Source organism: Tinamus guttatus, unplaced genomic scaffold, assembly GCF_059628265.1.
Source record: "Tinamus guttatus ecotype Peru unplaced genomic scaffold, ASM5962826v1 Tinamus_guttatus_pri_ptg000171l, whole genome shotgun sequence".
Taxonomy (NCBI): Eukaryota; Metazoa; Chordata; class Aves; order Tinamiformes; family Tinamidae; genus Tinamus; species Tinamus guttatus.
Genome location: NW_028288705.1, coordinates 3,932,712 through 4,004,800, shown reverse-complemented (window position 1 = coordinate 4,004,800; position 72,089 = coordinate 3,932,712).

Here is a 72,089-nt window from a genome sequence, read left to right as displayed (position 1 = left end):
GTTCTCAGTCTAAGCCTCCTATTCTCATTTTTTTTTTTTAGAGATAGCCTTATGTTTAGTTTTTATGTAAAACTCATATAGAGAAAATAGTCAGAAATTGAATGATGACTGCATATTTTATAGTCCTCATGACTATAAAAACTATAGGAAGTATGAGATTTCACAAAACATATTAACAGAAAACTGTAACAAAGAAAAGCAGCCTGAAGTCATGAATATGTCAATAAAAATATTCAATAGAAATCTTAATTTCCTCTTAAAGAAATGCATGGAAGAAAAACAAGTGCTTCCCTGGAGGTGTTCCAGTGGCTAGTCACAAGAAACAAGAAAGTACCTCCCTTAAGGAGAAGTTCAGAGCTTCAGAAGTTCTTAGTTTTATCTCCATGACTTTTGCAGGCCCTGTGGGAAGCCACCTCAGACAAACAGGGCCAAAGGGAGGGAGAGAGAGAGAGATTCCAGCTTCATCTGAGACACCTTGAAGAGGACATGCATTGGGATGCTGACCAATGAAAAATTGTAGTGTAAATCCTTATGTTAACAGATTGTTTTCTGTTTCAAACATTGTTCCTCTATGTCAAATCTATGATTTTAAATGAATTACTTATTCTTTTACCCTTACATCTCATGTAGTCAAAGCGGGCAGTCCTTGCAGCTTCAATACTGGGAGAGCTCTAGCACATTGCTCTGGATTGTGGTGGGTAGACATGTGCTGGTTTGCAATGCTATAGGCAAGGGTATATATATCTAAGGGGATGTATTGCAGTCACTGGGGAAAAGCAAGGAAGATCTCTGCTTTCCCTTAGTGCTGAGGGAATTGATGACTGTAAAACCACAGGATAAAACCACTTATTTCCTTAAGTCTACCTGGCACTTTTGCAACATTTCATGTATCCTCCCTCCTGCTCTAAAAGTATTCTCTAAGCTGAACTATTCCTCCTTTGCATTTATAGGTACCCAGTCAGTCTTTCTCAAGTTCTTTATACCTTTTCTTGATTTCGTGCTCTGAGTGTGAGTAAAGTGAAGACAGGCATGTCTTTCTGATGCTGTAAATCCAGCATTCTGGAATATTCTATGTTTTTTAAGTTGGAAACAGTTAATTTATGTCCATAGTGCAAATGTATTTAAATAGTTTATATGAAAGAGAATATTTTGGTTTTTTACAAAAGTAGGGGAAGGGTCAAACCAAACAACATATGTTTGACCGCTAACAGGAAGAACTCTAATAATATGGGAAAGAAGAAGAAAGAAAACAAAACAAAACAAAAATTTATCAGTTTACAAGTAGGCTACAGATACTGCCAATATAATGCAAAATAAAAATTTTTTACAGCTCTGTGGGAGGGCCAGAAGTACCTATATATTATGAGGAGACAACTGAAAAGTTCTTTGAAACCTTTTTTGATTTAGACAAAACCTGCCATGCATTTATCTGCACTAACCTCTGGAGCAGAAATTAAATACAGTATTGCAAGGTAAGTTGGGTCAGATTTTTCTGCCATTACTAGCAGTCTATCTAAGTCAGAGTTTAAACAGCCTTTGGGCATTTAAAGCGTGACATTTGCTGGCTAAAATCAATTCTCATCAAGATTTCCTCAACTTAGATTCTAAAATCTGTACTTTGAGGCTCAGTGGCATTACTGAGAATTTAAATGGGGTAATGGGAAAAAGGGACCAAAGAAGATGCCTAGCAGTCCAGCAGGGACATAACTTATTTTCTCCATCCACCAGATATTGAATCCACCACTGAATTATGAGAAAAATAATGAAACCAAAGGAGACCTGAGAGGAAGCTTATGATAAGCAAGCTGTATGACTTCTGTCCACTGAGAATCAATTTAGGTGAATCTTCAGGCTGAATGTTTGTGTTACTTTATTTATTGAATATTGATTTCCAATTGTCTTAATGGAAAGTAAATCAAATTAGATCTACTGAACTTACTAGGAGAGGGGAGAGTACATCTGGGTCTTTCTAGACAGTAGCAGAAAAGGATGGTGGAAAAAGATCTGGTGGAAGAGGCAAAGTGTCACAGCTGACCGCTTCCCACCAGATGCAGAGCCAAACTCTTGCCTCCTGATTAACATTTTTTGTCACCTGTTCAAGCCCTTCCTTTACCAACTGATGGAGGCTTTGCAAAGGTAAAGAGATATAAAGAACAACACGAGTGGAGGAAGTGTTGAAATCTGCAATCTCCAATGTGGCTGAGATTCAAAGGTTTCATGGCCAACATCAGTTTCTGTTGAAAAAAGAAAAAGAAAAAAAAAAGAAAATGTCTAGAACCCACTTGCAGTCTCATGTATCACAATCATTGGAAGAAAAGGTCACCAGTAAAATTCTTCATTCAGGCACAGAGAATATTAAAATGTAGGATGCAATGTGAGATATCATATGTAATAATTAGGATATAACTGTGTTCATATATTTTCCTATAGATGAAATGACTTTGTGCTTCCACTTTAAGAAATTAGAGTGGACGTTGTTCCTATGGTTACTGGGAGGTAGCATTTATGGAGATAGCTTATTTCTATTAAAGGATCATAAAAACATTGCAATTGGAATTGTCTGCTGGTCTGAAAGTCACTTTGCACTACAGTTTTTATCAGTTATCTTGATGCTAAAGATTTTAAATCTCATCAGGTACAATGTGACTAATTAAACATTTTCACTGACTAATAGTTTAATTAATTTTGTCAGTTTTTAGCATTTTTCCTCCAAAGGTCTAAGATTTAAGATGTGTCAAGGAGATTTTAGAGCAGCAAAGGACAGACTGATCTTAAATGGGGTCAGAATAGAATAGCTAAAAATAAAATCCGCTACATTTTGCTGTCTCTAGTACTGGCATCAGATCCAGATTTGAAGTACATTTGGAAATAACATTTACTGACTTATTATAGCCCACATATTACTTATTTATTTTTCTTTCATCTCTTTCTCTCTCTTTTTCTCTTTTCTCTTTTCTCTCTCTCTCTTTTTTTTTTTTTTTCCTAGAGAGAGTTAAAAAAAAAAAAAAGGAATTTGGAAGAATTTATGTTAGGAAATGAATTGCTGTCCCACTGAAAACTTAAAATCAAATAACCTTAAATGAATTTCTAGTGATTTAGGCAAAAACATGATAAAAAATAAAGAAAAAGCTACCTCTCTGAAAATGTTCTGATTCCTATATTCTGTTTCAGGGAACAAACAAAGGAATAGATTAACAAGCTTCAGCACCTTCTAAATTTCCATTTTTTTAACTCTTGTTTACAGTGTCAAAGATAATTCAAAGAAAAATGAAGTGCTCTTGTTTAGCTGACTGAAGTCTGTTGGTCTGTCCTTAAGGCACTTCTGTTTCAAAGAAATTTACATTGATAAAGGAAAGCCTTTTTTATGGATGTAGGGTAGGAGTATCCCAAGAGCTAAGTTGGTGCAAATGCTTTGCAGTTTTAGATAAAAGCATGTTTATGGTCATGAAGTTTAGGTCTCATTACATAACATAAGGCACAAAGAATATTACTTATTAATTTCTGTATCGTATTTGCAACTTCTCCTGGAGCTGCAATTTATATTATAGAAATGTATTCAATTTTGATTTGAAAAAAAAAAGAGATTAAAAAATCTCTTTTTATATTCTTTTTTTTTCTCTCTCTCTGTATGACTGATCCCTTTCCTTAGGCTTTTCCATCCTGCTTTTGTTCTATTCTGTTTTTCACCCCCACTGGATTATTTCTTTTTATTCTGTGCTTGTCTAGCAGGAAAAAAAAAAAGAAAAAAAACAGCAAAGCAAAGCAAAACAAAACAATCCTCAGTGTATTGAAAAGCCAAAATGCGAGGACTAAAGGCAAAAATCTCAGGACTCTGATATTTGAGGGGGTTTCAAGATTAGGCAAAAGTTTCTTTAGCTGTACCTATGCTTGAGCTCTGCTTGGCTGCTATGTTCCAGAATCCCTTATTGAACAAACTTGGAGATGGATGAGAAGCAGAAGGCATCGCTCTTCCCCACGCTCACAAGGCAGCCTCTTTTGTACAAAGGCAGTGACTTCATGTTGCGTCAGCCTTGCCTACACAGTGACATTCTTCATTCTGAGCAGTTATTTTTGGTCCAACTATGGATTTACACTGTCATTCAGAGCAGACAACTGGGTGACATTTACTGTGAATATTGACCGTGGGCATCTGGCAAAATGTTGAACCATTACACACCAAATCTCTTCTGTAACTCATACATCCTCATCAATTTTGAGTGTGGAAGGGCAGCAGCGTTCATCGGTAAAACAAAGCTCACTCCCCTGGCCCTCATGGATGACAAAAAGGAAGCCTACACTGAGTCCACATGACAGAAAACCTATGCAAATGCAGTAATTAAGGCTTAGGGATTGAAAGAAATTCATTTGAATTCTCTTAACAAATTTCCTTTTTTTTTTTTTTTTTTTTTTTTTTGTCTGAGGAGCAGTAATTCTTTGTCTGGTTCACAAAACACCCTGGGGCATTCTGACAGGAAAATACTTTTCTTTAAAGAACAGGCAGGACCATTTCTTCTTTGCAAAATGCTGAAATAACTAATGGGAAAGATTTCACCATCTTATAATTTCCACTGCAATACTCAGAAGGAAATTTTCACTGCCCTGGAGAAGTAAGATCCACAAAATACTGATAGACAGAGCCTGCCATTAGAACTTGTCTCGGTTAATTCTACCCTCTGAGGGACAGTGGGTAGGTCAGTTCTATAATTGATATAAACTGGAATAATTCCAGGAATTTCAGTGAAAAAGTTACAGGTATGTTCTAGGGCAGAAACATAAATAGTAAATTCTGCAGAAGATAGGAGAGGAGGCAAAATCTGTTCCTATGTTAGTGAATTATAATCAGAATTTTTCTGACAGAAATATTTCAAGAAAACACGAAATTGAGTAACCAGCATATAAAATATATGTCTGATGTATAGCACTTACTCTACACTAACAGGAATACAAGAACAAACAGGCAAATCTAACACTTCCCTTGGTTTTCACTAAGCAAGATCTTTTGGAAGAGAAAGAAATAGCAGAATTATCATAACTGAGTGTCTGGTACTCAGAAAAAAAAAAGGAATGGTGGGAGGATTCCCAAACTCTTTACAAACACCTCCCAAAGAATAATGGCAAGAATAAAGTGTTATTCAAAGCCACCGAACTACAGGCACACATCCCACATTAAACTGACTTTAAATAGAAACCCAAAGGGGTCAGCAAAAGTTAAATCACTTAGACGCTAGTTCAGACTGAGTTTAGTGAGGTTTCCAGATAAGAACTGGCAGCTTCTTTGCCAGATCAGCAGGATGCTGTGTCTGAATTCTTCTCTGAATTTGAAGATCCTGTGTACACAGAGAAAGCAAACTGTTCTCTTCACTAGAATCATTCTTCCTAAATGTGATTTGTTATATTTTGGAGCATTCTGAAAAACATGTGAGGATGAAAAAATACCTGACACTTGAAAATGCTCCAAACAAAAGATGGTTATTGCACATCTTCACCTGATATCCGTTAATATTTAATCTGCACATGGACAAAATGTCAGTTGAGCTGTCCAGAAACATCTGGATGTTATGATACCTAACAAATCTAATAGGCACGGCTAATGAGCCCAAAGACGGGGAATGCATTATGTGGTTGCTGTTATAGCCTTCACCCGATGAATATAAATAGGCTTTCGTTGATCTTTTGTCCTACTAAAATGTAATCCAGTTTATTGAACTGGTGAATTACATTAACCATTTTGACATTATTTCCTTATAAATCTAACATGGTGTCCTTGTTCTGTTCTTTGTCTGTATATAACGCTAAGCAAAGGAAAAGAAAGGAAAGGAATCTAAAGGAAAGGACAAAATCTCACAGCAGATACGGGTTTCAAACCACTGACGGATGTTGATTTAAATGGGAAATGTTTTTTAAAGCTTGAAGAGAACACCATGTATCTGGAGACAAGGGTCAGAAGAATGAATTGGAGAGAGCATATTTCATACTCAGAAGGACATGCATTATAGACTTAGAGCACAATTAAATGAAGATTTGTAAGCAGAACTCAGGAGAGCCTTATGTATCTGAAAGATTGCACACTTTTCACAAGTATAGTAGTTTATCTCAGATTTATAAGCCTCACTTCACAAACTGAAATATGGCTACAGCAACACAGTCATGAAACAATGATGTGCTTTAATTAACAGCGGTTAATTTACCATTGTGTTTTAAAATATCTTAAAAAATATTGCAGATGCTAGCACATAGGTAGATGATAGTAAGAAATTACCAAAGTTGTGGCTGCACATGTAACACTGTCTCTGCTGTTGGTATGCAAGTGAAACAGCACAGGTTTTACATAAATCTACATATAGGAGGAGCTACATATAGGAAAAAGAAAGTGTTGTTTTTATAAAAGTAAAGTAGGTTTTATTAACGTGTAGTTCATCTGATTAATGCTTTTGTTTCAAGATCATGCTCTAAAAGTGCAATTTCTCTAGGACCTGAAAAGACCACCCCAGATATAGACACCTATGTTTGGAGACATGCAATATTAGTCCCCTTAGTTTGCCATTCACTTGTAGACACACATATATAAACTTGTATGCATATTTCTTTTTGATTCATTTATTTCTAATTTTTATTCCATGTGGTAGAAAGGGATGAAAACATATCCCTCTTAAAAGAAACCTAAACTGACAAAACATAAACTGTTTCTATTTTGATTATATAGTTTTCTTCTTCAATCATCTCACTAAGGACTCTAGTTTGCAAAATGCAGATTTTTTTAAAAAAATTGTCAACTGAATTTAAAGTTGAAAAGTTAAACATAAAGTCTTTCAGATGATAAAACAGTTCAGAAACATAGCTCATCCTACTGTTTTTACTCTTGTACTGAGACTTCTTTTTCTTTTAAAAGTGTATATTCATTTCCAGAAGATGGGAGTGAAATGACCCAGGTAAGTGCAGGTTACAGAATTCCTGTCTGTTACCTATGAATGAGGAGCCCGAGGAGCCGGGCTGTGCAGGCAGGAAATGCCACCATGACTACTGTGAAAGAAGGTGGAAATAGTTTATCCTGGACTTGAGATGAGCTAAGTCCTTTCACGTCAAGCTTGTTTCCATTTCTATCTGTACATTTTCTTTTCCTGAATGACTGTTCCTTAACCTGTGTGATACTCTGAGTGTCTTATGTAAGATTTCTATGACTTCCTCAGGTTGCCATTTAAAGTCAGACTGTGTTTATATGAGTGTGTTAAAAACATCTAGGCTGTAGTTAAGAAAGAGCCGTGGACAAAGGAAATAAATAGCAAGGAAATGGTTGACAAAAAAGGCATCCATAACCTTGACTAAGCTCTCCCAAGAGACTATTTTCAGCAATGAATAGAAGATGTTGTGGATTTTTTTCTACCAATAAAATACTGATTTTTATAGAAAACGGTTGGCCTTGCATTTCCTTACTCATGAACAAGAGAAGAGAAGAAAAGAGATTAAAGGAGAAAGAGAAGAGGAGAGGAGAGGAGAGGAAAAAGGAAAGAAAAAAGGAAAGAAAAAAGGAAAGGAAAGGAAAGGAAAGGAAAGGAAAGGAAAGGAAAGGAAAGGAAAGGAAAGGAAAGGAAAGGAAAGGAAAGGAAAGGAAAGGAAAGGAAAGGAAAGGAAAGGAAAGGAAAGGAAAGGAAAGGAAAGGAAAGGAAAGGAAAGGAAAGGAAAGGAAAGGAAAGGAAAGGAAAGGAAAGGAAAGGAAAGGAAAGGAAAGGAAAGGAAAAGAAAGGAAAGGAAAGGAAACTAGAAGCCTTTAGAGTTAAGAAGCCTTAGAGTTTTCAATTTTTGGAAAAAAAAACTAAAAGAATCTTCTATTCCAAAGCTTATTTCCCTGTCGAAACACAATTTCGATAAGAAAAATTCATCTGATTCTAGCATCTTTGCAGTTTTCCATGCAAATATCAGTGTGGATGCTGGAATCATTTATTATACTTTTGTTATTCTGTAGGCCAAATACAGCTTTTTGTGTAGACAATACCTCAGAAAGAGCCACCAAAACTCACTGTGTTTGGTCATTTATTTTGTCTTTATTTAATGGTGCAGGATATATGAAGGACCAATTGTGTTATTGTACAGCATTGGAGCAGATATATCATTGCATCAAAAAGGGGTCACAAGCAAAGGACACATGAGGTGAATGAGCAGCAAACTGCCGTGGTAAGGAAAGCAACATGGTACAGAAGAAGAGCGGAAAGCATTGCTTGCCTTTTGGCTAACTGGAAAAGAGGGTTCTGTAATGAGAATCCAAACAAATATCGTCGTAATCTGTGTTTGAACGGTGGGAAAATAACATTTTCTATGAGTCATCTATTCTGAAAGCAATTAGAGTTTGGATATTGTGATGAATATTGATGGTTTTGACAGCCACATGTCTGACTTAAAGGCAAAAAAATATAGGAATGAGAAGGGCTTGTAAATAAAATAAAAGAATGAGAACAACCAATGGCTAGATAAGAAAGAAAATCAAATAAGGAAACCTTAAATAGTCTTCCAAATACTAGAATCTTTAAAGGGCCAACATTTTATTTACAGTTAGTAGAAGGGAAATTAAAAAAAATAAGAAGAGTAGCTTCAGACCTTGGTTAATGTAGATTTAAACTGCTAAAATGTTTCCCAAAATAAAGGAAAATTTGTTATTTGCATTGAATGAGCTTTTGTGAAGGCACAAGTGGGCCAATACATTTGTTCTGGGCCTGTACTTTTTAATATCAAGTACATAATATAGATAAACAGATGAATAATTCTTTTCAATTAACTTTCCCTAAGTCTGTGTGGGATGCACACAACTCTAAAGAATTCTATAGAAAAAGAACGTAGATATTTACTGTGCCCACCTTTGAAATAACACCCTGGAGAGATAAGAGAAATAACATCAAGCCCTGTGTTTAATATAGAACAATTTGGTGGCACTGGAATAGCTTTTAGTTTCTAAAACTCTGGAAATGACAAACACATTTTGTTAGAGATGGCTTTAGAATGAACAAGAGATGACAGCAAAAGAAATCATCTTCTGTCAACAACATCCTTGCTGGATTCAAATCCAGGCAAACAACCCCTGTCTGAAACCCGCATGTGGATAATGGCTACTGTTGCTCAAAATGAAGAACTAGAAAATATTTGTCTGTCCCTTTCCAGGGAGGAAAAAAAATCGCTTACAGCAGAAAATAGTGAAGGGAGATGTGCAGGCCAACATGTCAGAGCCATCCAGCATGGTGTGGGGCCTCCTGGTGTCGGGGACAGAAGGGTGTTTTGCTATGGAAAGGAGCTTTCAGCAGAGCTGCCCTGGTTTGCATCAGTGCTCGGGTGCTCCAGTCCTGACAGGCCCCTGAGTTGGGCACGATGTTTTCATGTGTGCCTGGGCTCAGAGCATCTCCCTTTCTCAGCATTGCAAATCATTGCAAACCAAGGGAGGCTTTTTCGCCTGGCAGGATAATACAACTGGGGAAAATGTTGGTCTCTCTCTATTTCACAGAGTAGCAGAAGCGCAGATCAGTGGGATGTGACAAAAGAATCAGGCCTTTAGCTTGCAAATTGTTCTTTTTTTTTTAATCTTTTTTTTTTTAAGAACCAACCTCCACAAGTATTATTAAGAAGTGAGAATATTAAACCACTGTAGAGCAATGCTTTTTAAAACCTTTCTAAAATAATAGCTCAAATCTGTGCTTATGTCTTTTTTCTTTTCTAAACGATCTGTACAATATTGCAAATAGGACATATTTATTTTTTTCTTCAGCTTTTTGCTAGTTTGAAATCACTCTGGAACATCTCAGAGTTGTGATGTCTCCTTCAGATGTCTAAATTACAGTAATTGTAACACCTTTCCATTACCTGTTACTCTTTGGTCGTTTTTTCTTCCTTTATCTCGCTGTTGTTTACTTGACATAGAATTTGCTCATAACGCTAAAAAACATACCTTAAGCAGGATAATATACATCAGTTGTTCAGCCTTTCCCTGATTGCCAATTACTGTTTTGGATGCAAAAGTCTTGTTAATTTCTGCTGTGGAACATATGGATAATTTCTTTCTATTTCCATTGTGTTTACTGTTGTAATAAGTACTGATACTCCTGCCAGATAGTGTTTTCACTTATCCCTTGAGTTGTCACTTATCCCTTTAAATGTTAGAAATTTCTTTGCATGCCTAATGTAACCTGCTTATTTTATGTAGCACAGTTGATGAGCTCTTTGCTTGTATTTTAAACACACATACTCTAGCTCATTATTTTAAGGGTTAATTACTTCCTAAAACAAGCTCTAGCATTTCTGAGAACAGCTACTTTTTGGCTAGCTTTGTATGATTCCCACTAATACGTATAAGCACTTCCCACTACATGATTTGAAATCAACTAATAATTGCCTGATATGTATATATTCCATAGAAAAGGTAGAAGTGTGTGACAAAACGTTAGAGCAAGTACTAACTAGTCTAATTTGAGATAACCATCACCCACTTAATACCTGCCTGCCTTACTGAAATGTTACCTCCATATGCATTTATTGGAAAGGGTAGATTCTGAAATCTTGCAAGAGACTCAGGGCTCCTGGTATTGATTCTTGCCTCAAAATATTATACTGTTTCCAGTCTTTCAAATCTTGACGGGTAAACCAGAGAAACCAGGAGGTCCTTCTTTCAGAACTTAATGACTCTACTTCAGGATTCAGTGAGTTGATTTAAGCACTTAATTCCCTTGGACACTTTCTAATTACCCAGCTAAAACAGTATCTAGAGAGTTGAATGTAGATGTAGAGTTGAAAACAGAGTATGAATAGGATTTAATTGGTGTGGTGACCTTATGTTAAAGATAAACTTAAATACTATGATCCTTTTTGTTCTGTATTTTAATGAAAACTTTTCTCTTGAATACTGAATTTGTTGTGAGACAGGTAAAGGATGATATGGAAAGCTAAGAAAAATCCTGATGTGGAAAAGTACTGCTGTCTGCAGTGTAAACTGCTCCAGCCAAAGAGGATCACATGAGGTACAGAGGGACTAAGTCCTGCTCATATCCACTTGAAAAGCAAGAATATTTTGGCAGTGTATTTATAACAAGATGCACTGCACACTCTCCTCCAGTTCAACTGTGGTGATAATTAAGACTTGATGTAGTGAAGGTGCTATAAAGGCAGCTTAAATCAGCAGAAATTTCCCATTCTTTTTAACAGACTTTGGTTGAGTCTCAAAATATCTTTGTGTAGCCTGCTAAATAAACATGGATCTGAGTTCATGCTTAGGCCTGGACTCTACCATTCCTATTATTATTTACAAAAATATGCTTAGTTGTCAGGTATCAGTCAGCTCTTATGGAAGAGAATGCATGAAAACTCTTTATTGTTCAAAAGATTCAGCTGAATTAGGTACAGATGAAGCTGAATATATTTGAGGCTAGCTCATAAGCAGATATCCATAGGTGGACCATCCTCTGTGGTTTTGCTATTTAGTCTGACCTACAGCCAAACTAACAGCTGGCAATGTGATGAAAAGTACCTGGCCTCATTTTTCAGCTTTCAGGACAACTCTGTAGGAGCACAGAATATTCCATGTTCTCTAATATACCTAATATATCTCAGGTGTGTAGACCATGTTTCATTATTCATAATCATATTATTTAGCTTGCAAAACGCAGGTGTGTTTTCAGCATTTTCAAAATATGCAAGATGATATAATTATGGTCAGATGATATAATGGACCTACACAATCAGTCTCCAAACCATCTCCAGATGGAGGGCCCAGCTCTCGCAGCTCTTGGAAAGAGCACTCTATAAACATGACATTTGTAAAATGGTTTCCTTTCACAGACATAACTTGCTTATCCAAGCTGAGTTTAATAATTAATAATTCCTGTTTGCCTAACAACTAATATGAATTAAATCAGTCTGGGTAAATTACTTAGAAGTGACTATTGTGTGTCTGTCTTTTCATACTTTTCCTTTTTACATTTTCTACCTACTACTATACTTTTTCTACTTACATTTCAGTTGTCTAACTGCCTCTATCTTACCTCCATTTTGTTTGTTTGCTTAGGTTTTTTTTTGATTCTAGTTATAGTCTTCTCAACATTTATGTTTTGGCCTCACTTTTCAGGGTTTAACTTGTCTGTGCTAAGCTTTCTTTCTTTCTCTCTTTTTTTTTTTTTTTTCTTTTTCCCTTTCCTTTTCCCTTTTCCTTTTTCTCCCATTGCAATTTCTTCAGCTTTGCTTGTATGGCACTAATTTCATGGACCAAAGCCTTCCACTGGGGTAACAGAATATGCGTAACAATTTATATTGAGTTTCCATCACACTGCACCAGATACCACAAGTGAATGAATTTAGGCTTGTAGCACCCCTGTGACCTGGGGAAGTATTGATTTTCCTTTATTACAGATTAGGAAGCACAGATTTCAAGGTACATAGCCTCAGTCAATGATAGAGCCAAAACGAGATACCAACTTTGCTAACATCAAAATTGTGTTGGCTATTTCAAGCACTTTTTTTAATAATTATCTTTTTGTAAACCATCCAATACTACTGTTATTGTCCATTGTATTTATTTGTCTGAAAAATAATACTGAACATGCATCTGCCAGCTTGAGGATAGGAAGATAACCTTAGTCATCCCTCATTGTATGAGAGATGCTTAATCATCTAGGTAGTCCATGTGTGTAAGGGATTGGAGTGTCTCTCATATGAGGAGAAATTGAGAGAGCTGGGCCTGTTCAGATTGGAGAAGGGAAGAATCAGACGGGATGCAGATAAATATCTGAAAGGAGGGTGTAAAGAAGATGGGGCCAGATTCTTCTCAGTGGTGCCCAGAGAAGAGCGTGAGAGGCAACAGCACAAACACAGGAAGTTCCAAATGAATATAAGGAAAAACTCCTGTACTGTGAGAGAGACTGAGCACTGGAAAAGGTTGTTCAAAGAGTTTGCAGAGTCTCCATCTTTGGAGATATTCAAAACCCACCTGGACCTAGTCCTGTGCAATGTGCTTTAGGAGACTCTGCTTGAGAATTGGACTAGATGGTCTCCAGAGGTGCCTGAGGTTGGAACCTCAGTCATTCTGTGACATCCTATTAAGGTGGTCTCTATAATCTAATAAACATATATTTTGAAGATTTCCACATTACTAATAATCATTTGACAGATTTTGTTAGAGTGGACATTTTGTAATATTTACCACTGGGCTCTGTCAACTGGTGGTTTTCTGACACTAAATATCTCAATCTTCTTAAAGGAACATTTATTTTTAAACTTTTCATTTCTAGTCTTTTTTTTTTTTTTTTTTTTTTCCTGAAGAGGGTTGGTAGTTCTGTGCTACAGTTAAAAGCACCATTGAGCTCCCCATATCTCACAGAACCAAAGAATGACAAGTTGTTTCAAATAACAGAAAAAATAGCCCATTTTCAGGAATTTCAGTAAAATATTTGAAAGCTAATTTCATTTTTTCAATCTCAACATGCCGAAGTAATTATATTTTTACACTTATCAGGTCTCTTTGTGGCCACTTCTTGACAAATCCCTACAAACATTGTCTAGGAAGTTTTACTTTTAGTCAAAAGAAAGAAAGCATTTATATTATTTTTAATACTCTCTTTTGTTGTTTTTCTCTTACAGGTTTCCTGTTAAGAGTTAATTACATCCTACATGAAACTCAGCTGCTGAAAAAATGATAATTCAGTAAATTTAAGCATGCCCTTAGACAGACTAGGAGTTTTCTGAAATGCTGCACAGATATTGACTGTATTTAAACAGCTAACATTCAAACAAATCCTTGATATTCAAATGTGGTATGCAGAATGCTGCAAACCCAAATTGGATTCAATCTAATCTCTGCATACACGCCTGAGTTGAACTTTTACATGAAAATGTGTTTTTATAATGAAACAGAGAAATAGAGACAAAAGTGAGAACAACAGTTCGTATTTATCCACTGAGGAATTCATGATCCTTGTATTGCTAAGTTCAGTACTTTTACTACAAACAGTTTCACCATAGGAACCAACATGATGAGAAAAACAGGGAAACCATAAAGCAGAAAATAAGAGGCTGTAGGAAATTAGTCAAATACACCCTGTTTCCCATCCTGACGTTTTCAATAAACAACCTATAGAACAGCAACATTCTGATACAGTAGTAAAAGACAGTCAAAATGAAAACTGTACAATACTTCAGGTATACAAGATCAATAATTGCTTTGAATGACTTTTCCTCAATTTACATAAACCAGCACTAGAAGTATATGGGCCACCCTACCTTGGTTAAACTGTCACTAAAAGAAGATCAGAGTACTGGGCTATTAGGGAGATTTCTTTATCATATCTTAATATTATGTATGCCCCTGCAGCATACAGCACAACTTTCGGCATGGATATACATCGATAGCCCGAAACACAGATGAAATATTAGCAGTCTGGCACGTATTTTTTCAGAAGGCAAAACCACCTAAATGCAATACAAGTGTTTTGAGAATGAGAGTTCCTGCTATGCTGGGGTTAAAGTAGTTTAATGGTGTAAAATAAAATAATTTACCAAAAATGCCCTGAAAATAGTCTTGCGCAACAAAACTTCTCTCAACAATAAACCGCACTAGGATGGGTGTAGTTGCAGAGCCTTCTGGGAAATTAATGAGAAAATGGGTCACTGAGCTAAGTACTTGTTATAGGCAGATATTCATTAACGATGTAGCACTTCATACTATTCTGCGTTTTATTATTGTATAACACTAGTGTGAACAACTACATTCAAAAACATCATTAAGCCTACAAAATCAATCTCTCCAAAGATGGAAAATACCAGAACAAAAGCTGCTTGCACACCCTTAGTATAACCTCATCTTGCCTGCTTCTGCTCAGCCACGTGATCTGGATCATATTTTGGTTACCACAAGAACTTGTGCCTTATTCAATGCATAGGATAGTTACTACTTGGTTCTTAACACAGGGACTTTCTTTTGTCTTGTGTTAGCTTTTTTTTTTTTTTTTTTTAACAGTGCCTGAGTCAATCCCTTTCTGCATTTAGAGTAGTTAATTCCTTCTTGGCTCTTTTATGATGCTCACTGTTGTGAAATCTGCAGCCGCTGATACCATGTTTGCTTTGCAGCATTTTGCACTGACTGCTTGCTGATGTGAGCGATGAGATCTGTCTCAGACTCTCATTGTAGTGTAGACCCAATTATCTGGCTCATGATGCTGTCACACAAACCTTGCTTTAGGGATCAGTGGCAGTTCCTGAGAGGCAGTGCCAAGCACTATGGTATCTTGTCACCAGTGGCATCATCTCCCTTTTTCTGCCTCCCTTTGCATATTAGGCCAGCAAATATCTTTCCTCTCTCAATGAGATGGGAAAAAACAGCCCTGACATTGCAGGGAAACCTGGAGCACATGCCATCACCCCAGAGAATAGCAGTGTTGACTACTGCCTTCCTCTGGCTAAATCTTGCTTCTGCCTCATTCTCCTACTTTCTCAAAAGAGTATATCCTTCCTCCTCAGCTTGAGGCAATTACCTTACTCCACCTGTGCCTCTGCATCTTCTCCACTCAAAATATCAACGTTGACTGCAAGCGGTGCTCCCTTTGGAGCTGGAAAAGCTTTTCAACTTCTGCAACAATTTAGGAGGATCTATCTTCCTTTTCCTTTCAGTCTAACTCCTCACAGCAAGTCTGGGCAATGGTTGGTTCTTAAGCTGATGAAAAAAAAATGACTGTATTTGCCCAAAGCTCATTCTTCATTAAAATAATTATGAGCAAGTTTAAGGATATTTGCTTGTTGAAAATAACAGTCTTCATTGGTTTACTTACTATGCAATAACATGCACTTTGTGTCAACACAAAAACTTGGAATGTGTTGTGCACCTCAGAATTACAGCAAATCCACTCTTAAGAATGAGATATGCAATTCTTCATTGATCTCTATTTGAAATGTTCACCCAGTTTTGTCAAATTTCCAAGTGAAGGTTCAATTGTGATTTTAACGTGACACAGAATTTGTCCCTACATTGTGGAAAACCTTGAATGCCATTATTTGTGCGTAATTATCACAGGTGCTGTGCAAGTGACATAAAGGTGAACAGGACCCTGAAAACTTAGCTGGAGTTTTTTTTTTCTTAATGACTTCTGCAGAGCTGGGCTTTCAATCAGGCAACATAAAGGTCAGCTTGTTTATTCAAATTTGATTAACTGAAATTGAATACAGCACAAACACATCTCGTATGGTATAGAAAAGGGCATTGTCATCTCCATTTTTCACTTTGGAAACTCTATAATCTCTCCATCTCTGGGATGGTGGAGGGATAAATATTTTTCTCTCATCTTGGCTCCAGTAAACAGGTTCACATTGAGAAAACCTAACATTTTTAACTTTTACCAAACTCCAGTGTAACTCCACAGCTTACAAAAATCTGGAAAAAAGGTTTCTGAATCTCTCTGCGTAAAGCATATATATATTTTAGGTGATAGATTAGAATTGACAGTCTCGCAGGGTAAGAGTTTGTCTCCTAGATTCTCTTCAGAAATGTGTATGGGTGAGTGATGTGAAATACATTCCGTGAGAGGAATTGAAGACTTCTCTTCTCCATTTGGGACTAATCTTTCAGTCTGGAAAAATAGTTTTCTGAAATGAAAATGGATAAGTTTTTAGATTTGGGGCTATTTATAAAAAAAGCTTTTTACATTCAGTACATTCATAGCGTTCTGAAGGAGACTAGCAGGGCCGTAAGTTTTGAAGAGATTTCTGAGTCACTTCACAATACATTGTTGTGCCTTTGTATTAAATATCTTAAAACATTGTCTGCTGTATAAAAAATCCACATTTTCTTTTTCTTTGCTTCATTACTCTTAACAGGAAATCTTGTTTTATTGAACTATTGCTGTGTAGTGTGTAATACATTAATGTATTCTGCTGTCTACCCCTTGTATTATACTATAATTCCTATTGCTTTTACACAGTACTGCACTCCTATACAAGGTATACACAACAAAACCAATTTTATCTATTCAAATGAAGAGCTACATTTGCAGTAGTCTTTATCACTATCGAGTAGTAGTAGATAATCTAACACTGCTTTTCCTTATCCTCTATAGGACAAATTGTAGATTGCAATTTGTTAGTTAGACTGCCTGTATGCGTGCAAAACGTTCATCTGACAAAGAGATCGTGTGACTTATTTGGGTATGAAGTATCTTTCTTCAGACTATGTTTTTGACTCACATTTGGCTGAAAATGAAATAGGAACTCTTATCTATTACTCATGCGGGGATAACTTCTAGATACATGTGCTGCTTGCTGAGTAAATGGCATTCAATTTCCTATGAGTGTATGTGGTTTATATAGATTTCTTAAATTTGTAGATTCTTAGCCTGGAAAGTGCCAATTCATCTTCAAGTCAGACCTTCTGCCTGTCAATGGCCATGGAATTTCATCCAGTTAGCCCAGTGTTCAGCTCAGTAACTTAGATTTATGAGAATAGCAAAAATAATAATTTCTACAAAGGCATCCATTTTTGATCCAATCAGACATCAGTGCCAAGAGAAGCCATCCTTTCCCTCAGGTAGTTTAGTCCAGTGGTTCATCATATTCACTGCTAAAAGTACATGCATTTCTAACACAGCTTTGTATTACTCCCTTGTTTCCCAGAACAAATGTAATTATTTCTACTTTCTTCTGGCAAACTGATAAAAAAACTGACAACTTTTGATAACTTATGCAGGTTGTTAAATTCTAATCTTCCTTAAGTCCATAGGAAATACGAACCTAAATTTAGTTCATGTTCATAGTGAATGTATGTATTAGTGAGAAGAAGTGTTCTAGAAAATTATCTTCCTATATTATTGACAAAGATATTTACCATTATTTTCCATGTCTTTATCCAAATAAATATAGTATTAAACTAGTGTGCCCTCTCAAACATATGAATACAAGCTAGATACACCCAAAACAACAACAACAAAAAGATTTCAAAAAGAAAAATCTTTCTGAATTCACAGAATCATAGAATGCTTAAGGTTGGAAGTGACCTCTAGAGATAATCTAGTCCAAACCCCTGCTCCAGCAGGGACACCTAGAGCATGTGACACAGGGTGGCATCAGGCGGGTTTGGAAGATCTCCAGAGAAGGAGATTCCACAACCTCTCTGGGCAGCCTGTTCCAGGCCTTTATCACCCTCACAGTAAAGAAGTTCTTCCTCATATGGAGGTGGAACTTCCCATCTTTCAACTTACACTCGTTACACCTTATCCTGTTACCGGCCACCACAGAGAAGAACCTAGCCCCATCCTCCCTACAATCACCCCTCAGGTACTTGAACATGTTAATCAAATCTCCTCTCAGCCTTCTCTTCTCCAGACTAAACAGGCCCAGCTCGCTTGGTCTTTCCTCATACGACAAACGCTCTAGCCTTAATCACCTTCGTGGCTCTCTGCTGGACCCTCTCTAGAAGCTCCACGTCCCTCCTGTACTGGGGAGCCCAGAACTGCACCCAGTACTCCAGGTGCGGCCTCACCAGAGCTGAGCAGAGGGGCAGGATCCCCTCCCTCCACCTGCTGGCAACGCTCCTCCTCATGCAGGCCAGGATCCCATTGGCTTTCTTGGCCACGAGGGCACATTGCTGACTCACAATTAACCTGTTGTCAACCAGGACTCCCAAATCCCTCTCCACAGAGCTGCTGCAGCAGGTCACCCCGTAATCTGTCCTGGTGCCTGGGGTTATCCCTCCTCAGGTGCAGGACCCTGCACTTGTTCTTGTTGAACCTTATGAGTTACTCTCTGCCCAACTCTCCATCATGTCTAGGCCTCTCTGAATGGCAGCGCAGCCCTTGAGAATGTTGGCCACTCCTCCCCACTTGGTGTCATCTGCAAATTTGCTGAGGCTGCACTCTGTGCCCTCATCCAAGTCATTGATGAACAAGTTGAACAGCATCGGGCCCAGGACTGACCTTTGCAGGACACCACTGGCCACAGGCCTCCAACCAGACTTGGCCCAATTTATCACCACCCTCCGGGATCTGACATCTGACATTCCTCAGTCCTCAGTCCACCTCACTGTCCACTCATCCAGTCCCCACTTCCAGAGCTTTTCTTTGAGTATGTTATGGGAGATTGTGTCAAATGCTTTGCTGAAGTCAAAGTAGACAACATCCAAGGCTCTCCCATCGTCCATCCAGCCAGTCACCTCATCGTAGAAGGCCAACAACAAGTCTAATGCCTAAATGCCTCCAGGGATGGAGGTGAGGCTGACTGGCCTGTAGTTTCCCTTAGAATTCTAAGGTCTAAACTCTCATCTTTTTATTAGTGATTGAAATTTGCAGAATACACTCTGTGTTGTAACCAAGGCATTGACATTAACCTTCAATATAAAACTTTCTTCTTGTTTTTCCCTCTGTAGTAAGCTCAGATCCTGAGGTCTACAAGACCCTAAATTTGCAGTGCCTCATCATCTATGATGGAGCTGAGACCAAAACTTGATATTTTAGACATTTTACTTCTCCTTGAGGAAAAAAAAAAAGAAGGAAGGAAGGAAGGAAGGAAGGAAGGAAGGAAGGAAGGAAGGAAGGAAGGAAGGAAGGAAGGAAGGAAGGAAGGAAGGAAGGAAGGAAGGAAGGAAGGAAGGAAGGAAGGAAGGAAGGAAGGAAGGAAGAGAAAGAAAGAAAGAAAGAAAGAAAGAAAGAAAGAAAGAAAGAAAGAAAGAAAGAAAGAAAGAAAGAAAGAAAGAAAGAAAGAAAGAAAGAAAGAAAGAAAGAAAGAAAAGAAAGAAAGAAAGAAAGAAAAAGGAAAAATAACTCAGATGATACAGAAATAAATCACTGACTGTTGTTTATGCCATGCATCTGGGGAAAATGTGTGCTTCTGAGCTAACCCCTACAGCTATGCAGTCAACAGGGAGTTTTCTTGTTATAGCACGTGTGATTTAACACGTTTTCAGCTACTCCAGATATACAAATGTAAAATCTAGTATGCAGGGCATCATGTGGAGTTTTGACATTCCCAGGGCACCCAGGGTCTCAAAGCTGGTGAATGGCTTATAATGAGAGATAAATATGGCATTTTTAACACTGACAAATATAAACTAGTGCCAATAATATTTCTCATTTTATATAAGGCAAAGCAGTGCCAACGCTGATCCACCAAAGAAATAGAAACTTGGCAAAAATAAGTGACCTTTCTTATGAATTCTTAAAAACCTTTTATTTTCCCTTTCACAAAGAAAATGGGAAAATGAAAATTTCACAATGACTCAACGTGAGGAAGTTTTCCTGTCTTTTGAAATTTCAGTTTGCTATTTTGAGCAAAATGGGGATGAATTTCTTTTGATTGTTTCAGAATTTGAATACCGCATAGGAAAGAGCATAACAATGATGGAATTGCTTCTAAAAAATACAAGAGTGGGCTGCAGCTCCTGTGGCAGGCACCATCCATCTCTGTGAATGCAAAGGCATGCAACGCAATGGCTCTTCAAAAGTGACACTTCATAGAGGACACATATGACAAACAAAGAACTGTCACATAGAGCATCTATCAAAATAAAATGCAGCAATCCTTCCAAAAGGAGGGCTAAGGAGCACATAGCTAGACAGTCTCCTCTCAAAAATAATCACAGTTTCAGTAGTAATTTTTAGGTGATCCCATACAAACAGTGACAGGAAAGGCAGCAGTGAACTAGACAGCAGTTAAAAATATACGGGCAGATATATAGATCTTATGCCATTTAGTGATTAAACAGGAATGGCTTAATGGCCATATTTAAAATGTTTGTAAACTTATCACTATGAAAACTGGTCTCACTATCAGAGGTGTAGATGCAGAGGTAGCAGTTCCTTGGATCTGGCCTTCAAAAAAACAAAGATTACTCCATTCACTGCTGTGATGAGGAAGCTTCTATGGGGAGAAAACTTCTGTGGGGCTGAAATAGCTATTTCTGTGCAAAGCTAGAATTATTTATCTTGTTAACAGCAAAGATAACCGCTAGTGATCTCATTTGAGGTGTAAGAGAGATTTTTTCCATCAATTGAGTTGACTTTCAAAGAAGAATGGAAGATTACAGGATGAGATAAATTTTAAAGTTTTCCACTCATCTAAGTTTTTAGAAAGTTTACCCTTAAGTCCACTGAAATAAAAGCTGTAGTTAGAAGATAATAAAAAATATTGAAACATGAAGTCTAAGTTCTTTTGCAAAACATACAGATCCATGAAAACAAAATCATAATTAGCACTGAGTGTCAGCAGTGTATAAGAAATAGACAGCTTTTTAAATTAAGAGGTGAGATTAATTGACGTAAACTCAGACATCTGTGAAACCCAAAGCTCCTTATACTTTTTAAATGCTTTATAATCATGTATGACTCATCACTGAATTTAGGTCAGTCTTTATTTGTAGTCTTCTTTGAGAGGGAATTCCTTCAGCCCTAAACCCTGAATGTATGAAATATTCAAGTTCTAATGATAGTAATAGTTTAAAATATTATTGCTAATGATGTGGTTATTTCAGCACTTGCAGCTCCCAACCAGCTTCATTTTAAGCCTGAACTACATTATGTTAACTTCTGGGCAAACACATAAGAAAAAAAAGGCTTATCTGCCTAGAAATACATTCAACTAAATTTAGAGAAAGATACAACCCAGTGACTGTTGCAAACAATACAGGATGGATGATAGAAAAAAGCAATAATGAAAACCTGCATTTCTACAGGTCGCCAGCCTGTGCTGCTTGAAACTTCTGCATGATCTGTATGTTTACTTGCTTTTTTTTTTTTTTTTTTAATACAAAGCTATGTTCACTATTTTCAGTGGCCTTCTAAATGCTACATTAGCAGAAATGATTGATTTTCTGTAGGGAATATACAGTAAGAACCAAATACTGATCAGAATCTCATGCCTGATACCTCCGTTTGTTTCATTTTGATTTCTTCTTTTGTACATAATAGTGTTTTAATGATGTGAAGTGTTGTTGATGGTTTTCTGTTTGAAAAATATATGTGAAATGAAAACGAACTCAAAACAGTAATACTTTAAAGGAATGACTCCTGACCAAAAAAAAAAAAAATCTGTTATTTTTCTCTGACATGCTCATGATACAATTGATCATAAACAAGACAACCAAGCAAATTTAGTTCCAAGGTTGTCTATCCTTAACTATTTTAGTTTTCCGGATGACAGATCTCTCTGTCTTTCTTTCTCTGTATAAATGACATGCTGTGAATTCAAATATGAAGAAAAACTACTGTCTAAATGAAGAATCTTACTGATTGTATTTACCAAATATTAAAATCTACTAAAGAGTCATGTGGAAAAAAATGAGGCTATCATATAATCTTACTTCAATATTATCATTAATGTTTACATTATACTAGCACCCATGGGTGACTGGTACTACCCAAGCATATAGGGACATGGGGACTGTCATGGGGAGTGACAGAAAAAAATAGGACAGCAAAGGGTGATACACTGTCAGGATATCAAGAGGATGTTTAGAAGAGATCATCTGATATCTTGTTTTTTTTTTTTTTTTTTTTTTTTTTTTTTTTTTTCTCTTTTGCCTGTTTTTAATCCCTTTCCTATTTAAAAGTAATTTGCTGCTGTAATTAACTATTATCTGTCAGTTCCTGTCCTAATCTCTTTTACCAACCAAACTTTCTTAATTAGAAAATTACACAGATAGCAAAAATCAGTGATTTTATAGCCATGATAAATGAGAAAACAACAACAACAAAAATGTCTGGTCAAAGTATGCTATGGTTCGCTCACCAAGAAGGTCAGGAAAGAAAAACCTGTCGTGAATAACTAGCACAAGGATCTGATACACAGCAGACAACTGGAGAAGGGGGAAATTAAACTCTCCAGATATCTCTTTAGAAAAACGTATTTGAGGTATCATCATGTCAATGGTGCAGTCCCAAATTGAAAGATATAGGAAGTTGTATATTCAGGGCTGAAACTGTTCAGTTATTTTAATTAATGACCTTGGACAGTGGAGCAGAGAACACAGCTTTTTAAACTTGCAGATCACTTCATTCTGGGAAGGACTGCAAACCCATTGAGGGACAGGATTAGAATTCAAAGCAGTTTTGACAAATTAGAGAAGTGGCTTGGGAAAACAGATGTAATTCAATAAAGATAAATGTTCAATCTTATTTCCTAAACCAGATAGGAATAATCATCTGTACGGATACAGACCCATGAATATCTGGCTAGGATCTGGGAGGTGTAGTAGTCAATCAGAGACTGAACATGTCTAAAAGCATGCTTTGGTAAAACAAGAAGTAAAGGAAAATCAATCTATAGATATCACATTGGCATGTACAAGCAAGATAAACCATCTATCTACATTGCTTATAAGGCATTAAGTAGTCCTGTTATTTGATTTGATAATAATGCAGGGGGAGAATTCTGTAACATGAGATCCATTTTAGAGAAAAACAAAAGTATGATCAGAGATCTAAATAACATGGTCTCTGAATCTAATCTTTATCTTAAAGTAAAGCAGACTTTAAAAGCATGGAAGGTTCATTTCAAAGATGATGATGATAAATTGTCTTGTCATGTTCATTTTAGCTAGAATAAGAAGCAATAGGCTTCATTTGCAAAATGATTAGGGATTAGGAAAAGCATTATAATAGGCAGAATAGCTAAATAGGAGAAGACTGCCTCGAGAACACTGTTTTTTTTTCGTTGAAAGATGGCTAGAACAAAATGGATGACCTTCTAGGGAGCAGTAAGAGGAAGAATGCTCTGGTATTTCAGTACGGGAATGGCTTAGATCGTCTCTTGACCTCTTTTTCAACCCTATTTTCTATTAAACTCTCTTCAGTGAATCTAATCATACATCCTGTATCACAGTTGGTTGTAGTACTTATTGATAGAGACTGGTTTATTTCTCAGGTTATAAAATGATGACATGCCAGTGGGTCCAGAAGAGTAGGACGGGAGCACAATTTTGCCTTCTGTCACAGTGGTAACTGAAAAGCTCAGAGTGGAAAACTGATCAGAAAAGTGTGACAAATGTGCTCATGGACTTGATGCCTGAAGGAAAGAAACTGATACTTTTAAAAGTCCTAACTTTCCTTTTAGGAAAAAGCACTGTTGTTTTGCCATGACAAGATAGTGGGCATACATGCTACTATATATGTCTTTAGGTTGATAGATGGAAAGACATGTGAAAGATATGAGTGTTGGAGGGAGGGATGAATGCTTGTGTTTGTTCAGGTGCAGGAGATACTCTCATGGAGATATTTCTTTGCCTCTCCTGTTCAGTGAATGGCGGAAAACCTTCCTCTTTGCATAGACGCTGAACCATTGACTAGACCAGATTCTTCAAACTGACTGGCTAGATAAGATTCAGTATTTCTTTCCTTTCCCCTAAAACATAAAAATTTCAGTATATTTCCCTAAAAAAAAAAAAAAAAAAAAAAGGAAAAGAAACAGTTAAGGTTAATAAGATGGAAAACTTCTCCCATTGTCATTCTGGTCATAAATTCTGGGATTTTTAAGCTTATGGCTTCACTTCCTTCTGCAAAAAGATTTTTGGAAGAAAGCAATTAGTAGTACAGATATGTAATAAATATGTATGCTTTATACATCTGCATTTTTATTCAAAGTTCAAAATAGTAGAAAAACAAGCTGATTTTCTTTTTCTTTTACTAACATTAATTCTGTTCTCACAGTTTGCATTTCTCCAGGCTCTCACTTGTCTACCTTCCTTTATATTTTGGTTCAGTGATTTATCTTGTGTTTAATTAACCCTATTCTAATCCTTCTTTCTACTGCAGCCCCAAATGACCAGAGGCCTACTCCTATTTTAATTTAAGTGCATGGCAGTAGTCATATTGACTTTGGTGATGTAGGATCAAATCTCCTACGGTTCCACAACACCAGAGTTACATTTTGATCCATGTCTTACTACAAATACATGAATATTTTTTTTAGCAAATTTAAAGGTATACCAATTCACAAGAAAATAGCAAGAGGCCAAGTGAAACTAGATGAGTTCTAATATGTCACAGAAGAGTGAAATAATAAACAAGACAAAAAAAAGTATTGTTGTAGCTATAACACTGTGAGGATGCAGGAAAGTGGTGATTACTTATATGAAGGAAACCATATACATATAATCCTACTTCATTGCATTAACAGATCTGAAGATCACGCATTTCTGCTTTTTGTCCATGAACTGACCAGAGGAACCTTAAAGACTGGAGGAAGAGGCAGGTAGTATGTATCTAACTTGCTTATCACAGGTCCAGTTTTTATTAACTTACTCATTCCCAGCTTTTTAGGAATATGAAACATGAGGAATATTCTAATGCAGTTGTAAAACTGCAGTGCTGAAAAGTTGCATTTAACAATGAAAGACATAAGAGAAAAATTAAAAGCAGAAACCAGAGACAACTTTAACAGATGTGATTGGGATAACTTCCTGAGGCCCTGCGATCAAAGGGAGCTATTGGGATTGCTACTTATGTTGTTTTCTGGGAAAATGCTAGGCTTAGGGCTGAAGTATGATCAATCCCAACCAACCCCAGACATGACAGCCTGGAATGTAGATGTCTGTGCTGAAACTAGTCTCTCTGAACTCTTATCAGTATAGGTCCTTACTTCTTTGACAAGCATCTAATCCTCAGAAAGATGCATAGCAGAGGTCAGAGGTGCTTCCAAAAGGTCTTTTCCTCCTTTGAGTATAATCTGATCTTAAGATGCATAAATTAGATGAGCCAATACTGAACTCGTATGCTTGGAAAGCAGCTCCCTCCCTCATCCCTTTCCCCAAATGCTCCAGGCCAAGAAAAGGAGCTGTTCACCTGGCTCTGCCACCATTCTCTTTGGTCCTGTCCTCAAGAACACTTAACACTTCTGCTACTCCTGCTCCAGGCCAGGTTGGTTGGTTATAACTTATCTCATAGACTTAATATAAGACATCTTTTGGAGCCTACCTTCCACTCTTTCACTGTGGAGGATGCATGCAGTTTCAGCACATTAGCTTTTCTGCTCTGTGACCAGAAGTGCCTGTAGCAACTGGCACGCTCCTGGCAGGCAGTCTAAAGGGAAGAAGGGCAGTAAAGAGGCTGCAAAACTGCATGGCACTGGGGACTGCACCTTTGACAGGGTCTGGCATGTGGAAAGGTTCCCACTAATAGGCACATCTGCCCCTAGCAGCATCTCACACTGCAATTGTTTGCCCATGATGGATGCACAGGCACAGTCATGGCTGACCTCACATGAGCATTTACATGTTTTGAGAGAGGGTTCAGCTTGGAGGTTTTTCAGGCCTTCCTGCAACTGCCACTGAATGGAGAAATGGCTCTAAATTGCCTCTTTTTTCTTAAACATTGATACACATTTTTTCTGCTTGCATGAAATATTTAAAGCATGTAGCACTATCATACTGTAGAATAAATTCCCTTTTCAAGAACATGCTTTAAAAAAAAGAAATGTTATATCTAATTCCCTAGATAATTAGGACAGGATAGGGCAGTGACAAGGTATCTCCTGGCTCTAAGAAATCTCCTCCAAAAGGAACCCAGACAAGTTAGTTTCCGACAGTAACTCTTCCAATGTCACAACAGGTCTATGTGCTAGTAAAATCAGTCTTTATTTGATTGCATTCAATATGCAGATAAATCTATTTCGGACATGTGTTTCTTACACAGTAAATCACATTTGTCCCTTTTCCCCTTGGTTATTTCCCTCCATTTGCTGGACTAGAACCACATGGTTGATAATATTAATTTGACCTTCCTTTTGTCTATGTATGTAAAGCTTTTTTTTCTCTCTCGCTTTCTTATAACTCTTCATATATATCTTCAATAAATGTCAGGGACTGATGAACAGTAGAACAGTGTGTTCTCACCCAGCTCTCATATGAGTAAAAGAGAAAAATCTTGGTCTAGAGGACTTTTGGGATATGCAAAAACTCTTGGGATACCCAAGAGACTCTTGCGAAGTATAGTATGCCTTCATAGTGCTAGATTCAAATTAAAAAACAATAAATCTCTTCAAATAGAAGAAAGGTTTTAATGAAAGAATTAATAAATCACTACAAGATCTCTCAGTTAAAATTATTTCTTAATGTGAGATACTTCCCTCAGCAAAGCTAACAAGTGTTTTTACACACTGACACCATTAAATTGATTTAATTTTTTTCTTGGACACCTGAGTGGAATTTACAATTACAAAAAATGAATGCCAACAGGAGAAAAGACACTTACAGTCTGATATTTTTATGTAATCTTGTGTGAAACAAAGACTGACATTGCTGCTAGTGCCCCTTTTCAGAGGCATTTCCAAGCACCAAGTGAGGAAGACTCATTTGAAATGTAAAATGAAGTGGTTCTCTCTCTCAGTGCCATATAGCAAATCATTTTATCTTGCCTGTTTTAGAGAGGCCTTCAAGGTCAGTGAGGCACCCAACTCTTCTTAAGTGCCAACTCTCATTAGAATACAGTATCTTTCATGTTTCAAAGAAGAGTTTTAAAATATCATTTCATGTAAATTGTGAGGCTTTTGTAAATGCCATATCGTATTTTACTTCAGCAAACAGAACAACTTATCTTCTCCTTAGATCAAAACAAGCTGCATTTAGAGTCTATGCTAGGGTGAGCTCTGAAATCGGTTTTCTATCATAAGCTTATTCGGTCACACTTCTAATCGAAGAGTATATATAACAGTTTATATAAGATTAATAAATTATGAATAACTGCTTCAATAAATCTTTAATCAGTTGTTAAAAATCCCAACAGGCTGTTAGGTTACTTATTATTAGTGTTTATAAACTTCAAGTAGTGGGTTTATAGCTGTCTATAGCATGTATTTTTCATGCCTGCAACTATTAATTAGTTATTAACGCTTTATGATGACTGGGCAGTAGCTTTGAGCTTGTTGAACTCCTGGCTAATGGAGTGAGTCGAGCAGAGGAGCTCCATTCCTGCCCACAAACAACTCACGTTTTTTCCTGTTGCCTGAAGCAATTTTAGGATTTTCACCACAAAGTTTTTCGTACAGGTGAGGGGTTTGTGTGTGTTTATTAGGATATAGAAGGGTTCAGAGGAGGGGCAGGCAATAAATTGGCTTACAGCTTTGTTCCCTAGCACTTTACGGAGAGGCTACTGACATTTTTAAATTGTATCTCTCCTGTAACTTCCTTTCCTACTCTCCACCTGTCACTTGATTCAGGGAGGCTAAAAGTAGAATAGACATTTACAGATATGCTGAGTCATTCTTGTACACTGTGCAAACATCGGACTTAAAAGCCAACAGGTTGAAGCAATGGTAACCTCTTCAGGTGCACAACTTCAGTGCATCCACTGAGAGGGCTTCTTGGAGGAAGCCTTTGCACCCAGACCTCCCTATGAACAGTACCAATCAGTGTTCTTGGGCAGTATATTTAAACAGACTGAACAAAACCATCAACCTTAAGATAAAGCAAGTTCTGAAACAAAACCAAAAGCAAACCTCTGCTCCAGTTTGGGCCTTTGGTTCCCTTGCATTTTCTTCAGATGCAGCTGTGCCTCATAAAGCACAATATGACACCACACTTTAATATGCCTCTACTCACTTTTCCTCCCCTACTCGTGAATATCTAAATGCATACATTTAATCGCTCTGTAATGGACAGGCTGATTTGATGCAAATCCATCTAGGCTTGAACATACATTTTTTTGTTTGTTTTTAATTCTGAATACTATCTTCCCTCTTCCCTGTCCTATCAAGTTTCGACTTTGCTATATAACCTCTGTCTCAGAAGTATTTAAGAAGCAGAGAGGTTTTATATTATTATATTTTGTTTTTGGCAGGAGTGGGTTGTTAAGGCCAAGTTCTTTGCTTAGCTACCTGGACCTTGAAATCGTACACCGAGAAAGGCAACTTCTGCTGCCAAACCATCTTTCTGCAACATACCCAGGCCACACACATGCTCCCACAACATATATGTTTAGATGGACTCAAGGGCAAAAATGGCCAGGCTTGAAAGTCCCAAATTCCAGCAGGGTGGTATCCCTAGGAGATCTGCCAGTGTAGCTGATCCATCACTTGTGAATGTCTGTGTTCAAATCCAGCACAGACTCTGAAACTAAGGAGTTTAGGTGCGTGTTGGATCTGAAGCAGAAATCATGTGGATGAAACTATCCCATCCATGTTAGAGAAGTGAAACACAGACCACCTGAAGGTACTCCAATAAGCAAAGTTTGACTCCAGCTCTGTTTTTCATTTCCCACTGTCTTTCATGCATATATTTATAACAAACTTAGCTTATAAATAACACTACCAGCAAAATCATATTGATAAATACATCCAGCAGTGTACAATGAATCCCTAACCTTTTGCAATTAATTTGTTAAACATGTCATAAAATATTGTCACGTTTAAACATCTTTAATTTGAGCACAAAGTATTCAGGGATATAGCAAGTTCCCAAATTGACATAAACTGAGAAACAGATTAGTATATCAATGGAATACATGAATTCTAATATGACTTAAATTTAAATGTAAAATGAGCTGAAAGCTATTAATAAGGCACTCAACCACACCATGATGGAAAAATATGCCAAAGAAATCTTGATCAAGTGACGGTCTACCCCATTTGTAGACCAGCACTTTGTAACTAATTACAGAAGACTAAAGAAAATAAAATTGCTGCTTGATGTAAAAGAGCATACAATAAATGAGATAATGTCAAAGCAAAAGGTCACGATGATTCAAATTCCTTATATCTAGAGGGAGGAGAGACTATTTTCTGTGGGGGCATAGACACTGACACAGCTCCGTTACCCTTAATTCATATCTCACATTCATCTATAACATCACCTAGTCAACATGTGACACAGTCTTGATTTTATACTCTTCGTGTCACTTCTGTCTGCAAATGAATCAGCAGTCATGGCCCAAAATCTACCAGAATTCTGTTTCCTGTGCCAAGACCCTTATCATGATCCAATTACATTTCAGCTTCATTGCTGTAGTTCCCAATCTGTCTAATTCCAGCTATTCAGAAGATGACATCTTATTACCTCATCCCTACATAGAAATAAGAACATGTCTCCTCCAACTTCATTAGTTTTGTGTGCTCTTGGATTCATTTCCATGTTACATCTATTATTGTGAGGTATTAAGGCTGTGTAGTCCAATCTGCTTCAGTAGAACCAGCTGTTAAAAACCCTCACAAATGAGTTGCCTTCCTTATTTCTGTTCTACGGTTGTCTGGAAACTGCTGCTTTTGCTTTGCATTACAGAAGAGTCTTCCCTCCTCTCTACTCTTTCAGGCTTGAACCTTGAAGGATCTGCTCTTCCACTTGTCTTTACACCTTTATTTCCCTTCTTTTCCAGTGGAACAATTTGTTGGTCTGATAGCATTCCACTGTGGGCATGAAGGCATGGATAAGGGTTCAGGAAGAGATATCTCAGCAGGATGCTACTCAAGACAGGTATGGCTGTTAAAAGAGGTGGTGCTAAAGGTGTGGGGAAGAGGAAAAGGCCCAGTTTATAGAAATACATTAAAAATATTTTACCTTCTTCAGTTCAAAATAAAATTCTGGTTTCGGCACCTTTGCTGCTCTCATAAAGCAGTGTCTGTGCATGTTGGTAATTGCAACCTCCCCATATCACAAAATTTTTACAGAGTTTAATGTTTTCCTATTACCTAGAGGTAGGTTATAAATCAAAGAGCAAATCCTCTAGATTCTCTATAGCGCTTTTTCTCATTTTCTTCTTACCTCCTGACTGTTTTTTTTTTTTTTTTTTCAGAAAACTTCTAAATGTGACTCCTTTTTTTTTGTCCTGGCACAGCTATCTTTAAAATGGCTTGGGTACCTCTGAAAATGAGCTTTGGTTTGCTGCTGAGAAGGCAACATGCCTGGGCTATGCACTTCTTAGAGCACAAGGGACTGCCACAGAACAACTCATCTGTCCTGTGAGCAGTTCCTACACAGAGGAAGAGCGCAACAGTTGAACAGTGATGCAGTATGTTATGGTTGAGCTGAGAATGAAAGCCTTCTACTCAATTTTCACATTAATTCTTTCATGTTATTTCTGATGTGAATGAATACAATGAGGGCTAGTGCTGGACAGAGATGTATTCCAGTATTCAATCTCTTCCGAGGAAGTTGGTTCCCTTATTCTATTAAATTTGATTAAATTCAGTATCATTCCACTCCTTAGAACATATGAACATCTGAAGACATACATTTCATTTTTCAAATAAAACTGGGCTACCCCAGGGTGACAATACAATTTATACGACCACAACAGAAGTGTTGGTTTCAAATTGTAGGAGGTTGAGGTGAAACTAGAAACAGAGAAAAGTAGTACTTGAAAAAGAATGACATGTCTGTAAGTAAGTCCTCAGGACAATAGCATTGGACAGCTGAACTGACAACCTGGAAAATAAGTTCAAATTAAGAAATCTTAGGCATTAAGGATATGGGAGACACAGCAACAAAAGAAATATTTTATGATGCTTCATAATTTTGAGCTTCTAGATCATGCAGCAGTGTCCTGTAACTGTGAGAAACCTAATCTATTTGCTGGAGTAAGCAGTCTATTTGCTGGAATAAGGCATCATGTAAACATGTAGGCATGTGCATGTAAACAGCTGTGTAAGTTTGAGTCTAATTTTTAGGGTTCAATACTTCTACTGAGATTCCAGTTTTTCACTATCAGAAATGTAAAAAAGCATTTATGATAATTAAAAGCAGTATGAAAAATATATCACTTTAGAACAGGCACTGATCTGTCTTGCCGATCTGTGAGCCTACAATGATGGACTAATGGATACCAAATTCTTCTATGTCACATAGAATGGAACAACACTGTTAAATCCTATGCACTAGATTCTTTCCTAAAATTAGTTCATCTTTGTGACACTGACATCAGTTCAGTTTTGACCCATTGAAATCGTGTCCAGTGGAAAAGTTGTGTATATCTTGCTGGTTGCTTCCTAACTTGGGCAACCTCTATCATGCTAGGTAGTAATTTGAGCTTTCTTCTAGCGTTAATTCCTGTTATACGCCTTTCTTAGCTTCATTTGCCTCCTTTCATTGGTATATCAGGTTGGTTTTCATGGCCATTGTCATCATCACCATTGGATAGAAAATCCTGAGGGATTTTTCAAAGGGTGTAATATCGAGTGCTTTGAATTGATGATTTAATTCTACTACAACTGGTAGTTTTTTTGGTTTTCCCTCTGCATAAATTCATAGCAACAAGGTGTTTTGGATAAATTGAAAAGTAAATTGCCAAAGTGTGAAGCACTGTCCATGTGCTATATGATCTATGCTTTCTATTTTTTTTATTCTTTCAGGAAACAACAAAATGAAAGTCCTGAAGCAGCCAGTATGAGACCTCCTCTTTTCCTATGTTGAACTGCATGGGTGCAGCAGAGAGATATAGCATTTAAATGCATGTGGTATGGACATACATTGAGATACATGAACATGAATGCTCTGTCATTTTGTTGGGAGCCTGTCATAGACGCACAGACAAATGCACTATGCTCTGTACAGAAAAGCTTGTGGACATAAAATGCACTTTTGGTCTCAAGTACTGTTTCTAGTGTGAAACATGCTCTAAAAATATCACAATTTTTCATCAGGAGGTAAAAATCTGAAAGGGAACTAGCATCCTTCATGAGGTCCACCAATTTCCAGATCCAGAGACTGGGTAACACAGCTAAGTGTAGGCACCTGGAATAAGGGCCCTTATGACCTCTTGGTGAAAGACAACCTGTCAGAAATCCAGGAGGGTTTCACGTAGACTGATTTATTGTGACATGTGTACGCATGGAAAGCATGAGGGAAGGATATTGATCTAGCATATCAAGCCCTATTTACTTTTTATCCGCTACTGCTTACTTACTGTGCTCTTTCTTATTGTAATTTATTGGGTCTGCTCCTATCACATGCTGATATGAGCCTTATGTTTTGCCTGGACAAAACACAAACAGGAGACTTAAAATGTTATCACAAATGGTAAGTGGATTTTGTGGCTCAGGTAATAAGAAGGGAAAATCAGTGCAGTATATTTCTCCCAGATTTCCCAAAGCAAAGGGAATCCTATTACACTCCTTTCAGTGAGTATAATTTTTTAGATTCTTGAGGAGGCAGGTCTTTTATTTTGGCTTTTCTCTCCTAAAGCAATGTGATATAGGTCATCTATATTAAGAAAAACTTTCTTAGCTTAGCCCAAGTTTATGTGTAGGTTGTCTATTTCCTTAGCCATCTTATATTCTGTATCCGCAGATAAACTTGTCATTTATGAAAAATTCTGCAGAGAAAAACACAAGTCACCCTATCTCTGCAGGGTCTTCATCTGTGATGACTGATTGCCCATGGTGTCTAAATATCTGCATGTGGCACTGTTTTGCATCCAAATTTCCCCAAAGAGGAGGACCTCACCACAGAAACCACACACGGTCATTTTCTCTTACAGTTGTCCTCTGTGAAGGTCTTTGCCTGCCCTTGACTTTCTGATTTCACTATCTGCTTTCTTATGGTAGCTGGAAGTGATATCAAATTGAATGGTGAGAGGTGGAATGCTTGAAAGGACAAAGGAATTACATAAACTGTGGAAAAAATAGCAGAAATCCATATGAGCATCTGACATTCTTGTAGATGCAAAGAGTGTTTCAAGCATATGTAAGAGCAAGGGAATTGATGTGCCCACCTCTCATCAGAAGGTGTCAGTGTTGGCCATGGCCTTTGGTGCTCAGAAAGGTTGAACAGCATGAAGACCATGGGTCATTCATGAAGTTTACTTTTGCCCTGCTAAAATGCCTTTCAACACCTGTACGTGTGGTTGCAACATTTCTGAAAATACTTCTGGATGCCAGTTAGACTCTGGGAAATGTATAACATCATCACTGTTGCCAAAACAGTAGTATAAGCTGGGCGTGTCTGTTGGAAGTGAGAGTGAAAAGACCAGATTTCATGGCACTGGATATGCTTTTAATAGCACTGACATTTGAGTTGCCAGCTTATAAAAATATTTTAAATCTCTTATTTGGCAAATGCTAACAGCATGCATATGAAATTTTTAATTTTAAAATGTTTGTACTGAAAATCAGTTATAGCTATCAAAAATGAATTCTGAAAATGTTCCAAAAAACTCTACTGGAAGTTAAAATTTTTACTTCTTATGCTCTCACCTAAATCCTTCTAATTTTGTCACCTTCAACTGAGGGGAAAAAAAAAGGAGGAAAGAGATTTAAAAAAAAAAGTTTCCAAAAGCTACAAAGTATACAAAAGGCGGGCCAACCAAACCCAGTCATATACCCAAATGTGTGGTATAAACAAGCCTCTCAGACGGAGACTGAGGCACTGCTGTAACTCTGTCAGCTGAGGGCTGGAATCTAAACAACACTACTTTGAATCCTCCAACAGTAAAGCAGTTCTGTTGTTAGTTGTTTTCTTACATTCATTTTTTTTTCAATTACTGATAATTATTTCTTCTCAGAAATATTGCATTTTTATATACTATACCTTGTCAAGTCTTCTCAACCTCCAGTCTATCTAAGTAAAGAAATTTTAAAAAAATGCATTAATAAGGTGAAGGGCATACAGACATTAGATGGCTTTGCTGTTGACATCAGCCTAAACTAGCAAATCTTTCTATTTGAAAGACTGGGATTTTTAATGACTAGATACAATACTAAAATAAATCCTTGTATGCACTTATGCTGGATAAAACTTGTTCACTGAATTAATTGTTTGAGGAAACAAGCGAAGCCAAAGGAGCTTATTACACAGGCATTTCTACTTTGGATGTCTCTTTCTTTCCAAGTTTTGATCAGATTATTTCTGAAACATAGGAAAATGTCAGTGAATTGCACGTTAAACATTGTGATTTTCTTATCATGGTTTGCATGTTTACAATTAAGAGCTCTATCTTACTGCTACTGGTATAATTGGCAAATTGCCCATCAACTTCATTGAGTGAAAGATGAAACCCAAATATTTCTATTAGACTAGATTAATAAAGATATTTTGTTTTATTTGACCTCTCTGGGTAAATAACCTCCTAAGAAAACTCTCCTGAACTTACCAATCACAAAAACAAAAATTGCTTTTAGACAAACAGGACTAGATTACTGTTTTTTTCTCTGTCTCTTAAAGCAACTTTCCTCTGGTGCTTCAAATATTTCATTAATTAAGTTAAGCCAACAGCATTATGCAATGCATAGGCTATGTCACAGAACTATTTTCTTTATTCCTTCAATAATTATTTTATGCCTTTAAGAAAAAAAAAAAAAAAAAGGCTTATTGCAGGAAGTATTTTCAGAGATACCAGAACAGAGACTGAGTATTTTGACTGAGTATTTTGATAACAGTCCTACAAAATCTTGCACCTCGAACATCATCAAGTCCTTCCTAAGCTTTTCGTATGTCAACATGGGATGCATTGACAACAATGCCTTGGTAGTGACTCTAGCTGAGGTAGCCAGGGTAATCAACAAAATTTCAGCCAGGGTAATATCTAAAATACAGCCAGTGTAATCTCCAAAATGGCTTTTTGGCATTACTGTTAAAGCTGAATTTTGCTGCCTTCTCTGTGAGACCAGCTTGCTGCTACTGCTCTCATTGGAGGGCCTCAGAGTGAAGATGCCCCTCTGATGGGAGAGGGCATATCAGTGGCTTCTATTTAATGAAAGAGATGCAGGGGTTCAGTGTCTATGGTCAAAGACTTAGTTTTGTTGTAGTCTCTTTGGGTGACTGTAAACCACTTGTCCTGCAGCCCCTCTGCTTCCCCGTGGCTCAGTTCCTTGTTTCTCAAGGACCATCTGCATCTCTGGTATAGCCCAACTGCATAACCTCAGTTGAGGCTGCTGAGGCAGTTGCGAAGCTGGGTGAAAGAGATATGAAATGGTTTGTAGAGCAGGCACATGAGAGATAAGAAGAGTAAAATCAAAGAGTCTGGATTGTTGAGACAGGGACAGGTAGCAGCTGAGGCATCCATGAAGGAAAAAACACAAACATGAGATGTAGAAAAAAATGCAGGAAAACATAAGGGGTTAGAAAATGGCAATTCACCAATACCAAGGCTCAGGAACAGTGAAGGCCAACCCTTCCCCTCCTGATGGAGGTCTGCCTGACAGGCAGAGGCCTAGCAGTGAGCACCTGAATGCTCAGCCTCGCAGTTAATTAGTCCTAGTTCTGTCCCATGTGTTAAATGGAATATATCCTGCTTACAAAGTGCCCAAACAAAACGACCCAATGAGGGAGGGTTTCAACACAAGCCTTCCTATAGCAGATGCTGCATCTCACATATCCATCTTTGCCTCTGGCCTAATCAGCAGTCAGCTCAGCTTTCTAGGGGCTGCTGTGGGCAAAATAGGCAGCAGGACTGAGCTTTTTTATCATCAGCAATCTGCTGGCCTTGCCAGGCTCTGTCTGTGATTGTACCTTACATTGGCCTTGCCTTCAGGTTAACTAACGTGTACTTCTGGCAGGAATGCGGACACTGGCAGGATTCCTTTGTATCTGCCACTAGAGCTGTCGTCTAGACGGTAACAACATAGTTGCATCATAGCAGTGTTGCTGTAGGACAAATGAATGAATTTATATATACTCTGCCCCAGGCTCAGAACATTATTTTGAGTGATTATATTAAATTAGTTTAATTGTACTTGGTGTTCAAAGGGCACAAAGCAGAGTTATGTATTTTTTTCAGTAACTTGTTGAGGTACAGCTGACCTGAGAAGGTGGGCTGTTGAGCTAAGGAATAAACAACTTTAAGCTCCTGGTGAGCTCCAAATCTACTGTTCTGTTCTTACTGTGTTGTGCTGCCTTTCAAACAACTCAGGCACATATTTAGCATAACTATTCCGGGACCATAACCTTAAAAGGCTTCTGTTATTTATTTGAGTAAGGTTGCCATCTTATTGTGATCCTAATCATCACATGTAACTTTAATCAGTCTATTTTTTCCCTAACATCTGTGTGCAGGGCTGCTTCCCACACTACCTGCATGCTAACTGGTCTCTGCTCCACCAGAGTGGGGATGTTATTCTGATAGAATTACCACCCTCAGCAGATGGTAGTTTGGGGAATGACGTTAGTTCATTAGTTGTGACTTTTAATAGGTCCTCACAAATTATTGAAAATCAAGGTATGCTTCTCTTATCATATGCTAAATGGCTAGTAACTTTCACTTTCTGATTTACTGGACTGTGCTTTTCTGTCAAAATGGTGAAATAGATCTATATAAAAGGAATTGCTTATTACTTAAGGAGAACATAAATCGACTGACAGTGGACTAACTTTTGTTCATTCCTCTTAACTCTACTGGACTACAATAGCAGAGGACAAATAGGACAATACTCTTGTCTAGAAATTCTGGTACCTGCTGTGTGTGGAATTGACTATGTCTCTGTGAGTTTAATCAATTTAACTCAGAACAAGTAACTCTAGAAAGAATGAATACAGGAACACATTTGTGCAGAAAATTGTCTCCTCTCCACTTAGTACCTTGAGTTTTATAGCAAAAAACACTCCAAGAAAAATATAAAAAAATGCAAAACCAGAACAAAAGCATCAATAAGGCCAAACTAAGGACAGCAGAGAAAAACAAAGATTTGATTAAGGCTAGTGTGCTACTGGAATTTATAGTAGGATAATCTGAAAAATGTTGATTACTGCTATAGAAAAATATGTAAGAGAAAAAAAATAATGACTTTATCCCTCGAGTTCCCCCACTCTCTCACTGTTGAGCAGATCTGTAATTGCACTTTATTGAACGAGTAGTCAGGCTAATAGGGAATAAAAGAGTCCTGAGTAAGACTTTGCCCTTTGCAAACTAGTCTACAAATTGTTTTTAGTGCAGATTTCTAACATATTGTGGAAGAGGAAAAGCAAAGGAGAACTATTTAAAGTTAATTTGGTTTTAATATGCATTAACTACCAGCACAAATACAAAAGGGAGGAAACGTTCCCTTTTCTGAAACAACATTTGTATTTAATCAGCCCTGGGAAGTCAGAGGAAAAGAAAAAGTGAGGATGAGGAAGAAAGAAAAAATGGCAAGAAAGAAAGAGCTCCTGTTCTGAGGTTGTTCATGGTACTCTGAGTGTCCTAATGCCTGAAGGTGGCTGATTAATGCTGTTAGCAGTAGCGCTACTGAAATAGCTGGGGAGGCAAATTATAGGCAAGTTCCAATGTTATAGGTGTCATGAAAACCAGAGAGAGAGAGAGAGAATTTCAGACTCAGAGAGTCTGAGTAGGAGTGTTGTTATACAAAAAAGAACAAGCAGAAATGACCCAAAATGGAAGGGAAGGAAGCAAAATATAATGAAATTCTACAGAAAAAAAATCACCATCTTTTCCACTCAACCACTTCCCCCAGTAATTTCAAAAGCTAAACTTTTAATCTGGGAAAGATGAAAGTTTTCAACCATCTATAATCCATTTTTAAAATAGAAAACTACTGTTAAAATGGAATAGAAAAGATTTTATTTTTTATTTTTTTAATAAAATTCCTATCTTTTTGAACCACAACTCATTTTCGCCTTACAAGTTTTAGAATTTCCAAACAGGAATGAGAATTTAATTTAAGCAAAATAAGAGTTTAATTTAGAAAAAAAGGCAGAAGCAAAATCACTGCCTACTCCCACCTAATCAACCTAATGTCCTTCCATATTTTTTACTATGGAAAGGTGTCTAGCAGGGGTCGTGGTACTTGTTTTTTTAAAGTAAGAAATGGGCAGCTGTGAAGCTTACATACCATTTTACAGCTTGTTAGTGGTCTCAAACTCAATGTTACAGAAGTCCAGAGTGATGCTAGAAATGGAGACAATGATGAAGTGAAATTTCACTGGACATATGACCTGCGTATTGGCCATCCCCTTCACAGTGATTGTAATCACAGTCCTGTAGGACTTTCTCTGGAAAACAATCCTTATAGTTTTACAGAGGATTAAAAAATTTTAACAGGCTGTTTAGACAGCTGTAGGTCTCAGACTCTGGAATATATGGATATATTATATCTTGCAATTGCATAATGTGTGCAATTACATCTACAATACCATGATATATTATCTTTGTAATTTCCTGTGAAGTCACATTTCAAAGCAACTTGTGCTACTTCATTACATTTTCACAAGAAAATTCCCTCTCTCCATGGGTTAATGGACAAACATCCTTGTCAGAGATAGGTTCATTAGAATTTTAATTATTTTCTAATTGTAAGATATTTTCTCTCACTTCTTTTCCTAACTGATGAGTTTCATGTTTCCTGATCCTAAATCCACTATCATTCTTTATGCAATGGTGCATTTTGATAAAGTATCTACTAAGGTACATTACACTAGAATTTATACTAGAATACATATATATATATATGTGTATACATATATATTTGCAGTCTTCTCAATGAGGTAATCTTGGTAGTAAAACTACATTACGTATAACTATTTCAAGTTCTATTGAAAAAGTGTATCTTATTCTGGGCAACATTTTAAGACTATAAAATAGGCTTCATGTCTTCGCGTGTACACTCACTTGCACTAAGCACATCTGCAGGGGACGATGATCACTTTGCATGCACAGTCACAACAGTTGCATCTACCACAGCGAGTGTACACACATACATTTGAAAAACGAACTTTGTCTCTTAAAAATATTAAAATATACTGTCTGAATTCAATCCCTTGAGGCAGCTAGATGCAGTGGCTTTCAAAAATAAAGGCTGGTGTTTGGACTTGCTGTTTTCGTTTACCATGCCACTGGAGGTTTTTCAGTGTCTGTAAAAGGACTAGGCTCATTTAAAATATACCTTATTTAATCCTACAAATGGCATCCCTATATCTTCCTTGATATTTCTTTTTTTTTTTCTGTTGTTTTGTCCCCATGAAGGCAAAAATATGTGCTTCTCTTTTCAATGAATCATGTTGAGACTCCTTATCCTGTGTCATTTAAACTGAAAATGTGCAACCTGAAGTTTATTGTTGGAGGAGGCTACTGAATCTTGCTGCTGTTTATGAAACATTTCACTATTGGACTTCAGTAGTTTGCCTGACACCAGAATTTTCTCTGGGATAAAACTTAAAAAGTTGTCTGGTTTTGCACACTCTGTAAGGGTTTGAATTAATCAATTTGAAAGTCAGCATTGTGTCAATCCCACATGGATACTGCTCCTGCAGAAAAAAATCCCCGTGAAGTGTGTGCTGCACTAGAAAGCTGTCAACTCCCATTCAGCATCAACCCGGACTTAGGTGACCTTTAATTAGCCTGGCGTTACCCTCCAGCTAAATGAGTTAGTAGCTATTAAAGATGAAACACACATCCTACCTTGCATTATAAAAGAGTATTTAGTGTTTATTCAGCTATGGGCAGCTTCTAAAACTAGAGTACAAAGACATTCAGTATACAGTGATCTTCCCACTCACAAAAAAAAAATTCTTCTTTCATCTGATTACCTCTGGCAGTGTTAAAAATAAAATATTTACTTGACTATTATTTAAAATAAAGATACTACTGAATCTACAGCATTTTACCTGGTGCCTCTTATTCAGTAACCCAGCTTATAGGTGCTTATTACATCTTTATGTTCCTAAGCATAAAGGAGCAGCATTTTCTTTTTGGCTGTATTCTGTTTTCTAAGTTTCATTATGCATTCCTGCCTTATGTCCTCTGTAAGTATCTCTTCCTTTCAGCTTGCAAAGGCCCTGGTAGTATGCAAAGCACTAAAGGAAGGGTAAAAAATAAATGTATAGACTGAGTAACAAAGGAAGGCTAATGTTGTGAAATTCCCACCTTAAGATAAATCACCCTACCTGCTTTCCTCCTGAGGTGGTACTAACAATTGTGTGTGAAAACACAGGTAGTATTGGAAACGAGTTAAGATCATTAGAGTGTCCGTCCAAGGCCATGAGAGGCCTGTGTGGTGCAACGTGGGGTGGTCAACGCCAGGTGCCTGGGGAGCAGTAAAAGGGAGTGCAGAGCACTTTCCAGAGTCTTAGCATATTAAATCAGAAGGGTACCACTTTGTGCAAACAAAATGGGCCAGTGTTAGAGGTGGTAATAAAAGATTTTGAAAGGTAGAAGAGACAATGATTCTCATTTGCCAAGAAAAGTGCCTAACATGAGCTAAAGTAGTGGAGAAGGCCCTAAAAGTCCCTTTTTTGTCATCTGGTTTACACAGGACTTCTAAGTCCTAAATGTAGTCTGCTCTTCTCTAAGTCTGCATTGTTGTTATTTTGAAGCTGTTTGAGTTTACATGTCAGCATGTGATGTTGAAGAGGGACCTTGTAAATCTTGTGAGTTCTGCAAACTCTTCTCTCTGGAAGTTTGCTCTGTCTCTGTTGCGACCAGTTTCCCATGTTGTGAAATGCACACATGGAATTTTAGTTTGGAGAAATGATCAATTGTAGGAGTATATAACGTAGATATCTTCATCTGAGGTAGTCACCTTAGGCAACTCTTTTAGTTGATGAAGAGAAATACAAACTTTTAAGCTACCACTAATTTGATTTATTATAGATAACTTCTAGAGAACAAGGTGAGCTGCACTTCAGTAGTAGTTGTTTCTCTTTACTGCCTAGAGAGGAAGCCAGGTGATACTAGATGAGATTAATCCCAGTGTTTATTACTTTAGTTTGCTCCTGCCAAAGCAGTGACTCACTGAACCTTCCAAACATATGCAATTACCTTTTCTTGCAGGATTTTTCTGCTGTTTCATGCTCCTTTTCTTCTCTTCCTTCCAAGATGTTATTTGGCTTAGTATTCAGGACATCTCCCTTCTGAGGTCTTATATTTTTCCCTGAGGTACCACACTTCTGTGGTTCTGTAGTTCTTGCTCCACATGCGCTTGAATCCCAGTGTGATTGCCCTAAATTGAAGCACATTGTCTTCAAATGCTGGTAGTTTTTCTTCACTTGCAATCTCTACTTCATATTTCTATGCCTCTATCACTGCCTAATCTGTCCCTCAGTTCAAAATAGAATTTCCTAGAGTGCAGTTTTGGTTTTATATTTGTACTGTTCGTTTTATTTTCTAGCTTCTCTTTACTTCCAACTTCTATGCGTTTTGGCACGGAAGGACTGTGTCAGCTGTTATTGTTCATTTCCTTACAGATGACGTGCATTTCATGTTAATGCAAATGTATTTTATATTTTCTTTTTTCTTTTCTTTTTTTTTTTTTTTATATTCAGGCGTCTGAGGAGATCTGTGTTTTCCAGCAATGGAACAATAACCGAGAAAAAGCACTATTTGATTGACAATTCCCAAGTCATGCTTCCTCAACTCTTTCCTTGTTGCTATATGTTCCTATGACACGACATCTGTATAACACATAACTCTGTGATGTCTTTATGATACCTGTCATAAAGGGAAAGTGGTCGGTGTTTAACTAATCACTCTCTGAATACAAAATATTTTTGTCCAGGTCTCATCTTTCAGAGCACTGTGAGCCTGAGAAAACATTTTGAAGACTGGAGTATGATGTCTTGATTCCTATCTGAATAAAATTCTCCCTGTGAAGGATGATCACACCATCTCACCTAAGTGCTTGTCTTTACTGATGCCCGAGAGGCAGAGATTTTTTTTTTTTTGAAGCTCTTCTATCTACAACAACTCTACAACAACTCCCTCTAATAATAAAGATTTTAGCTTTATATTTGACTGCTTTTTGTTATGATCTATGACCTCTTTGCAAGGGTTAGGATGCTCTTTCAAAGTCATCTATGTCTGAGTAGCAGCCATGACATGGATGAACAGGACTGAGTCAGGGGGAGGGGAAGGGCCCTTCCCCACACATGCAGAAGGCAGGGGATGGAGCAGAGACATCTTCCACCAGAAAGGAGGTAATGGAGGAGCTGTCTGCCAGGCTGAGCATGGGAGAACTTCAGCAAGAAATAAAGGACACACTCGTAGGAAACAGATCACCCTGGAGACAATAGTAACACTTGTGATTCAGAAACTGCTCTGACCAGGTGATCACAGTGCCAATCTTTGTTATCTGAAATATTCTCTCCACAGGTCAATAACTACCTACGGTATTTTTTTCTTGGTGCTTAAATTAAATTCTTCAGCATGTTGGAGACTGGTTTTCAGCAGGAGCTTCCATACAGCATGGAGAATCACCACATTCTCTTTAGTTGTGCTGGCTAAAGGATCACCCTAACCCTATTCTGGCATGGATCATTTATATCATGTCTATGCATTAAAACAGAACTCACAGGTGAGAAAAAAAAAACGTTCAAGTTTCTGCAAGCAGATGAGAAATTCATCCTTTCATATACCTAACCCTGTGCAGTGATGACACCTGCAGAAGATCTAGCAGCTGTCAGTGACTGGTAAAGCATGTGGAAGCAGCACCAGAATGTGTTCTCTGTATCCTGGCCAAATCCCCATCAGGGTCATGTAGACATACTCTGTTTGGTCAATGATGTTTTTTCCCAGCTGGCAGCTACTCAAGGTCATCACAGCTGGGATGAGGACACAGTACTAGTAGATTTAAGGGGTCCTTAGGATACAGTGAGTTGAGTCCTGCCTTGGTGTCCTGACCTGTGTGTCCAGCAGCATTTCATTAGCAGTCCTTCCGTGAAGTTCACAGGGCTTCCAATGCAGTCTGGAGCATAAATCCTCTATTAAATCTATTCTGCTCAATCCATGAATCTTGAATGTCTCTCTGTGCCAATATCAAGCCCTCCCTGTCCCACATTGCCGTCCCACCACATAGGAGAGACATAATCATTGGGTTATTAGACCCAGAGCCTCCTCCTGTTTTATGGCCATGTTTTGAGAGAAAGAGCTTGAACAGACATGGAAAGAGTTCAGAATTTAAGTCTGAGCAGTGACAAAAATAATCCAGGACAATAAAACGCAGTGTTTGGTTCCAAAGTCCAAGTTCTGCAAGCAGTATTTAAGGCAGCTGGTGCTAGGTCATGCATGGACCGTATGCTGATATGGGTAGCAAAAAGATGGTCCCAGAACAGGTGCAGCTGGCTCAGCTGGGACTTCCCAGGAAATTATCTGTAGCAAGTCACATCACTCTGTGAGACAGAAAGAGGGGCCATAACTCATATAAGAATCTGGCTTGTAATTGTCTGTTGCATTCCTCCTGACACAGCTTCTCCCTGTGTATAAAAGGACTCTTTTTAGGAAAAAAAACCCCAAAACTCAGGAATTCCAAATACTATGAAATACACTCAACAATAAGATGCCACATGTTCTCAGTGTATGACACTGGATAATAATGAATCATGGATTCATGGAATTTGGGTAGAATATATAGGAGTTTGGGGGAACAAGAAAAGAAATCTGGGGAGAAATATTTGTGCTTCAAGCGAAGACAACTGTTCTGTTATTTCTTCAACTACAGATATCTTATAATGGCCACTACTGAAGGGAATCTCTGTTCTGTTTGCTCTCTTGCAGTTAGAATTGCTGAGGTTTATGGTGGTGTCAGCCTTTATGAAAAATATAAGAAAAGAGATGAAAAAGAAGAACATCTGTCATGAATATTTTTGTAAAAATATGTCCCTTTCATAAATTTCCTTTTTTAAATTTCAGATTTTATGACTGGTTCTGGCATCAACAACTAAGTTGTCTTTTTTTTCTCTTTTTTTTTCTTTTTGTATAGAACTGTTTCTCTTTTGTCTGTTTTCTTCTTTCCATTGACATAAATTTTATATTGAACCATTTTAAAGGATAAAGAGTTTTACCTTGCTAACATTATTCGACAACCTGAGTACTTTAAGGCTCCCTTCCTCTAACAGCTGAAAGTAATGGAGCTTTATATCTTTTGGGCTGACAGACAAAAATGTCATTACTATATAATAACACAATTAAATATATAAGAAGTAAAATAACTGTCTCTTTGCAATAACACTCCTCCATTGAGGTGTTGTGCACATAAGAAATATCATTTTCAGAGGTTGTCTTACAAATAACTGCCTCTTGACTAGCTGAGGCTGGGCATATTACAAACTGGAGTTTCGCAGAAGCAGGGGTAAAAGGACAGAGGTACTTACAGCCCTTATGTATAAAGAAGAGCTGCATTCATCCCATCAGAGCATCTCATTCAGAAAGAAAGCTGAAAGGTTTAAAGTGTGTAAGGCTTCTTTCCACGTAAAACTGAAAGAAAACCTCAGGAATGGAAAACAGCTATTTTCTACCCGTGCCTTAACCTTTTAAAGCATGAACGGCATTCATCCAACACCTGTACGTGGTTTGTTGTTTCTTCCTTTTCTGTTATGCTGAATCTTTATAATACTTCATAGTGACAGTTCTTTACCTCTGCTTTCTTTTAACCACCTCATTCTTCCAGAAAAAAAAATCACAGATAAAGTGCAAAACTATTAGTGAGGCCTTATACTGCCAACTCAGAGCATGGGAATGATTTCATTGGAAAAACACAGCATTTGGCTGTAGAAACACAAAACAGGTGGCTATAGGTCAGTCCATGTTCTTGTCATCCCAAATTACCTTAACAAGCAATTCCACAGTGCTTAGCTTCACAGCACGTTCCGTCTATAATGTCACCAACTGGACTTTGGGCACCAAGTGCTTCAGGTTATTGCCATCAGTTAGAGTTGTCTGCCACCTGGTCAGACTTTGAGCAACTTAAAATTAAAATCTTTAATCTTAAAATCTTTAACAATAAAGCTGTTCCAAAATGAAAAGCTCTTTCTTCTTTCACAAATTATCACAGGCATTGTTGTTTTCTTTTAGAGATCCAAGTGCATCATGGGTATTAAAAGAAGAAGAATAGTAATTGTGTTATGCATGTACATTAAGACATACATCCCTGAATATCTCTGTTCTTCTGAAGGAATCAAAAGACTATGGATTTAGATGCCTAAAGGAAATCATTAGTATATTTGGATGTTGCAGTTGAAATGTTAAAAATTGATGTTGAATTTGAAATGTCAGAAATAATAACATCTACAGCCATCCTCTTATTGCTCTTACTCATCACCTTCTCCCCTTCATCTTCCCTAGTGTGAATTGGGACCCATTATCCAGGCAGGTAAAATGATAGCAAAAGTGGTAAGTATTTCTCTGCCCATGATAAAATGCATGGCTCTGGCAGCAACTCTGTAAGTTTTTTTTTCAACTTGCTTTGCTTTAAGTGCAATCATTAAAGTCCAATTCCATACATTAAAATTTAGAACAAAGAAAGGCCTTAGTAAGTGTTTACCTCAAATCCTATCAGTTTTTTCTTCCTAAGGAGAGCACCTGTTTAGTAAAGCTTTGTCTTAGTGCTCTACAGTTAAAGCCATATTGTAGTAGGTAATGTGTTTTGTCTCACTGTTATTATCATAGTCTCTTTAAGAACAAATGGGAAGAGTTGACTGTAGTTGACTGTAGCTGACCAGTCATAAGATCTCTAATTACCAATATGCACATAATGGAAACCAGTGACCGAAGGCAAGAATCTTACTAGACATCCTTCCTCTTCCTGCTTAGCCCTCCTCTCTCTCTATGTGTGCCCTTTGTCAGTGGTTCACAGAAACAGGGGGAGAGGGGAGATCTGAGCCGAACTTCTCCCACTGCCATTTGTGTTTTCTTATTCTTTATGGAGAGCAAACTGTTTCTGAGCTTACCTCCAAATACACTAATACACTCACTCTCTTCTAATTCTTCCTAAAGTGCCCGTTGGGCCTTCAAAAATTATTCAGTTAGGTCTTTCACATCTATTTTTCATATTGACTGTGTCTGAGAGAAAGGTAAGGGGAAATACTGAAGATATACTGAGAATGTTTTATCTAATCATTTGGGTGGTGAATTAAGGAAAAAAAATACTAGATTGGTATACTAGAGTGGAAAATGCTATTGTGGCTGGGACTGCCAGGATGCTGGAAGCCAGAATTAGTACTCAAAATCACCTTCACAGAAGTGTTCTGAAATATGTAAAATACGGTTCCGTAGGTACACACAAATTATTGCGTGCATTCGGGAAGAATCAGCCCTGCTCATATAAAATGTGGGAAGTTCTGTGGCTGCAGCTAGTTGTCCTGCTTGAGCAGGAGGCTTGGACTAGAAGATCTCTAACGGTCCCTTCCAACCTCAACCATTCTGTAATTCTGTAATTCTGTAACATGTGGAAAGGAAAGCAGCAGGACTGGCAGGAGAGACCAGCAATATTATTTTTCTTAGACTAACAGGAAACAGCTTAGAAGTTGCTACGGTCACCACTGGTTTGCTCATTTTGCTCAGTTTCTCACACCTTTCCTTCCCATGGCACATGATCCCTTTTTCCACTATTTTCATTTTTTTGTTTCGCTTTCTTCCTTTGTCTGTCTCAGCTTTTCAACGGGTTGTTTGCTTGTCTTTTTTTTTTTTTTTTTAAGATTATGAGGTCTCTGAACACAAGAAAGAAGTTCCATTGTGTAAAAAGCATTCAATATTGTTAGCAAATCTAAATAGTAATAGTGAAGAGAGGTCCTGAGAACCCTTTCAGCTGATCATTTCATATCAGAAAAGCCTTTTTTGCTCAAAACAAAGGATGTTCTACACAGTTGTTTTCAATGGTCTTTTCTATAACAAAGTTTCAAAAGTGTGGGAGGAGGTTTCTGGAAAAAGACTGAGTCAGAAACCTTATCTCTTCTGTCTTCAAGTGGACATTTCATACACCTCCATCTTGCTCTTTTTTTTTTTTTCTTCCTTTCCAGAATTTTTTAAAGCTTTTACATTCTTGAGTCAGATCTCAATAATATTGAAAAATAAGTAAATTATTTCTTTGAATGGAGGTGTAATTCTGACCTGATTTCATATTTTTCTGGATGATCTACTCTTATCTAATATTCTGCTTGTAATTTACTCTCTAGATCATTTATTTTTAACAACCATGATAAAGTCACTTGGACTAGTTCTTTTAATTGGTTCACATATGTTTTCATGTAGGCTTTGCTCAGCTCTGGAGGAGGTAAGAGGATTTCTGATTTCTTGGCCGAAATCCTGGGTCCATTGAATCTAACAGCACAAATGTGCTTTACAGCAGCCACTAGCTCACCCTTTATATCTCTTTTTCTTCTTCTTAGCAAAGGGGTGATCATTCCTACTTATTTACCTTCAGCTATTTGCGATACGATGAAAGATCTTCCCAAAGCCACAGAGATACCAGAGATACTCAGTGTCCTGTGAAAACATTAAATAATTTATTCCAATGCTGTGTGTAAGGCATGTACTACCAAGGAAATGGAAGTGTATTACCTAAGAGTATGCAGTATTTCACTCTTAGCAATTATGAAGATCTGAACAAAGCCTTAACTTTATATTCACCCTACCCATCAAGCTCATTTCCCTGTTTATGATAGAAGTATGTAGAGCTCAGCTAAGAGATTGACCCTTATTTACCAGAAGTAGTAATATTTACATAAATAAAAGATAAACAACCTCAATAATGTCCCTCTTCCCCAATCCCTAGGTTTAACACAGATCTTACCTACTTCCCTGTACCTTCAGCAACCTATTAGATATCTTGCTATGCAGGTCCATACAGCCTATGGCAGAGGTTCCCTCTTCTTTGCTCATCCCTGTCCCTTCACTGTGCTTCACAACCCCTTCATCTGCACCTGTGCAATTACTTGAGGCATATTGCTATAAAATGGTTTAGGAATATAATCCATGCAACGTTACTTTGGGAAAGTGATAGGCAGTAAGGCAGTTTGAAAACAGATAATTGCACTATCCCAAGTTTAGAGTGCTATCCCTGCAGATGCAGATGCACAGCTGAAACACTGCACTGTATAAGGGTAAGATCAGAGAAAGGAGCTCATGTAATGTGTTCATCACCAGACAAAAAAGTCATGGGACTCTAACAAATTTTTTTAAAGAAAACTACCAAGTAATGTGAGACACATGAAAAATTCATGGGAGTTGGTAAAATCGTTCTTCGTGTTTCAGTTTCTGTCAACCATAAAAATGGTCTTATTTCTTCTTTCCTACCTGACTGTGGTGTTACGAGTTTTAGTTCACAAAATATTTGGGATGCTGAGAAAGAAGGCATGATCCGTATTCTTATAAAGAACTAGTGATTATAAAAATGTAAATTAAAGAAATTACACGTGCAAGCTTCCATGAAGCTGTTTAATACAACACTTAATAGAGTTTCATTCTTTATGCCTGCATCTGAGTTATGTAGCTTATTAGCATATCTTTTTTTTTTTGTCTGCACATGCACAGTTTTATTCTTTTTATGAAGTGTGTACGTGCTTATAATAAATCTGACCTCTCATTGACTCATTGAAAACATGTTCATATACTTAGTTCTTTGGAAAAAAACAAACAAACAAGCAAAAAAAAATCCACACACACGCAAAAAAATGTGTGTGTTCTACATACTTTGATCAGCCCAAAATGCACTGTTCATTTGCCCTTAGCCTTCCTACGTGGTCTTGCATTGCCCTCTGGCCAGCAATCAGAGCAAACAGATTCTTCTAACTTCTGCTCCACTGCATCTGTTCCAAGTTCTGCCATGCACATAAAATTAATACTCTTGAAATAAGATTAAAAAAAGTAAAAAAGTGGAACAGGTGTTCAGGCCAATAGCTTCATTTTAAATATTGGTGTTTAAAATTTCTTCTTTCCTCCTCAACAGATAATAAAAAATAACCAGTGCTTCACCAAACTGTAGACTTTCTCTGAGATATGGTTAGATCATTCAACAAATGTGCAGAGATCTTTTTCCTTGTGACCAATCTTTCAAAAGAAATTTGGGGATTTCAAATGAGAAATGTGGGGAATTCAAGCTTTGGAAAGCTTATGTGACTCATTTGCTTGTTTAAATAAAGAAATAAATACATCGTGTTATTTAAAGTTGAACTGAAAATCTGTTTTGATCAGGTATGACTCAATAGCAAAAAATTTGAGCAGAAATCTTCAGGCAGATTTGAATATTAAAAATAGATTTGCCATATGTTCATCTCGTTACCCTTAGCATTTTGTAAGAATATAAACTTAGCTTAAAAATATATCTTTTTTTATATGCCTAATTTAAATATGTCTTAACAGAACTTGGGTTCTTGGAGAACACAGGGAGGGATTTCCATCAGTTTTGTTAACCATACATTTCCAGCACACTGTAGACTTCTCTGTAGGCCTGATGTGGAAATTCCTACTCTTTGAAAGTGCCTTCCCCCTTTAGGTATTTTGAGAACTATTTGAGAAAGGGCATTTAAATGGAGATTTCCTCTTCAACTGTGAGGTAGCTAGTATGAACACAAAAATGATGTCGAATCCAAGCAGTTGGGATCCAGTCTGCCCAGTCTTTTCTGAATGAAGTCATTAAATGGTGAGGGAACAGTGAAGCTACATTTTCAATAATAGACTCAAAAATCAGATTACTTGGCTAGAACCGGGAATCCCTGTGTCACAGGGATCCAGCATCCACGCAGAGCAAACCCTAGCTCAGAAGAAGGCTCTAGTCTCCAGCCTGAATGGCAGCTCTGTCCCCTGCTCTCCTCCTTTTTTCCTCCAATCTCTTATGTGCAGAGTCTTCCAGACAGGGCACAACACAACCCTTAGGTTGGCTAGGCAAAGAACAGGCAAAAGGGAATCTCATTCCAGTGTAACAGCTAGGCCACTTGTTGGGACAAGAGAGGAAACCAACAGTCCTTACAGATATTCTTAGTATTTTTCTATTTCTGTTTTGCAGTCAGTTGTGTGTTGACATAAAATTTATTTCCTTTCCAAGGTGCTTTTATTCCCACCAGTTCAATGTTAAAACTTTTTTCTTTCATGTATGTTCTCCAGACAGTCCTATGTCTTCTGCATTCCTGACTTAACCAAGGCCTTTCCATCACCACTAATCTTAAACACAAGAATGTTTTAACTTCAGGCAGGGAGAAGATGGTAGGTCAACTTAAGCCAGGATCACAGAAGAGAAGGTAGTGAGAGATAAGCAGCTTCATAACCAGACCAAGCTATTGAGGCTGAGTCTTGTCTGAAGACTTTGAGATGAGCAGACAAATGTCTAGTGAATGCAAGTGGTGGAGGCTGCAGGGTTGGACAACAGGCATCCTGATTATCTTCAAGGTCTTGTCCATTTTTTTAGGCTCCTATATCTTACTTCTAGTCAGGCTGTATATCAGCACAGCAGGTAAAATATACTAGAAGCAACTTACATGAAATTCCACAGGGTCCTCTGGCTGGTTTTGACTGATCAAGTCAAGCCACAGAAGTTAATTTTTACCCAAGTCCATGGGGTTACATTAATTTAATTCATTTTTCCTGTGAAGAATCACTAATCGTTTCTGCACAGCAATATCACTTTTTCTTCTAGACTTGAGTTGGGTGGATTAAGGCCAAAGTAATTTTACACAGTGTTGCAATGGCTTGCGTGGATGCACTGAGGTTCTAAGTCAAAAAAGAAGTAACTTTTGGCTTTTATGGTGAATCACTGATTTTAACTATGTGGCTACGTGCACTTCATAATCTTGAAGTTACACAGCAAAATCACTGTAACATTCAATAGTGTGACTCCAGTTCTGACTACAGCGAGACCCAGCTCTGATGTAGTGCACAGAAGATTTGGCCCTATATCTTTTTCTGGGACAAGACTGATTTTTTCCTTGTGAAATTGTTGACAAAACTCTTTAAGCAAAGCCCCTTGCACCAGCTATTGCTTTTCCTCTCTGCAATAGATTAATAGCTTAGATCATCCTAAATTAGGATGCATATAAAGGGAATGGACCTCATTAAGCCAATGCAAAAGAGCTAGTAGAAAAAAAGTAAGAAAAATAAAGGAGCACTAAGTCCACTGTCTTAAAGGCAACTATCTGTTTGCCTCTGTACTGTAGAGAAATGCGTCATGCCATTTTCTCTTAAACAAGAAGCTTTAGCCCTCTGAGATCAATTCTGTGACTAAATAGCCAGTAACCAAGATTCAACTTAAAATCCCTGTTTTGCTTAATTTGAAAAAGGATCTGAAACTATTTCATCCTTGTTTTACAAAGTTGTCTCAGACATCAGATTTAGGAATATTCATGTTGATATGTAAAATAATAGTTACATGTATTAACTGTTGAATAATTAAATAAAATGGAGAGCTACGGAAATCAGAATAATCCAGGGCACAAAATATGTGGATTTCAGCTCTTGTTTCAAGATAGACTTAATGAAAACTAAATCCATATTTTCAGTTTTGGGGTGGGCAGTTGGCAGGAGGGCACACTGGCTGCGTGCATAGCAGCCAGGTCTTCTGTATTTAATAAAAGCTACTTGTGCTGATCTGAAAACTGCTCTGAACTGGGCTTCCATAGTGAAACACTCCAAACAGTATCAAGTTTGAAGCTCTGACTAAGCTTCCATTAAGAACAGGTGAGCATTGCCAAGGTCTGAGCAGCACGTTATATGCTGAATGGCAAAAGCAGAGGCACCACTGGGAAAGAATAGATATTTGAGCACTACAGTATTTTAGCCATCTCAAGGATTAGATAGTAGCTGATAAAGGGTGTAAGTATTTAATTTATTGATTTAGGAATCAATTTGTGGTCTCTGTGCTAGGAAATCTTGGAAGAGAAGCAAGTTTGTTTACATCACACAGTTTGACTCTGTTCTTTTGATAATGCTCAGTATTATGCCAAGATTTACAGTCATGAAGGTTCTTTTCTGCCAGTTCCCATTACAGTTTTATCAACAGTCTTGTCTTCTTCCTTAGCATGTTATCCTTTGGTGATAGCCTTTGTCTTCTTGGATTAATTTCTTTTCAGTGCTAATTACACACATTTTCGTCAGGCTGCCAAAGTGGTATGTAGGATGAAAAAGAAACTTCAGGATCGCTGACATTCTGGCAATCACAGCAACAGTCTCAATTTACTTTAAAACTATCCTTTTTCTTGTCCCAAGACTGCCTGCTGAATGAATATTGTAGATATTTAGAAACTTTCTAATTACAAACCTATCTTTATTTCTAGGCAGTTCTTACTCTTTTTTTTGTTGTTGTTGTTGTTGTTGTTGTTAAACTTTTAACATAGGTGACTTCATATTTTATTGTGATTTATTCACTACCAGTGCAGACTTAACATAATAGGAAAAAAAAAAAAAAAAAAAGAGTTTCTTATTTTCCACATGCATATTCATCAGCAGGTGGAAAGGATCATGCACAATCGCAGTGCTTACTGAGGCAATTTGCCTGCATCTGCCCACTACTTAATATTTCAAGTCACCTGTCCTTTAGAATTATTTCTGTCACCACTGTAGCACAGAAAATCCTGGTTTCCAATCTGCCAAGAAAAGAGACACAAAGGAAGGAAACGATTCACTCAGTGTTTTATATTAAAAGCAGTGTTGGATATCAGAAGAGAATTTGAGGTGAGTGACTGACACTTCCATACCTGCTCCACTACACTGCATTTTGCAGCACTGTAGGCAGCTCTGCCACCTGTGCTTCCAGGTGGTGGGACAAGGCAGGACTAAGGGACATGGGAGGAGAAATGCTGTAGTGCAGGAGAGTTGGATGTGTCTAACAATGACAAAAATTGTTCAAATGACCTCTTTCCAGGGAGGAAAGGAGAAAGAGAGGGAAGAAACTGGTAATTTTATTTTCCAGCATAGAGTAAGGCCTATCTCAATTTGGCAATTGTTTAATGTCTGAGTTGTCTAAAGCCAGTCATTTACAAGTCTTTATAAGACTTTAAAGATTATGTTATGTTGCACATACATTGCGGAGCTTTAATTCTTCTTGTATTTTTCTGTTCCACTGATTTCAGTGCAATTACACTGGCACAAAACTGGAGTAATGCAGCAGTGGATGATGTCAGACAAACTATCCACGCTATGCGCTGCACCATGTCAGCTTCTCTATGTGCTATTTTGGTACTTTCATGCTGAACTACAATTATAGTACACCTTTTATCTAACTTTTTTTTTATGACTTCCACTGAAGTGAGAATCATTCACAATAAAAGTAAGCACTAAAAATAAAGTCCCAAGAAAAAAAAATACACCCTTTGCTCTTTACTCGTGCAGAAGTAATTTTCTGAATTCCTTGTAATGGGGAAAAATGTACTTTCTCAGTTGTAATAGAAAAAAAAATTATATTACACTATTTACAGCACACCTGTTTACTGGCTGTGCCAAAAAATTTTTTGGAACAAAGAATCCTTTCAAAGTGAGATCAACATTTTAATTCCCTGGTGTTTTTCTCTAAACTTCCTTGCTGTACATTACAGATTTTCTTCATAATCATATTTCTAATTGTTTCTGATATGGGTGTACTGATGTCACCACACTTTTTATTGGACCAGGAAAATTTAACAGTTGTTAGTCCACCTTATTCCCTGCCTCAGGGAGCCGTTAGATTTACTGAAGCAGTCATCCTGATATACTGCAGTCAAATGGCAATCATCTTTTTTGGTAACTGGATTAACAGAGTATTCCAGGCTGGAATATCATCTGACAGTTCTTATAATTTTACATAGACTGCTTAATTATTACTTCCATTCTGATTATTTGCATCTACACAATTGACTGAAAGTTTAGTGGTGACATGTGACTCCATTTTATTGTTTATTGTTTATATTATTATAATATTTATATACTGTTTATATTATATTATATTAGTTCAATCTTTTTGTTACTTGTGTCTGCATGATTAAAAGCAAGGTAGCAGAGAGTCAGTGCACAGGATGGAGTTCAGATACCATCCCATAAGTGGTCTTTGCAAGGATCAACAATTGCTTCCAGTGACTTACTTGAAGTTGTTTTTACTTCAGAACCTGCAAGAAACCATGTCTAACTAAGAAATACTCATCAGTGCTTCTTCTGAGGCCTCTTACCAGCAGCTTACAACCAACCTCAAGCCTAAGCACCAAGATCTTATTCTAAAACTGGAAAGGGAAATAGAATCTTACATTTCCTCCTTATTGTGGTGAACAGAGAACAGCTCACTCTCTCATTGAGAGCTGAAGTAGCTTGACTTCCATCACAATTTTCACAGGGAAGAGAAACACAGGAACAGATGCTGTAGAACAGCTGTCATATCACAAGGCTATGCACTGGTGCACACCATGGTGGTTACTTAAGTGTCTATGTCTTTCTTACAAATGATGCTTTGAATTTCTACATATTTCTAAAATAATTTATATCTTCATATAATTCTCTGATTGGTACTGATTTATTTCAAAAGAAAATTCTCTCCTTGTCTTCAGGTGAAAGTACTATCTTATACCAAGAAAAAAGGATTTCCTGATATCAAATAAATTAACAAGCTTTCCTCGCCTGAATACTTTTCATTTTTACTAACAAGTGGTCCTTTGCAGAGCTTTATTATAGGGCTGGCTTACTTGCAATGGCTTCATTAGAACGTTAACCACTTGACCTGTTTCAGATACATAGCCACTACTCAAGACAGCATCAGGTTGACCTGAAAATGCCCAGGAGATTACAACAAGAGCCAGGGCACAGAATTATGTAAGTGACCTGGGGCTTTGCAGAATGCTTTGGAATATTAGCTAATGTTTTATGCTCATTGTTTTACCAAAAACCAGGGTCAACAGAGGTAGCTGACATTTTGTGTGACTGCAAAAACCACAAAGGTTAAATCAGTATTGCATCTTTTTCTAATATGTAGCAGGTCTTGACTAGAGTTAGTCTGAACAAATCTCCAGCACTGATGAAACCAGACAAGAGGTAGAGGTTTCACTAAGGGAACAAAACCAGTAACTCAGTTTTACTCACTATCTAAGGCTTGAATCTGGACTGAAGTACATTTATGTCAAGAGCTGTATAAATGCATAAAGAGAAGGCTTCTGCCTCAGGAATCCTACAGCCTAAATTGTAGGCTGTTAATGATTAGAAATTCCTAATAAAATATTACTAGAGGGGTATTTGCCACTCTTACACAGTTTTATATAGGACTATCAGAGCTGATAACTCACCATTACCTCAACACCACAAAGGCTATTTTTGTTTGAATCCTTGTCCTCTTGTCAGTGTTGCATTTCTCCAAATGCTGTGTTGATCTATATATAGAATTTTAAATACCTTTGAAACAGTTGTTTTAGAGAATGAGCTATACTTTGTTTTGTTTCTATAAAGACTTTTAAAATATTTATAATAAGAATTTGCATTGTAGTTTTAAGAGGTTGAGGCCAAGAGAGATGGCATTAAGGTGGGATAAATAGCTTCTTCCAGCCAATAGGGACCAACTGATGATATTTGTCCTTTGGTGTCTTTTCCCCAAGTGCTGTACAAGACACAAGAAGATCCTGAGTGTGGCTGAACTCCCTTGATGACTAACCTGTAGACATCATCCTCATTAGGCTCATCCAAGCTGGTTGTGGGAAGCGCAGACAGGCTCTAGGATGGACTGAGTTCATGTGTATCATCAGCCAAATGAGGGCCATTCTCTCAGTTAATTAGCCTGTGCTGATTTGAACATTAAACCTGTGCTAACTCTGCTGTTTGGATGCCCTGGCAGGGCTTGTTTGTGGTTCAGCCTTGAACTAGAAGCCAAGAAGGAAAATAATAAAGTTATATATATACATATTTATGTATATATACATATTATGTACATACTATGTACATAATGAGAAACAATAGTTATTCTTCAAAACTGGCAGGTAAAGGAACAAATGTTCCCATGAGAGAATTTTAGCTCTGTCTGGTCTATCGATGATTCTCGCACAAAAGTGTACTCAGTATTTTAGTTAATGATGGTAGGATAAAATCTGGAATTTCATCTGAAGGATAAGCTCTTCAAGCAAGCAGCTAATAAAAGCACAGAGCAGTCTCAGTGCCTTCTTAATAGAAATCTGTTATTCCTTAATTAATACTCGGTTCAGCGTTCCCTCTTCATTATGTAGTTCCCACTCTCCCCATTAAAAGCAGCATCTCGGCTTGCCATAGTATTTTTAAATCATAGATCGGCCTCTCAAGACAAGGGAAAATTTCCGTTGATGGGCAAATAGAATGATTATGTGTTATGAATCTCCTGCTTTGATGTCTATTCATAAAAATATATAAAATAAAGACAGGGTAAAAGCTGTATGTAATACAGTTGCTTCTGACTCTAAGACAATGATTTCTAGCTTTCACGCAACCTTTTTTGTGCAAAATATTTTGCACATTTTAATGCCTAAAGTAATCAAGAAAAAGTATGGATGTTGTAATTGCTTTCACTAAGTTAACACTCTGCATTTGGAATTGCCATAGGGATTCCAAGTGCTCTCACAGCGAAAACTCTACATCAGTGAAGGTTTTCTCATTTGATCTGCCCACAATGGATAATTGTAATTCTGTCCTGGTGGGCTTACTAAAAATGGCTTTGCAAAAGCCTCCTCCTCCCATACATTGACAGATAAGAGAATATGCTGTAATCTCCATTCTTTGTGAAGGGAACCGCTTGCCAGTTTGACAGAGAGAATGAACTCCAAGCTCCTGAAACCAGTTTTTGATTGTTTAGCTGGCCATTGCTCTGGACTCATTTTCTGAGCTATCAATACCTTGTCCCTATCATTTTCAGCACTCATCTAGTGAAAATGTCATGTTGTTCAGAAAGCAAAGAAGTTCTTATAGGAGTAAAAATGCTTTCCTACCTGTTGTCCCTGAATTCACACCAATCCTCTCAGAAGCCTTAAACAGTGCTAGGCTTCCCTTCAGTTAAAGATAATTGTGTGCACATCCACCCCCAGCCCTGGGGGAATTTACATGCTCTGCGTACCTTCTCCCAATATTTAAATTCCCTGGCACTAATGACTCAAGGCTGTTCCAAGGTACAACTTTGCCTGAGCAGGATGAGCAGAACAACACTAATCTCAGCCTTTGCAGGGTGTAGGTTTTGGAGGAACTGATTCTTAGAGATCCACAGTGCAAGTCCAAAACTATTCTTTTTACATAAATGAAGTGAACACTGCCTCTTCCAAAAAAAAAAAAAATGAAAACGAAGCCTACAGAAGTGCTTAATGCAACAGCAAAGTGGTTACAAATGTCGCTGGGTTTAATTCTGCTACCTACTGAAGGGATCAAGACCCCAAACCTCATCAGACTCCTTCAAAGGTGCTGTAGCCTATGCGCTAATTTCTGGTAGATGCCTGTGCCTACATGCATCTGTGAGTGTGTTTTGGGATGAAGGAGGAGACAAAGCATAAGCTGTAACACATGATTAAGCATGGGAGGAGCCTTTGAAGAGCCTTGTCCGTGTGCAAAGGATTTTTTTGTTTGTTTGTTTTTGTTTTTTTTTCCTGGTAATTACATCATGATAAAATATGCAAATACTGGGATACTGAATCTTTGGGTATAAGGGGAAAGTCTATTTCCTCCTGCTATTATATTGTAAAGGGAAAGCTAGATTTCTCATTCCATTTGTGAAAGAGAGGAGTTGATCCTTTGCTCCTTTGGAAGGGGGTTCAAAGCTACAAATACCAGTGAGCCTGAAGTGTCTCATATTATAATGAAAGCCCATATTTAGGTTGTATGTCTGTGTTTCTTATTGGAGAGCTTTAATCATTGCCTCACATTTAGGTTTCTCTTTCCTAAACACATGTGCAATTTTGGAGTTTGCTTCAAGATGCCTGGATGTATGAATATATTTTAATGGAAAATAAAACTAGGTTGAATAATGGCTTTAGCCACCATGATGGTAAGCATTACAATCTCCAACTTTTAAGGGCCTTGCTCCTGAACAGAATGTTTTAAGCATCTTATTTTAGTTGGCATGTGGTTTGAGTCATACGACCATGAGTTGATCTGGTTCTGTACTGAATTTTCAGATTGACAAAAGCATTACTGAGATAACATATTCAGTCTCAGAATAGTTTTTGTGTGTGGGAACTACTGTATAAGAATAGGCATTTTTTTAAATAAAAACTTTTTCTCAGTCTTTTGAAACCAAAAGAAATTTTCACTGAAAAAGGTAAAATTACATGTTTCTTTCTAAGAGAGAATTTTTTTTTGTTTATCTATTTTTGCTTTGCTGAGGAAAAAAGAAAAAAAAAGGCATACAGAAAAAGGTAATGAAACAGGTATTTTTCTTGCCAACTACTTTTTCAATATCTGTTTTTATCCAAAATTCAATTGCTGTAAACTAAATGTTCAACAGATTGATGTGTTTCTTAGACTTCTAGTTAATCTTCAGCCTTATCTTCCCTGTGTTCATAACAGCAGCAAGTAGAAGTCCAAGTGTATCTTAGTAGCTGCATTTGCTAGAAGGGTGACCTAGGGTCCCATGGCCAGGTGCATTGAAATGCCTTGGTAGCAGGGACCAGAAGTCCTTGCTGTCAAGGCTCTGTAACTGCAGTCTCCTGTCACTGACAGGTAAAGCTAATTACATTCCTGCTCATGTCTAATTTTTCTGCTTTCTCAGGGAACTGAGAAAGAGTTCAAGTGCCTGCCTAGCTGAAAAAAAAAAAAAAAAGCATTCAGGTCACCCATTCCAAACTTTCAGGTCAAATAGGAATGTGTCTAATGAATATAAATTTCCATCAGATGATAGTTCATGCTGGAAAGAAGGAGGTCTGAACTGTTGCCTCTATTTAGATGGCACTTAAGAGCATCAGGCCCCAGTCAAACTTCCTGAGGCAGACTGCACATGTAGTCCAGTGTTTCTGAAAAGCTCTGAAATTTCTTATTAGATCCTGAGATTAAAACTGATATGAATTACACAGCAAAGAAAGAGGAATCTGCAGCAAGAAGCAATTTAGAACATAGGTAGTAGCTATTCCGTATCACATTTGAAGCCCACAAATAGCAATGAAATACGATCTGAAAGGTGATAAGTGAACAAACACAATAGATTCTGAGGAGCAGGAGGAGGGAGGTGGGTTGGAAGATCACTATTGACTTACTTCGTTGTGTTATATAAGGGAACAGAGGCTAAATGAAATAGGTTAGTTTGATTCTTAACTGCCAGTGTCAACCTTTTTATTAAAAAAAGAAATGTTGTATCATGACATGCAGCATTCTTAATCTACTATTCCTGATGGGGAGAAAAAAAAAAAAAGGCATTTTATACAATGCATTACATTTCAGATGTGATAGGTTCTACCTAGTCTTAGGCTATGCAAAATAGGTCTGGTAAAAGACTGCTCACAGAGGAGTTGATAGGTTTTATTACAGAAAGGAAAGCAAAAGATAAGGGGAAAATAAACATTCCTACAAATATATTCATTATCCAATAGCAGATACCAAGCTTGTAAAGAAGAAGTACTGAATTTTTTCTAAGATCAAATATTGTTTGTGATTCATATCTCAGGATTCCTACTCACAGTCAACCACAAAAGTAGCTGATTTCTGCAAGGAAATACGACAGCAACACAGAAAGAAGGTTCCTTTCTTGTCTCTAAAAAATAAATTGGTATAAAATTATGTTTGGTGGTTTTTAAGAAAAAAAAAAACAGTTTCCTCAAATGACAAAGTGCTACAGAACTGTTGACAAAATGATTTATTTCTACCATATACCTAATATATTCAAATCTGTTAGATTTTTATTGAAGACACTATAAATTAACACTGCAGGGTTGTGATGTTTAATTAGGTGAACATCAATATTAATAACCAGCTGTGACTGTCATCTACACTTTATCTGGTTTAATACCACATACTATATTGCCCTGGAATATATAGGTAATACAATTGAGAAAGAAAACAATGGGACTTTGAAGAAAATACATTAGAAACATCATCTAATTGCTAATTAAGCTCCACTAAAACCCAGTATCTGTGGTGATTAATTTACTATTAACAATAGGAAGGAATGAGTCATTCTGACACACAAAGGAGATTTGCTTAACCATACAGTTAATCTTTCAATCTAAAGGGAAAATTGTTTATTACACATTTACCCCCCCTTTACCTGACAGAGATGGAGAATGCTGACTGCCATCCAATCTGCTTCTTTTCTTCTTACTTGGTATTCATTAACCTGACCTAGCATTTTCATGATATTTTTAGCTTTCATATAAGGATCCGGGCATTGCAGATGACTAGATCTATCTTTCATCAATTTTATTAGGTATTGAGAAAACAAATTTTATTTGGCCATATAGTAAACTTCTGAGAACAGAATGACCTGCTGCTATGTTTGTAGAAAAGACATTGGAGGAGAAAAAAAAAAAAAAAGGTGAACTAAGGAGTAAGGCTTGGGTAAACAACTGAAAGACTCAAAGTCCCTAAGGTGGCCTTGAAATGTTGTGTGGAAACATTACAATGTTTCCAGACATTTCTTCTGGAAGAAACTTCCTACCACTTCAAAAAGTCATCACTGATCTGGTTGTGCTATTAAAGCCCTTGGACTGAGACTATATGGGTTACTCAGGCTTCCCAGGACAACTGCTGAAAGAGTCTCCACACTGACGTGTAATAAGCAGGGAGAGCAGCAAGGCCATAAGTAGGGTCAGCAGAGTTATATTTACACAGACCCAGGGACCTGAGGACTATAAGCTCTCAGTATTGATGAGTAGCAGCCGCTACTCCTGCCATAAACAGTCTGTAGCCCAGCAGCCAGCTCCACTTCGGGGCATATTGTTAATTTCCAGAGCCCAGGCAGACTCCTCCAGCGCTGCCTATGATGTAGGACTTGTTGTCAGTCTTTGCGCCAGTCTGGGATTTCCCAAAAAGTGAAGAATGAAAACCTAAAGCCAGAAAAGGTGCCTGAAGAGAGCTGTAAGTGCAATTGAGATAGTTAAGCCCAACCTTGCAAGTACCTACACTTTATAGCCTCCCCAGTTTTTACCCCGATGTTCCACAGCCGCTCACAAGCTTTTCCTGGCATACTTCAAAAAGTGCTCCAGTTGTCACAGTACAGAATACTTGGCTCTGATATCCTGCCATACCTGCAAGATGGCTAAAAACTGGCTGTTACTAGTTGTCTTTAGGCTTGATATTATTAGGTTTCCCAAAGCTTACGAATGCACAACTGCAGGAGCCGTGAGTCTCCCAGGAAGGCTCTCATCTTGTTTTTTCTGGGCTGGAGGGAAAGGCTGGACACAAGTAAGGAAGAGGCAGCTATTGCTTATTTTATGCAGTAATTCAGGTTCTTGATAATAAAAAGACTTAAACCTAATTTTCCTTTTATAAAAGCTAAAGCTGAAATAGATGCTATGGATTATTCAGAGACTGACAAGCACTGTAGTTCCCCTGAATCAAAAAGGGGTCAGAATGCTCAGCAGAATGACAGAATGAGTGAGGTTGGAAAGAATTTCTGGAGATCATTCCAAAAGGCCATTCCAAATCAGAAACCCAGGAAGTTCTCATGGCAATTGTCACATTGAGAGTGCCTTGGGATGGCACCTGGGCAGCTCATGTCATGGAGCTGCTGCCTACTCACCTGAGCCAGCAAGATGAAAACCACAACGAAGGACAAAGTCCCTTGGAAAGGGCCACATTTCATAGGTCCAAGTCTTCCTGTGGCTTCTCAACCACTCTGACAAATAAAGATCCTCGCTTCAGCAGCCTCTCTGACAGGGAGGGAATAAAAAATGGTAACACTCCTCTGTAATGATGCAGCAAGGCACATGTAACAGGCTGGTGAGTCTGATATTTCTTTAGTGTTGAGCATTCAGTTTGTCAAGGAAAGCGTGAGAAATTCTTATTTTTTGTTTCTAAGACCAGGAAAAAGAATCCATTGCTACTAAACATACTGTAAAAGAAAGCAGATAGGATGCTCACAGTATGTGGCTTGACATAAAGACTCCAAAACTTTTAACATGGCTTTGACAAGCAATTTAAATATCTAATGTGGGGCACTGGGTTCACAGCGGGGATCTACTTTACAATCCATATGAGCTAGGTATTTCAGAAAATCCTGTTGTTGGTCTCTGGCCTAAGGCAGAGCCAAAAACTAAGTGACAGTGTGTTTAGGTGAGTGTTGGAAGGGAATAAATGTAGTGTAATAAGGGAAGCAGAAAAAACCCCAGCACACTGGAGAAGCATTAAGGAAAAAGAAAGGAAAATATTAAATGAGAGAAAACATCACTATCATCTTTGTGGTGAGTTTGTTGCATGCTGAGTGTATTTATATATAACACTCATATCACCAAAAGTAACCATTGCTTTGAAGTACCATGCTGTGAAACTTGCCCTCAGGCAAGTGACTCCCCTGAAAATGATGTTACAGCATCAGTGTATCAATGGCTTTATTGCTCCACAGTGTTGTTTTCAGCAGTCAATGCTTTGGGGAGCAAAACAAGGCACTGCTTTCTTGCCAGGTAAGAGCGCTCTTGTTAAAATGTATTAGTACAGTTACAGGCTGGCAAATAATTCCCTGTTCTCAGAAACCTCTTTCAGGATAATTGCTTCCTTGCTTCTTCAGGATTTTTGCTCTCTATTCTGCAACTATTTGGGATTCTTTCTGCAAGCAAACAGACCTTCTAATTCTCAGTATTTAAGACTATGGATGACTGGTTAATAATGCTGAAGTGTACACCATGCTTGAATCAACAAACAAGGGTAGATCTACTGCTTCTTGAGGAAGGAGTAACATATGTTTACAGGCTGGCTATAGTCACAGTTGATTAAATCATTTGCTTATGCAGAATAGATACAGCTACAAAAGAACTAAAGATCCTTTGAGTCATTTTTTTTCTTAATCATGTGGAGTATAATTTCATCTATTGCATTAAACCCTGAGATGTCTGAAATTCTTAAAGAGTTATTTCTCACACTGATTTAGTGTATAGAATCATTGTATAAGTCATGCATTACCCATAAATGAAGCCCTATCACAAAAACAAGCAAAAAAGACTTTTTCAGCTTTTACAGAGAGAAAATTGGTCTTTTAAAAATTAACTTATATATTTTATTGCCATAGGCATCTGAGAATTAAGATATTTTAATGTGCAGTAGTTCCATTTTCTGCAAAAAGATATCTAAAAGTAAAGCATGAAAATACTCTCGCAATGCTTTCAGTTTTACAGTTTGTTATATTGTCATTCATTCCAAAGTCGTCCTTATAAGCCCTACCAAATACCTATAATAAGTATTCAACCTTGAGAACCTAAACATCACAAAGTGTGTGCTCTAAGACAGCTTCCTTAAAGATTGTAATTCAACTAACCTGTGCCTCATGTAGCCAAGTAAGGGACAAAAGTGCAGATCATAACACAATTTCTTGCTGATGTGTGTTCTAGGAACCTATCGAGGAGAGAACAACGTAGATGTTTTCCAACAACAGAGCTAGCAAGACATGAAAGAGAGAAGGCGCCTGATGGATTTATATGGATTTTTTTTCAAAAGTATATTGTTATCTGATTAAGGATGAAAAAGAACAAAATGCTGCTGAAATAGGACTAAAGAGAACAGCTGATGTTGAACTCTATTATGAGAAAAACCTTCCTCAAATAAAGCATAGAAAAGAAATACCAGGGAAGACATCCATTCTTGACAGACCGAGGCAGTAGCTCATTTAAGGTAGCAGTTTAGCTTAATGGAGCTTCTATTTTAATTTTGACCATCTCTCCTGAGCTATGTAGACCTTTATGAACTTGGCTGAATCTGCTGAATTTCCTCAACAGCTCGTCCTGATACTCCAGAACAAAGAAGAAGGGAATTCCCAGGCTGCATAGAGCACAAACTGCTTGCTTCTTCACAAAGGGCAAGTCCTGGGTAGTGGGACAGAAGGAAATCAGTATGCCGGAGCTGGAGACCACTGTCTGTCATGGCTTTCTGGAACGTTTTTTAAAACAGCCAGCTACTTGCTGCTAGATGCTGACCTGCTCAAGCTATCAGATGGATGTCTCACTACGTCTCATGCAGCCAATCTGCCAAGTAATTCTGTCCTACTGTAGGCAGTTGAAAAGCACATCACCCCAGTCTGCTTCTGGACATGACTGGAGAATGTCATGATGTTTAGTAGCTCTTCATCATTCAGCCTACCCTTGGCTGCTCACTCCAGCTTGCAGAGACGCTTGTAGTAGGCAGCTACAAGCTTCTTGCAAGTCAGTAAGAGTGACATAAGTGGATGATTAGCTGAAGCAGAATAATTCTTCCCCTCCCCACAAATACTAGAAATGGAATGGAAGGTGAAAAGTTACTCAGGACACTGGTTCCCAGTTTGTCTTATTTCTTTACAATGGGTGTGAATGGCTTCAACTGGTCTTCTGGCGACAAACACACACATCACAGCAGGGAGCCAATTCAATATTAAAGCACTTATATTTTTAAGTGTTGCATGTGAGCTAGTTAGCTAAGACACCGTTATAGACCATGGAGATCTAGTCAGTAAAATCAGCAGAGCAAAGGGACCAATTTGCGAACAGTAGATGTCTATTTTGGACTGAGTTGGGTCATTTTCGAGGTGCCATTGACTGTATTGGCTATTTTTTTCTGGTCTGTATTAGAAACCTCAGAACTCCACTCAAGAGTAGGTGTCTCCACATATGAATGTGTGCACAGGGCTCTGGTGTCTCTAGGGAAGATATCTCTTACCATGGGTCTCAAGCTCATTGGAGAGCTGGAGTGGAGGGGCAGCATACAGGGGCTGTGAAGAATTCACGTGGCAGAGCAATGGGGAGAGACTCTACAGGGACTATGGTAACAATAAGTCAAGGTGCATGGGATGACCAGCACGTTACTGCTGCCCCATCCTGGATTACAGTGCCTATCTGCTGTATTTCCTAGACATTTGTATTTCCAGAACCATTCAAATACAGTCTGTGAAACGATTCTATTTTTCTTCAAAAGCATAAGGGTAATTTCTGTATTCAGTATGCATACACACACACACACATAAACATATATATACACAAACAAATAAATAGTCTCTATGGAGCCATGTAGGTACTCCCATTAAAGGAAGGAAACTTGTGCAGATGGATGATGATATATGAATGATCAAGCCCACTTGTGAAAACTCGTGCACCAAATGTGCCAAGAGATGGGTCCAGAGTGAATATTTATGACTCAGATTAAAGCGCAGTGAAAGTGGAGACTTGCAGCACAAACACTGTCAGATGTTTTAACTGTGGCCTTGCCAAGAGATGCCGAGGATTTTGATCTGAAGCTGATTTAAAGCACTGGATAGCTTCCCACAGACTTCAGTCAGTGGGTTTTTGGAACCTCCAAATTTCAAATCTCCAATGCAACTTACAATGTCTGTATGTTAAACATCCATTTATCTCTCTGTTGTTCTGAAGCAGTCAAAAATCTACAATGCCAAATTCTTTTTAACTGCTTGACATGGGGGAACAAACTGCATTCAGCATCACAAACAGGGACCGATATGAACAACTTCCATTAACCCAGAGGGGCAAATAGCATGTAATTCTGTATATGTTACAAAAACTTTTCCTCAAAAACTGTATTGCTCTATACATAAAAAAAATGTTCTTGCCACTTTAAGTTCCTGGATATTTATTGGACCTTTCTACCACCAGCTTTCTTTCTGCACAATGGTCTTCTACCTGTTTTGGGGAATAGTATATTACACATAAATTTTGTCCAAAATGTGTAAAAGCTATATTTTAATCATGTAAAAGTTATATTTTAAACACAGGATCTATTTAAGAGATAGGCCATACATTTAAATCTTAAGCTTGCTCTGTGGAGTGAAAACAAATTGTACCTTTTTCTTTTTTAAAATGCAAGTGTTCAGTTGTTTCATTGAGTCTGATGGAGTACTTCTTTCTAGGATGAACAAAAGATGTCTAAGAATTGCAAATGGAAAATTGTACACATAAATTCACAAGTCTTTGCTTCTGACATCAAATCTTTGACCAGAGGTTTTTATATCACTCCTGGAGTTGCTAAGTTTTTATTTCTTTTCAGTACAATACAATGCTAAAGACTTATAGGAGAATGTTAAATTGGTATTTTATCAAAATGCTTATGACCATGCTTTTTCTTTCCACTGGTATGCAGAGAAACCATCCAATATCTCACTTTTCAGTTGCATAGTAACTCTAAATTTATGTTCCAGCTTTACAACTTTTGGAATATCATAGGATGAATGTGTAGTTACGAAGTTATTCATTATTTACCAAAAAAAAAAAAAAAAAGAAAGAAAGCATTGCATAAAGTATTAAAAGGGAAGTACTTGGTGCATTTGAGGGTTAAAATACCATATATCAAATGTTCTCAGTGCAAACCTCTGATGAGTAAGGTCAATGTATTTTGCTTCTGTTTTTTTTTCTGCATGACAACCACTAACAAGTAACAGCTCAGCAAGCATATCTGAACTGTTTGAAACCAAGTAATATTGGCCAGGTCATTCATCCATGTTCGACATTTCTGTCAAGGGGAAGAGGATACTTCATTAACTGAGATCTTTTTAATGGTCAGTTCCTGCTGTGCCTGTGTCTGGGCAGCATTTTTTCTTAATCATCTTCAACCTAAAAATGGAAAAAAAAAAAAAACTCATGGAGAGATTTCTGTGATTTGCTTTTTCTCTATAGTAGTGGCTGTTTCGTTTTTTGTTGTTGTTATTCTTATTATTTCTAAACAATAAAATATCTATTTTAAAAGAGATGAGACTATTTTTGAGTATAATTGTGTAGCTCATTTGTTTCTGTTATCAGATACTTATGCAGACTGCAGTGTAGCACTTTTTACATAAAATAGATCAGAAGAAGGAAAAATTCCATTGGATTTCCTGTGTTCTTTGGAATTTGTCTCTTACAGAGCAAGTAAAAGGTCCTACTTATGTTACGGCCTTTGGCATTACTAGGTAAGCAGTGGATTTTTGTGAATGATTTGCTAGAATGAATAATCTTTATCAAGCACCATACTGAAAATAGCTCACCCAAATATGCTCAGATTCCTGATATATTTAATTTGCTCCAAAATTATACTTACTACCTTGGCAGATCTCATCAGCTGCAAATTTTTATAGGTACTTCTTACATTTTTTCAAATGTCTCCTCTTGACTGCCAGATACCAGTGTAGTCCTTTCTTATCTAGTTTCATTAATAACTTTGACTTTTAGCACAGTAAGTGATCATAGTTCCATTAATTGGAGCATTCTGGAATTATGGGAAGGATCTGTGCTCCAAGCCATCATCTCTTCTTCCAAAAACAGTTTTGATCAACCCTGTGAATTCTTCTTTTTGTGGAGGACAAAGTGGGTATTCTGCAATATTTAACATAAAGATCTTCAGAAAATCTCTACAAATTCACCAGAATTATGTGGTAACATTGGGAAGATTAATCTGACTGCAGAATAAACCTCTTGGAGAAGAAACAGCATTTTTCACCTTCAACAATAACTCACAGTTACCGTATGTCATTGTGAAGAAAAACTTAGTAAAATTTTGAAAAAGTATTAGATATATCTATGAGAATAAGATTTTTCAGTTACACCATAAGTTAAGTAATTATAACTAGTCAAAATACTGATAATTGAAGTATTAAGTTGGCCAATATCTGCCAGAGGTTAAAATAAAATGTACTCTTTATACAGCTTATTTCATAGTTGTGTGTGTGTATGAAATTTCTTACATCTTCTGAAATTCCTTTCCTCTCAGTGCTGAAATTCATGATACTGTTATTTTGCTCCAGTACCATTTTTCTCTCTTCCTCTTGGTCTGTGTTCTTCTAAACTTTTTTGAGTACTTTGGTTTGGGACTGAAAGTAAAAATCTTCAGGACATTGCATCACCCTCTGTGTCCCACATGCAATCTTGTCCATGAATTTCATATCTTTGAGACATATGCTTAGCAACTGCGACATTATCCTTGTCCTTGAGAGAATTTTTCTACCCTAAGGTATGAACTAAGGTACATAAGAAGCTAAATATAACCTCTGATCTCTCCTGAAGACTTTTTACAGTGCCTCTATTCAAAAATCAACCAATGAGAAAACAATCTAAATTTTATTGAACATTTTTGAAAGGTATCTTTTTGATGTTTCATCTATTTTTGTTCATAATAATGTTTCTTTTAATTTGTTTCCAAACAAGCGTGGGCTATCATTTCCTTGTCTCTCACCACAGTCTTAGTAGGTGCTATCTCCTTAAAAAGCTGAAATATTCCTACTAAATAATGTACTCATTCTCTTCAGGGTCTTGAACTCCTTTACATTAGCTGAATGCTTGAGCATATGTTCATATTCTCTGAATCACACTGTTATTTAAATAACATTTGTAATTTTCCTAAGTTAGTCTTTTCTACTACCTCTAAAGATCCCTGAGATTTAAAATACTGACATGGGGGTCAGCTTTATTCCTAGTATGACTTGAGTTTAATCAATGAAACTACCCCAGGGATAAATCTGGGTCAAGGTCTTTTCTTCATTCACATCATTTTCTTTAATAGCTCTATTACCTCTGTATATGCATGATATTAGAAACATCTCAGAATTAATCGTTTCTAAAATAATTGTAGTTCTTGCCCAGAATAGATGTCCTGGAACCCTATCTTTACTGATACATTATGTATAGTTAACTAGCCATCGCTTCAGTTGTCTGACAAATTAATCAAGTAAATCACCCATTGCTTGCTTTTCTAAAACCCATAAAAGATAATGGACAGAAAAATGGACAAGATGTTTGATTTCATTTAGCTGCTAGTTTATTGCCTACTTCATAAGAGAATGTAAATAAGAACTCAATCTCAGGGCTATCATATTTGTCATAAAATGGTCACAAATTGCTGATGCAGGTGCAATATTCTATAGTGCCTTGCATATACATTTTACCAAGTGGTGTGCACCAAACAAGCACTACAAAGATCAACCAGAGTAAATTACACTATCAGGAGTTTGAAGCAGTCAGGATGCCTTGAACAGAAAAAACAGGTTATTTCTTTTGTAAGAGAGAACTGATTTGACACAGACACACGTTACAGATTCCCTTACAATATGTGCAGCTTTTGCTAAATATAATCTTGAAAAGTCATATTGAACAGCCAAATCAACACAGTCTGATTACTAAGAAATGGAAGTTAAAATCTGAGCTTGGCAACTGAATAGATTCATAGACCACCAAACTAGTTTTTACTGGAATAAAATGTTGTTAAAACCTAAAACTAATTAACATTCACACAGTATTTTGAGCTTATCATCAGTTATAATGAAGCATTTTTTTCCCTACACAGGAGTACAGTTATAAGTATTTTGATTAGGTACTTACTGCAGGACCGATGCGGGGATCGGCAGGACCACATGGTGTCTCTCCGGGAAAGTTCAGTAGAGGCCAGCAATCAATCCTCTTCTGCTGTTTCTCTTTTCAATGTTCTACTTGACTTACAACCACCCTCTAAGGCCCCTGCCTTTATTAAGGCAGACTAGACCTGTAGCGGGTCTACTCCTTGTAGAGGTACTTGTAACTACATCTTAATTATTTAGGGGTTTTGAAACCTTTGGGCTATCCCGTGTATTAAGAAATCCACCTGATAGAGTGGACTATATTACACTTTCCTTGAAAAACAAACAACAGAGAAAAAAAAATCAGATAAAAAGCATTGTTCTCAATAAAATAATTTTCTTAATAAAGCACGAAATAATTTAAGGCTTAAACTTTTATTATTTTTTTTTCCAAATATGTCTGTAGCTTGAATACTTGAATATCTTGCTATATAATTTTTACCAAGTTGTAAGTTACTTTATAGATTATTATATGTCAGTACAGCTTAATGTACATGTTAATGTATTTTAAACTGTAATCTAATATACAGCTTTTGCAAATCAGAATGCTTATTTCAATTATTTCCATTATTATTAAGGACACACCAAATGCCACTTCTTTTTTTTTTAAAGGGAGAATATTATTTCATATAGCGTACTTTTGACTTAGACAAGATGGGTTTTTTAAATACCGTGTCAACTGTGGGGGTCTCTGACATATTTTTACCTAGGATTTTGGGTTCTTAATTTAATGGGTCCATTAAATACAGAAGAAGCAGAATTCTTGGACTTTTCAGAAAACCACTCACTCAATTTTGCTTTCTCTTTAAAGTAAGTCTACCCATATAACTAGTGTTGTACTTACATTAGCAATAAACAAGTCAAGTGAGAAGGACTATATCTTTCTGTTCTGAACTTTGAGAAACTCGGCTCTTAAATGATGCTCTCTTCAATTTGGATTCATTTTCATTTTATTTAGTGATGAGTCTTCAACTTCAAGGGTACTGAATGGAACTATTTGTGTGCTTTTTGTGTGGTTTTTTTTTTCCTCTTTCTCTTTCTCTCTCTCTTTCTCTTTCTTTCTCTTTCTCTCTCTCTCTCTCAATTTTTCAGCTCATTTAATCACAGGATTAACATAACCTGATTGGTGATGATTCGCACGTGTCATTATACATTCACTCAGGAAAAAGATACTATTCTCTGAGTTTGGGTCATACATCCAGGAGGGAAGACAGTGTAGTTCTTATGGATAATAGGAACTAGATAGTTCTTTGTCTCTTATTGATAAAGTCTGAAGGTAGAAGTAGGCTCTGAGAGCAGGTGAAGGTGATTAAAAAGAACTTTCAGAAGCAACTCTATGCATGGCATTTTGGGTCACCACAAGTTTGGCATAGTGTGTGTTAGACACCTTGGCATGAATATAAGAGAGGGAAAAATGTATAAACTGAAGGTGGCAGAAATTTTGAGTTGAAGATTTTCCAATGAGGTAGATGGTTTTATTGAAATCAACATATGCCTCAGGAAAATATCACTTCTAATTAAAATCAGGGAAGACACTGCTGCTGAGAAGTCCTCATTTACAAAATAAAATAACACTGTATTTCCATTTCTGTTTTAAAATGTTGGGGAAGAGGATTGGAGGGTTCAATTGGTGATCAGATATTTTGGCTGTAAATTCTTGTCAGTGGAAAAATAAGCTGCTTTATAATCATTGCTGTTGTGAACATTAATCCTATGTTACAGCAGTAGCATCTTGTACTGCATGAAGCTCTGAGCTGGTGAGGCAGAAATTTCAAAGATTTTTAAAATCCAGGAAGAGTTAAGGGAAAGGATTAGAAGAAAGGTCATTGACTCCAAAGAAAAAAAAAATAGTGAACATCTGTTTTCAGTAGCTTTGCACATTAGTATAATACAGAATAGATTATATTTTTCCTTAGCCAAATATTGTATTCCAGTGTATGATCTAAAGAATCTGAAAAAAAAAACCCAACACTTTTTTGCTTCATCCCAAATGGTGGCAGTTCAAATTGGAATATATCAGAGCTTTGAAATACCTGATCTTTTGTGTGTAAAGACTGACACAGATTTTGCTGTGTACAATTGATACAAGATATTCTGTCTCTATTTCGTCTGGGACACTTCATGTAAATGAGGTACAGCTGTATGGGGAAGAAAAAAAAAAAAGGCAAAAAGGAGAT